Source organism: Canis lupus, chromosome 22 (genome assembly GCF_011100685.1).
Source record: "Canis lupus familiaris isolate Mischka breed German Shepherd chromosome 22, alternate assembly UU_Cfam_GSD_1.0, whole genome shotgun sequence".
In the NCBI taxonomy this organism is placed as follows: domain Eukaryota; kingdom Metazoa; phylum Chordata; class Mammalia; order Carnivora; family Canidae; genus Canis; species Canis lupus.
The window spans coordinates 32,587,552-32,659,640 of NC_049243.1; the positions used below are offsets into that span (position 1 = coordinate 32,587,552).

The 72,089-nt window shown below is 37.4% G+C and overlaps 2 long non-coding RNA genes across 2 annotated transcripts in view; one reads left to right on the plus strand and one right to left on the minus strand.

Annotated features, from left to right (window-relative positions):
* The first annotated feature begins 18,713 nt into the window (after positions 1-18,713).
* On the plus strand, positions 18,714-41,877 carry LOC119865209. Its single transcript, XR_005376429.1, has 3 exons — positions 18,714-18,839; positions 21,614-21,803; positions 41,731-41,877. It is a non-coding gene; the product is annotated as an uncharacterized LOC119865209 (long non-coding RNA).
* Positions 41,878-67,194: 25,317 nt separating this feature from the next.
* The window catches only part of LOC111091665, a 15,927-nt gene continuing 11,032 nt past the window's right edge, over positions 67,195-72,089 (minus strand). The window contains exon 3 of the long non-coding RNA XR_005376428.1: positions 67,195-68,380. This is a non-coding gene — a long non-coding RNA (uncharacterized LOC111091665). The remainder of the gene's footprint in view (positions 68,381-72,089) is intronic.

The window sequence follows — 72,089 nt, forward strand, 5'->3', positions numbered from 1 at the left end:
AAACCAGAGCAAGGCACTCCTCTTGAGCTGCTGTGAGTGTTGGTTGCCAAGCAGTTCATAGCTATGCAAAAAGTACCTTCTGCTAAAAGGAACCGCTTCATCAGGGAAGGTGTGCACTCTACATATCTTCCACCCATATACGGCCAACAACCTATGACTGGCTGAAGGCAGGGTACTAAATACTGCCACCCTTGCTTCAGAGGGAAACAGCTCACTAGCCCACCCTATGTGGATCAAACTAAGGCTGGACTTTGACTTGAGACCACACCATTGCTCAGGTCATTATTCCCTTATCTCACTTTACTCTTCACTGCATGGATTTTTTTTTTTTTGAAAAACACTTCCTCAATAAATCATGTGCCATGATTATAAAAAGCTTTGCTCCTAAGGAACCAGACCTAAAAAAAATCTCAAACTTTATCATTTATAAGAATCAATAAGAGAGAGGCACCTGGGTGTTTCAGTCAGTTAAGTGTCTGCCTTTGGCTCAGTTCATGATCCTGGGGTCCTGGGATCAAGCCCTGCATCAGGCTCCCCACTTAAAGGGAAGTCTGCTTCTCCCTCTCTCCTTCTGCCTTTCCCTGTCCCACTCATGCTCATTCTTTCTCTCTTTCTCAAATAAATAAATAAAATCTTAAAAAAAAAAAAGAAGCCATGGGAGAGTTTGTTTTGAATGCATGTTCTTTGGTACTATCTCTGAAAAATAAATTTAATAGGTGTATGGTGAGCCTACCGACCACTCTGAGATGCACTAGACTAGTCCATTAGCATGTACTATCCACAAAGGAGGCCAGAACCACCAATGGCACAGCAATATTCTCAATCAATGCACCTGAGAACAAGTTTCTTTATAGTTACTCTTAAGGCTTTGATATTTCAATATAACAAACCTTTAACCTCAACTTTGTGATATGGTTTTTCACTCCACTCATGTTTACAACTTCAAAATGTTAATAAAACATGATAAGTGCAAAAGTCAAAATAAAGTAGAAGAGGTGGCATGTAAGTAATGGACTGCATATTCTTAATTTAAATCATATATATTTATTCCCTCACTCAGTAACTGAATACTAACCAAATGAATTTGTAATATATTCCAGTCTAGTTTTATTAGGATTTGTGCTGTATGTGTAATGTAAAAACAAAGAAAATATATTGCTACATCAACTTATATTATTCATGCATATAAAGTTCTGTGTATCTGCCCATGCCATGAGGTTGAGAAGATGCATTAGGAAGTCGATTACAATAACAAGAAAAGGTTATTTGAGTCAAATCAAAACGATAAATGGGGTAGAGAAAAATTATATATTTGTTTTACTCTTTCCTCCAGTGACACATAAAACATTATCTCCTTCACTAAGCGATTATGAACATTTCTATTCTGTCATATGGCATAAAGTGGAGATTTGTTTAAAATCATTTATGTCATGTAAGTTACACACGCCTCCTTGTACTTCAGAGAAAGTATATTTTTGATCACCTCAATTGTTAAAAACTCATAGTTATTTGTAAGAATACTCAGACAGATGGAAATAATAACTGCTTTAACCAACCTCTAATTAACTAATCTGTCACATTTCCACAATTTCAATTTTCTCTGTAAAATATACCGGCAGTTGCCAACAGAATGCAGAATAGTCTCAAATGTTAGGCTACTCTCCACTGTACCCACCCATTTCCTCTACTCCAGGTGGACAGTACAGTCCAAGAGTCAGTTGTGCTTATCCACAAACTTGTCCTTGATTCCTCTTATTATATTATTTAATTGTGCTAAAGATTTCATATATCTATGAAATACAAGTTCTAAAACAACTAAACATTTCTTCAAAAAATAAGATGAACACTTTGCAGATATTTGATAATATAAACTTGTTTTAAAAATTGCTCTCAAATTACAGAAAACTATAAAACAAATAGAAAAGTAGTAAAATTAAGAGATTTTGTATTCTCTCTAATTATTTACAGGAATCTTGATCTTTTTTTGCTCCACTTTAAAGAATCCTGAACCGGAAATCATCAAGGATCCAAAATGAAGATGGTATACACAAAAAATTCCAGGACTTCCCATCAGATCCATACACCAAACACAGACCCTGGTCTTTGTTGCAATGGCCAATAAATTCACATGTATACAGATACATGTATGGAGATTTAGTCAATTTTTAATAATTTTTTTACTTTAAGTGATTTTAATTAACTGACAGATGATCAGTCCCAATCACATCCCCATCAAAAATTTCTACCATATCAAGTGCTCCTGCTGATAGGAACAGACAAAATGGGAAGTCACAGGACTTTTTAAATACTTGTATAAAAAAAAGAAAACAAGTCAAAATAAAGAAGTGTATTCATAGCATTTTTTTAAGATTTTATTTATTTATTTGAGAGAGAGAGAGAGAAAGTGCATACATGCACAAGTGGGAGGCAGGAGGAACAGAGGGAACAGAAGTAGACTCTCAGCTAAGCAGGGAGCCTGCTGAGGGCTGAATCTCAGAACCCTGAGATCATGACCTGAGCTAAAGGCAGACACTTAACTGACTGAGCCACCTGAGGACCCCATGGAATTTATTTTAAGGTAAGGCTATTGAACTACATAGAGGATAAAGGAAAAACTGAACCTTGGTAGAAAATAATCCAGTCAAAAAGTTAACCTTCCTTGTAAGATGCATTAAGGCACATGACTGAAAGATCGCTTCCTTTAAAATGCAAAAATTTGTTTAGGAACCAAAGTTTATGAGGAAAAACACACCTCATTACTACAGAGACAAGTATATCTTTTAGACCTGTAGTCTAGGTCTATAGGTCCAAACCAGGTCTACAATTTTCTTGTATTTACCTCAGATCTTTTTAATTCAGTAAATAAACATTACAGAGTTGAAGAAGTCCTCATCTCTCTCTAAAGGTAACCACTTTCTTGAAGTTGAAATGTACCACCTCCATTATTTTATATTTTATATATAATGTTATTTTATATAATCTAACAGCACTATAGATAGTACTATTTTGTGTTTTAAACTTTGCATACATGATATCGTGATGTTTTTATCACTTTGTGATGTTCTTATTCAATATGATTTTTTTAAAGATTTTATTTATTTATTCATGAAAGAGAGAGAGAGAGGCAGAGACACAGGCAGAGGGAGAATTAGGCTCCATGCTGGAAGCCCAATGCGGGACTCAATCCCAGAATTCTGGGATCACGCACTAAGCCAAAGGCAGACGCTCAACCACTGAGCCACCCAGTCCCTTATATAAGCCATCCCTTAAATATGATATTTTCAAGATTTATTCATGTTAATATATACTATATATTAATGTATATCACTTATTTCAAGAACACTCTATTGCATCACAGTTTGTCCATACATCTGTTAACAGATATTCAAGTAATTTTCAAATTTTAGCTATTAAAAACAATGCTGAAATGAACAGCCTTGCACATACATTCAAATATTTGTTTAATACAGAATCCCAAGCTTCATCTTAGTCTTTCTCAATCACAATCTCTAGGGAGAAGACTGGGAAGATGTATGTTTAATAAATTCCCTCACTCACCCACTCTGATTCTTATCCTTTAGGGAAGTTTGGAAGAAAACACTCTAGACATGTTGAAGTAAAAATACTGAGTCATAGTAATGCTCATTTTCCACTTTACAAGATATTGTAAAATTACACTCGAAAGTAGAAGTTGTAATTTACATGCCCACAAACTGGATATGATTCTAATTTCCCCACAGCCTTGTCAATATTTGGCATTGTTGCAGTTTAGGTCTTTGCCACTCTGGTGGATGTAAAATAGTATTATACTGTTGTTTTAATTTGCAGTTTACTTTCTGGTTACCTTGTAAATGGAGAAGCCTTATACCCAGAAATAACTGGGCTTTTGAATTTCCTTCTTGTGAATTGTTTGTTTTAGTGAGTTGTTTTTATTTTATTGATTTGTAAGAATGCATACATTCTGGATACAAAGTTGATTACAAAGCTTAATGAAATAAAATTTAAAATCTTTGCCCACTCAACCAACGGATGAATTTTTCTCCTGAGAATAAATCATTTTATATGCTTTTAGTAGTTTTTCCAAATATATCCATTTTTCTGAATAACATTATATATTTTTGATGTATTAGTTATAGATACTATTTTTATTGACTTCCTATATGGAAGGTAAAGGTTAAGCATTCTTTCTACATCATCCTCCCAATAAATCATAACTCAGTTTTTTGTTAAAATACTATAACTTAGAATGTAATGACTATATAAATATTGGTTATTGTTGAGATCATTACTACTATTATTATATTTCCTTTCTTTGTATTACTATTGTTTTTTCTGGAGTAATTAATTGCCTTACTTCTTCATATGCTTTTCCTTTCATTAATTCTCTTCATATGCTTTCCTTTCATTAATTCTCCAACCTCTCTCAGTACTATTTTCTAAATAAATATGTCAAATTCTCTTCCTTTTTCTTCTAAAGTCCTCTGTCTACCTGCTCCAATTTGGACTGGTTATTCCCTGAACTGGATGCTTAACTTTTAGTCTGACACATTTTACCTTTACCTTTACCTCTTGCCTTCACCTCTCCCCTGTGTGAGATCCCATTTCTAGATTTCATCTTCTTTTTTGGTTTATTCCATTATTTCAGATTTATTCATAACTCCCATAACTTCCTGAGACAGTTTTTTACACCTTACAAGTCTTAAAATATGTTTGTTCCGTTACTAAAATTAGTATATACTATATACCAAACCATAAGCTAGTATACAATTCCAAAGTAAAAATTATTTTCCTTCATAATTTTGAGAGTTTGTCTTGTCACCTAGCTTCCAATGTTGTCAGAGTGTAATATAATTCTCATTCACAGGCCTCCATATTTGACCAATTTTATTCTCCTCTATGAGCTTAGAGATTATTTTCTTTACCCCAGTGTTCTGAAATTTCATAGTAATATTTGTGCTCTTGTTTGATCTTTTGTTTGTTCATGATGCTGATCACTAAGCCTGGAAATTCAAATTTTTTTAATTTTGGAAAATAATTTTGCATTGTTCAATAATTTCCTTCTCCATTTTTTCAGTGTTGCTCACTCTGTGAAATTTCAGTGCATTTTATATTGGAACTTTTGTAATTACCTCCTAATTTTTTAATTCTTTTTATTTCTATTTTTATTTCTATGTTTTAGTTTTACTTCCTGGGATATTTTTTAAATAATATTTTATAAACATTTAAATATTTATCTATAGCTACATCTTTATTCATTTATTATTTCCTGGGAAGATGGCAAAGTAGGAGGATCCTAAATTTAACTTGCCCCATGGATATACCTGGATAATACCTTCATCAATGTAAATAACACAGAAAATGACCCAACGACTGGCATAACAGACTCTCCATAGCTAAATGTAGAGAAGAGGCCACATTGAAGAGGGGAGTAAAGGCAGAGACATGGTTAGCAGTGAGAGGGACCTGTGGACTGTTCATTGAAAGGAAGGATGGACACCATGGGTATAGATAGGGGAGAGAATCAGATCCCTACACATGGCAACCCAGGCATGGGGAAGACAAATCCCCATAACATGTGGCTTTGAAAATTAGAGAGGCCTAACAATCAGTGGGGCTTAACACACTGGGAACTTTAAAAAGCAGTGGGCTGGCTCTGGGAGAGCCAGAAGAGCCCTTAAAAAGACAGCACAACAAAGAGACCCCCTGAGATACAGCATAGAAGCAGCAGTTTGAAAAATTTCTGGGGTATACGGGAAGGAGATTTATTTGCTAATCTCAGAGCAAGTGCTGGAGGGGCAAGGATCATTGAGAGACTTCTCTAAAAACAAAGAACTGGTAGGTACTATTTCCCTTTCCTGCCCTCTATCCTGGATACATGGACACCTGGGGAGTGAGTGTAGTGCAAACATTCTCCATCTAGCTTGCTAGGAGATGCATTCCACATTCTCCTGTGGATACACTCCCTCCACCTAGCTGGCCTGGCAGAAATTTGCCTGGGCAGCTATAGGTCCCTTCCCACAGGGGACCAGTGCAAACTTTGCAGGCATCTTGCAGTCTGCCCTTGCATTCTCCTGTGGATCTGCCCCCTCAAATACAGCTTGGCTGGAGCCCATCCAAAACTATACCATAAACCTCACATGGGGCAAATAGCCCTGATAGGGGTCAGCACCACTCCAAAGTGACTCCTGCCCCAGAGACAGGGAAAGATAACCACATACACCTATCCAATTGTGGCCCCAGCAATGGATGGGGGTGAACATCTGGTCTGACCATAGGCCCCACTCACCAAAAAAAGCTTCTCAGGGGACAACACAGGGAAAGCACCCTACAGTTCAGTGCTATTGCAGCTATGGTAAACACTTGGTTTGACTCAACCATAGGTAGCCTCAGACTAGCCCACTCACATCACAGGGACCAAACCCTACCCAAAACAGGAAAACCCAAAAAAGTGACAGCCATCACTGACAGGACTGAAGGCAAATGTGGCTCAGCCATGAGAGTGGAAAGCACACAACACACATAGGAAACATCCCTAAATAGTCAGGTTCTGGTAAATAAAGGACATTGCACTTCAGGGTCCTACAGGACCCTTTTTCATGAGTCCACTAATTTCAAAAACAGAATATGTTGCTAACTTTCCAAATTCATGGGAAAGACACAAAGAGTTAAATAAAATGAGGAGACAAATGAAAGAACAGGACAAAATCACAGCAACAGAACTAAAAGAAACAGAGATAAATAATATACCTGATAGAGAATTTAAAATAATGGTCAGAAACATGAGCACTAGATTTGAGAAAAGAATGAAACCCTCAACAAAGAGATAGAAAACATAAAAAAAGAACCAATCAGAGATAAAGAACTCAATAACTGAAATTAAAAACACACTAGATGGAATAAATAATAGACTAGAGGAAGCAGAAGAACAGATCAGGGACCTGGAGGACAGAGTAACAGAAATCTGAGCAGGAGTGAGAATAACTAAGAAAAGATGAAAAAAGAATGAGGCAACACAACACCAACACTACGCACAATAACATTTACATTATAGGGATCCCAGAAGAAGAAAAAGAGAAAAGGGGCAGAAAATTTATTTGAAGAAATAATAGCTGAAAACTTCCTAAATCTGGGATAAAAACAGAAATCCAGATCAAGGAGACATAGAGAACTCTCAACAAAACCAACTCAAGGAAGTCCCCACCAAGATACGATAATTAAAATGGCAAAAAAGTAGTGATAAAGAGAGATCTGAAAAGCGCAAGAGAAAAAGATTGCAAATAAAGGAAACTCCATAAGACTATCAACTGATTTTTGATGGCAAAGCAGCAAAACTATGTATATCTACAAAAATCAGCCAAGGAATTCATAAAATAAAAGGATGCAAAATATGATACCATATACATAAACTATGCAGGTGAGAGGAATGAAGAATGAGTACAAACTTAAGCAACCATCAACTTACTATAAATTGCTATATGCAGAAAATGTTATATACAAACCTAATGGTAACCACAAATCAAAAACCAGCAATAGATACACAAAAAATAAAGAGAAAGGAACTCAAGTATATGATTAAAGAAAGGCAGCAAACCATGACAGAAGAGAGCAAGAGAAGAAGGGAACAGAGAAGGATATAAAAAGCATAAAACAAGTAACAATGTCAGGAAGTACATACCTATTAGTAATTTATTTGGGGGATGCCTGGGTGGCTCAGTTGGTTAAGCATCCAACTCTTGATCTCAGCTCAGTCCTTAATCTCAGGGTTGTGAATTTGGGCTCTGCATTGGCACCACATCAACCTACATTAAAAATAATATCATCATCATCATCATCATCGTCATCATCATCATCACCTTGAATGTAAATGGACTAAATGCTCCAATCAAAAGACATAGGGTGATGGAATGGATATAAGAGCAAGACCTATCTATACACTGCCTACAAGAGATATATTTCAGATCTAAAGACATATGCAGATCGAAAGTGAAGGGATGGAAAAGTATGTTTATCATGTAAATAGAAATGAAAGGAAAGCTCAGGTAGCAATACTTATATCAGAAAAATAGATTTGATTTTATTTTTTAAAGATTTTATTTTCTTATTTATTTGAGAGAGGGGAGCGAGAGAAAGAGAGAGAGAGAAAGCATAAGCAGTGGTAGTGGCAGAGAGAAAGAAAGAGCCAGGGAGCCTGATGCAGGGCTCAATCCCAGGACCCTGGGATCATGATCTGAGCCAAAGGCAGACACCTAACTGACTGAGTGACCCATGTGCCCCAGGAAAAAAAAAAAAATTTTTTTAAATAAAGACTGTGGCAAGAGACAAAGAAAACATTATCATAAGGAGAACAATCCAACAAGAAGATACAATATCTGTAAGTATATCCAATATGGGAGCACCCAAATACACAAGGGAGCTAATAAGAACAAACATAAGGGAAGTAACTACTAGTGATATAATAATAGTAGGAGACCTTAACACTCCACTTACATCAATAGATAGATAAGAAAGAGGGACTTTTGATAATACATTGGACCAAATAGATCTAATAGAAATATCCAGAACATTTGATCTTACAACTACAAAATTCAAATTCTTTTCAAGTGCACATGGAACATTTTCCAGAAGAGATCACATATTAGGCCACAAAACAAGTCTCAACAAATTCAAAAAATTGAAATCATACCATGCATCTCTATGATAACAACATTATAAAACTAGAAATCAGTGACAAAAAAAAACTGGAAAGAACACAAATACATGGAGGTCAAATAACATGCTACTAAATAATGAATGGGTCAAACAAGAAATCAAAGAGGTAATTTAAAAATACATGAGACAAATGAAAATGAAAACACAACAAAATCAGGATGCAGCAAAAGCTATTCTAAGAAGGAAGTTTGTAGCAATACAGGCCTACCTCAAGCAGCAAGAAAAATTTCAAATAAACAACCTAACCTACACTTAAAAGAGCTAGAAAAAGAGCAAAAGACTCCAAAACTGTCAGAAGGAAGGAAATAATAAAGATTAGAGCAGAAATAAATGAAACAGAAACTTTAAAAAACCAAACAAACAATGGAACAAAACAATGAAACCAGGAGCTGATTTTTTTTTTGAAAATACTAACACATTGAGAAACCTTTAGCCAGAATCATATTTTTTAAAAAAAGAACTCAAATAAACAAAATCAGAAGTGAATGAGGAGAAATAACAACCAATTCCAGAGACATATAGAAGATTATAAGAGAATATTATGAAAAATTAAATGCCAAAAAACTGGACAACCTAGAAGAAATGAATGAATTCCTAGAGAGATATAACCTCCCAAAACTAAACCAGGAATTAGAAAATTTTAATAAATTGATTACCAGTAATGAAATTGAATCAGCAATAAACAAAACTCCTTACAAACAAATGTCCAGGACCAGATACCTTCACAGACAAATTCTACCAAATATTTTTTTTTAAGATTTATTTATTTATTTATTCATGATAGTCACACAGAGAGACACAGAGAGGCAGAGACACAGGCAGAGGGAGAAGCAGGCTCCACGCAGGGAGCCCGATGTGGGATTCGATCCCAGGTCTCCAGGATCGCGCCCCGGGCCAAAGGCAGGCGCCAAACCGCTGCGCCACCCAGGGATCCCTCTACCAAATATTTAAAGAAGAATCAATACCTATTCTTCTCAAACAATTTCAAAAAAGGGAATAGGAAGGAAAGCTTCAAAATTAATTTTATGAGGCCAGCATTACTCTGGTGTTTTAACAGCAAAACCAGATAAAGACACTACAAAAAAAGAGAACTACAAGTCAATATCTCTGAAGAACATAGAAACAAAATTCCTCAATGAAATGCTAATAAAACTAATCAAGCAATACATTGAAAAAACCACAATCAAGCGAGATTTATTCCTGGGATGCAAAGGTGGCTCAATATTTTCAAATCAGTCAATTTAATGTAACACATCAACAAGAGAAAGAATAAAAGCCATATGATTATTGTAATAGATGCAGAAAAAGCATTTGACAAAATACAACATCCATTCATGAAAAAAACAACAACAAAGTAGGTTTAGGGGAACATACCTCAACTTAATACAAACCATACATAAAAACCCCACATCTAACATCATATCCAATGGTGAAAGACAGAGCTTTTCTCCTAAGGTCAGGAATAAGACGTGGATGTCCACTCTCACCACTTTTATTAAACATAGTATTAGAAGTCCGAGTCACAGCAATCAGAAAAAAAAAAAAAAGGCATTCAAATTGGTAAGTAAGAAGTAAAATTTTCACTATTTGCAGGTAACAGGATACAATGTTTGAAAACCTTAAAGACCCCACCAAAAAAACTACTGAACTGATAAATTAATTCATTAGGGTTGAAGGATACAAAATCAATATATTAACTCTATTGCATTTCTATACACCAATATGAAGTAGCAGAAAGAGAATTAAGAAAACAATCCCATTTACAATTTCACCAAAAATAATAAAATACATAGGAATAAACTAAACCAAAGAGGTGAAAGACTTGCATCTTGAAAACTGTAATACATTGATTAAAGAAATTGGAGATGACACAAACAAATGGAAAGATATTCCATGGTCATGGATTAGAAAAACAAATATTGCTAAAATGTCCATACTACCCAAATAAATCTATAGATTTAATGCAATCCCTATCAAAATGCCAACAATATTTTTCACAGAACAAAAACAAATCGTCCTCAAATTTGTACGGAACCACAAAAGACCTCAGATAGCAAAAGCAATCTTGAAAACGAAGAACAAAGCTGTTATACCACAAAGCTGCAGTAATCAAAACAGTACAGTACTGGCACAAACATAGACACATATATAAGCAGAACAGAATAGAGAGCTCAGAAATAAAACCATGATTATATGGTCAATTAATCTTTGACAAAGGACACACAAGTATACAATGGGAAAAAAATCTCTTCAACGAATGGTGTTGGAAAACTGGACAGCTACATGCAAAAGAATAAAATGGACCACTTTCTCACACCAAATATAAAATAAATTTAAAATGGATTAAAGACCTAATTGTGGGACCTGAAACCATAAAAATCCTGGAAGAGAGCACAGGCAGTAATTTCTCTGACATTGGCCATAGGAACATTTTTTGAGATATATCTCCTGAGGCAAGGGAAACAAAAGCAAAAGTAAACTACTGAAACTATGCCAAAATAAAAAGCTTCTGCATAGCAAAAGAAACAGTCAACTAAACTAAAAGATAATATAATGGAAGAAGATATTTGCAAATGACATAACCAGAATACATAAAGAACTTATATCATTCAACACCAAAAAAACAAATAATTCATTTTAAAAATGGGTAGAAGATAGACATTTCTCCAAATATATAAATGGCCAACAGATGCATGAAAACATGATCAACATCACTAATAATCAGGGAAATGCAAATCAAAATTATAATTTGGTATCATCCCACACCTGTCAAAATGGCTGAAATAAAAAAAAAAAAAAAAAAAAACAAGAAGTAACAAGTGTTGGCAAGGGTGTGAGAAAAAGAAATCTTTGTGTACTGGTGGGAAGGCAAGCTGGTGCAGCCACTGTGCAAAACAGCATGGAGGTTCATCAATAAATTAAAAACAGTAATTCCACTACTGGATATTTAGGCAAAGAATATGAAAACATTGATCTGAAAAGATATATGCACCTCCATGTTTATTGCAGCATTATTTATAATAGCCAAATTATAGAAGCAACCCAAGTATCCATCAATAGAGAAAGGATAAAGAAGAAGGGTGTATGTGTGTGTGTGTGTTTTTAATACTATGCAGCTATAAAAAAGAATGAAATCTTCCCATTTTCAACAACATGGTTGATGGATCTAGAGGGTATAACGCTAAGTGAAATAATTTAGTTAGAGAAAAACAAATACCACGTGATTTCATCATATGTGGAATTTAAGAAAGAAAACAGAGGAACAAAGAAATAAATGAGTCAAACAAAAACAAACAAAATAAAATAGACTCTTAACTACAGAGAATAAACTAATGTTTACCAGAGGGGAAGTGGAGAGATGAGTGAAATAGGTGAAGGGGATTAAGAGTACACTTATTGCGACGAGCACTGAGTAATGCATAGAGTTGCTGAATCACTATATCGTTCATTTGAAACAAATATAACACTGTACAATACTCGTGGTGGAATTAAAATTAAAAATAAAGTGCAATAAAATTCCTAAGATCTCTTTCTTGTTCCTTATTCCCTTTGTAGCTTTCTGTTCATGCTTCATGAATTCAACATCTTCTCCTCTTTCTGAGGATAGACTGCTTTCTGATGATAGACTTTATTATGCACCCTGCACTATTATATCTGCAAATTATTGTGTTTTCATCGTTTCATTGTTTATGTCTATCTCCTTAATGGTAGAGGTTTTTCTCAATTTTGTGATGAAGGTTGATTGTATAGTCATATTTAAGAGTGAATTACTTTCTAATAATTTAGTCAATTTAGAATTAATTTTTAGCTCATTGTAAGCTTTGTGTAAGAGGACAGGAGTCATTGACTATAAGTTTACAGTGTAGAGTAATTTTATTTAGGAGGACAACACACATTATTGTCTGTAAGTGTTGCCTTCGTTATTGTTTAGTTTGTCAGGAGGTATAGAAGCCTGGCTTCCAATTGGCTAGATACAAACCAGGAAGGTTGGGATGGGATGTCTCTCAATTCAACTAGCAGAATTTAATTTAACTGCCCTGCTTTCAAAAAAAGCCTCAACATGACCCTTTGTTGTGCCAAAGACTGAATCCCGTCTGGAACAATTTCTCTGGAGAATAAATTTCATGTCTCTTCCAGGTATCGGGAATGGACATCAGGCAATGTGGGATGAGACTGGGGACCAGAGGTATACAGATTCCTTGTATAGGCTCTGAACCAAGTTTTGTGTTCTTAGCGCCATTCCCTCACCCCTCCCAGACTCAAGTGCCTCTCCTTCCTGAGCCTTTCTGGGGTTCTATCCTCTTACTTTGTGTCAGCCTCCTCTCCAGGCACTTGGGATTCAGTTTTCTCTACTCTCCTAAATCAACTCCCTCTCATTCACCTGGTTTTCCATTTTCAAAATTGTGAAAATACCTCTTGTCTTCAGCCATTACCTTGCCTTGTCCCTATGAAACTTGTAGGAGGGAGTATAGGTAAACACCTAGGTTATATTTGTCACCTTTAAGTGGAGTTCCATTGCAAATACCTTCTCCCTGTCTGTAATTTGTCTTTGGATCTGATCTTCTCCTACAAAGTGATCATAAAACTAACAATAGCAACAATAACAATAATAATACTCATTCTTCTATAGAGTGTTCTTGTGAGCTTTCAAAAATTGTAATATATGAGAGAGCACTTTATAAATTGTGATGTGCCATATGAATTCTATTTAACTAAAAATGTTAATGTTTTTATTCCTCACAGCAGGAAAGAGACTACATGAACATTTGCAAAAATGTTTTAGGCTTATTTATAACAACTAGAGAACACCCTCTTTTTGGTGAAGATATTCCACAGAACTGTTCCTAAATAAACTTTTATAGTAATCATTGACCTTAATGATCTAAGAGTAATATCAAATACCACATTAGAGGCAGAACATTAGTGATTATATATTCACAAAAATATTCTCAAGATTTTTAGTGCTAGGTGTTATAGTTCTGACTTACAAATAGAGGTGATCTATCTGGTTTTAGGTTACATCAATTCAAATTTATCCTTGAATCTAAATATACTAATTTAATATCACTTCTTATTAAATATAAAGAAATAGACAACGGGAGGGGAACCATCCCGGGAGGGGTGGTTCAAGCAGTTAACCATCTGCCTTCTGCTCAGGTCATGATCCCGGAGTCCTATTATCGAGCCCTGCATCAGGTTCCATGCTCATGCTCAGCAGGAAGCCTGCTTCTCCCTCTCCCTCTGCCCCTACTTCTCCCTCTACCCTTTTCACCCACTCATGCTCTCTCAAATAAATAAATAAATAAATAAATAAATAAATAAATAAGCAAACAAACTAAAAAATAGAAAACAGGAAAATCTTAATAATCTGATAGTGATCTCTGTATTTGAGATCTTTCTCTCTTCCTTATTATACATCAAACATTTATTTACACCTGGCTCATATAGTAGGTACTGTTATGAACATAACAGTAATCCAAAGACTAAAACATTGTAAGCCAAAAAACTAAAACATTCCAAAAATTTCAAGTGAAAAGTGACAAAGAAGATCACTAAGCCATTCCACTCTCTAAATCACCTGTCCACTCAGCCAGGTCACAAAGGTACTTGTCTCAAGGGATTTAGATTGAAGAATGCATTTATGTAACATAAAGAACAAGCTAATTAATAGAAAGAAAAAGATTGGTTGTCCAGATAAACATTAAGTTGATAATATGGGATTCAATCTTCCCTACAAAGAGTTAAGAGAATTGCCTTTCCTTCAGAAACGCTTCTGCTGTTTTCTGGTTATTTTCACATAGAGAATATTACCTAATCCTTACCCTATTTCTTTAAAGTACCTGGATTCAATCCCATTTTGCAAATAAGGAACTGAGAAGTCGAAAAGCTAAGCTTTTTAACAAACTTAGAGTCAGCATTTGAACCCAAGTCTCCAAATTCCGAGGAAAGTACCTGAAGTACCACTTCACTCCAGCAATAAATCACCCATTCTCTCTCATGACCTGCTGCAAATGCATTGAGCCACACACAGGATGAAGGATAAAAGTGGGGACCACTCACAGCCCACAGGATTGTCAGCAGATGTCCCGTGGCATATGCCGGCACATTCTGTCAGCCCCTTCGGGGCACCAGAGCATCAGACGACCAAAATGACAGGTTGTACAAAGATCCAGACTCATTACAAATGGCCCTCCTTTTCCTTTTGTTTCGTTTGTTCTGAGCAGCTGGCATCTTTCAGTGAACTGTCGGTATTATATTTAAGACATAGTACATCATTAAAATAAAGCTCGAGGCTAATAATTATGTCTTGTTCAGGTGTTTTATGACTAAAGATTCTGACTTTCCCCCAAGGTTTCCAACTCACTCTTTTCCAAATTGCTTCTCTAAGGGCATTTGTTACATTGTGGACGTGTCCCCAACAATTAAATAGCAGTTTAATCCTCCCTCTCTAGATCTTTCTTTTTGAGGTAGTGTCCTGGAGCCTAAGCTACTTCCACTTTCAAGGCAGTATTTATGGAGTCCTCAACTGGCTGTGTGAGTGTTACTGCACACAGAGGTTAATCAAAGTGGAAAGCCCGGTTCCCAGCCTTCATGTTGCTCACATGAAACAATACTCCTATCCTTTCCTTGCTCTGCATCCATCCCTATCTTTGTTCAACAGTTATTAAACACTCAAAGCACCAAATATGACTATCAGGTGGGGAAAAGAGCACAGGACCTGGATTAGATAAGTATTTAAACTCTAAGCCTTATTTTATCTATAAAATGGGATTAATGGTGGTTCCCACCATTGAGAACTATTGTGAAGACTAAGGAGGTCAAATATGTGAAATCACTTTAGAATTGGCAGAAACATTCTCATTGAGGTTGCCTCCTCCGGGCCTGGTAAATCCTGGTACTTTGTGGAGGAAGGGAGCAATTCTTTGCTGGTTTACATTTAAAGTGGAGAAGTCTGTTGGACCTTTTCCTGCCTTTGGGTTGGTATCTAATTTGTCTGTGCAAGGTGGCAAAGCAAATAGAACAAGGGGACATCTCCTCTATGCAAGGCAGCAAGAGCAAAAGATTTACTGCCCTTCTCACCTCCTTGAAAAAGAGAAACTTCAAATGGGCCATTCTACACATATTCTTTAAAAGCTGGGTCTATTTAACTATTCCTTCCCAAATGATTAACTTACATATTAAAGCATGTTAAAGCTGAAGCTTCTTAGTTTTCTTACTGTATGGGATTCAAAAAAGGCAAATTGAATAAATATTAATAATTATAATATAAACTATTAAAAAAAACATTTTGACCCAAATATTTAGGTTATACCACTTAAACTAGATTCTCTTAGGTTATTTCTACTTAGCTCAATCCAGTTGGAAATCCAGTAGCAAATAGCTGAACTACAGATTTTACAACTTTTAATAAAAAATATCCTTGATATGGATATCCAAATCTCGGACATTCACATAATTTTTTCTATCTAATGTAAGATATATATTTGATATATTTTAATAAAATTTAGAACTATCAATGAACTTTAACTCTAGGTTATTCATCATTTCTTTTAATAAATATTCTCAGCCTCTTATTAGGGCAGGTACTTTTCTATAGGCTGAGGACTCAGAAACGAATAAAAACTGAGTTAAGCCAGCTTTCGTACGATTTGCAATCTAGTAGAATCACATGTATTTTCTGCCCAAAGACATTCCTCTCCGCTAACCTGACTTGCTTGATCTTCAGGTTATATTGAGGTCTGCCAAACTTAGGATAAGTTCAACTAGCTATAAACTAATTGTTAGAAAATATTTTAATATAAGCAGAATAGATTGAAAAAGCCATTTATTCATGTAAATTCACAGTCTGTTCTGTTCAAACTGACAAAATAAACAAACTCCCAAAGTTTTACAGGCATTTTGACCTCATTCTCAGATTTGCAAAACAGCAATAATTGAATTTGCATAAATCATATTATCTAACATTTATTAATGCACTGACAATGTGGCATATTCTCATGGATTATTTTTCTTAAGCCTCATGATAACTATTAACATGATGAAAGATTATTTCCAATTTACAAGTGGCAAATGTAGTAGGAATTAGAACCAAGAATCTCTAGCCAGGTCTAGCCCTTGACACACTAGTGAAATAAATGAAATATTTCCTCACTTTATATATGTTATATTTATTTTTTTAAAGATTTCATTTATTTATGAGAGAGAGAGAGTGCACAAGCACAGGAGTAGGCACAGGGAGAGGAGCCCAATACAGGGCTTGATCACAGGACCCTGAGACCGTGACCTAAGCTGAAACCAAGAGACGCTCAACTGACTGAGCCACTCAGGTGCCCCTTATATATGTTTTAATGTAACACATTTTGAGTACCTACTATGTGTAAATTACAGTACTAAATTCTGGAGAAGTAAAAATAAGATACAGCTCCTACGCTCAAAAGCAATTTAAAATTTAATAGAGCACACAGACATATACAGAAATACTATAAAGTACTAAATTAAGTTGGTACCTGGCACCTGGTTGGCTCAGTTGGTTAAGCATCTGCCTTCAGCTCAGGTCATGATCCCAGGGTCCTGGGATTTAGCCCCGCATCGGGCTACCTGCTCAGCAGAGAGCCTGCTTCTCCCTCTCCCTCTGCCGCTCCACCTGCTTGTGCTCATGCTCTCTGTTAGGAAAAAAATAAAATCTTTTAAAAAAACCAAAAGAATAAAATAATTAATTAACTTGAAAGAGGTCGTGGTGAAAGGAGTCCTGGATATGTACCAAGAAAGGAGGTAGCACATGAGAACATCACTATTATGATAGATTGAGTGCACCCTTCAGCCTTTCCCAGTAACAGAATTAACAGTGTACACTGCACCATTCAGAGTCTTGGACAAAACAATGGATGGCTAATAGAGGTGTATCCTTCTTCTGAAGATATCCTGGGTCAGCCTTCAATTCACTCCCCTACATCCCTCATCCACCCTCAGGATCCCCCTGTTGCAGCCCCACTTACTCAGACCACCTACACTGAGTTTCTCTCTCTCACTGACCACTCACAGGAACAGGCTCTTTCCTGTGGAAGCTGAGGAATGCCTCCTCTTAACCTCTTTCATCTATTTAGGCTCCTTTAGCAGAATACTGTGGTCTGGGTGGCTTATGAGCAATGGACATTTATTTCTCACAGTCCTGGTCACTGGGAAGTCCAAGATGAAGGTGTAGCACATTTAGTGTCTGGTGAGACCCACTTACTGGCTCATAGACCACCATCTTTTTGCTGTGTCATTACATGGTGGAAGAGATGAAGTAGCTCTCTGATAAAGGGGCTACTTCTATTTGCCAGGGCTCTACCTTCATGACCTAATCACTTCCCAAAGACCTTACCTCCAAATTTCATCATATAAGGGGGTTAGGTTTCAACATATGAATTTGGGAACAATACAAACATTCAGTCTTTTTTTCTAACAGCTCTTTCCCTTATTAATACTAACCCTAACCCTAACCCCTAACCCTACCCCTAGCCCTAACCCTAATCTAACCTAGTAAGATGTGCTTATTTTTAAAATTCAAACCATTCAAAAGGATAGGAAGAAAAATACAGACCACATTGGTTTCCATCATCCATGTGCCTAGGACTAACTAACAGGCCCCTGGGCATCTGTCCCTTGAGCTTGTTCTCTTATACACAAGGACACCCACACACATCCTCACACATACACTTGCACACACCATATACATCTACATACCACGTTCACTTCAGACAACACCTGGGAGACCCAGAATCCTGTACCACCCAGAGATGGAGCAAGGATTGTCATGGAGGCCTCAATAAATGATATCTAAGTCCTAAGCATGGGGACAGTTAGAAAAAGATTAACCCTCTCCTCACTCAGAGCATAGCATTCACAGTATTGGCACCAAAACTTGTGGTAACAAAAGAGTCCTCTGTTGAGAACTTTTCTTGAGTGGACACCAGCATTATGAGGACACAGGTGGCATTATTTGCCCAGGCCTCCTTCAGTGGCACGAGTCTCAGAGATGGCATTGCTGGGAGCAATAGGGGCAGGGTAGCCATGTATAGTTTCCCAGGAAGTAGGCACATTATTGAAGCAAATCAGATCAAGAGAGGAGGAAAATGCTGGACACATTTGTAAGTAAAACTACATGGCACAAAGCACTCCCTAAGGACTCCTAGAATTGCTGGAAAGAAATTTGCCATGAGTGTTAGGTCCTTAGAATGCACAAGACAGATTTTGAAAAAATGACTGCTTTGTAGCTGTTATTCTGACTCTTAGGATTCTGATGTGGGAAATGTGGGAGACATAGCAGGACAAATAAGTACTCCTGACAGGGCAGATAAGACCTGGAATCTGAGCTTGCCAAGACCCTGACATCAGCGAGCTGCAGAGCAGATACCTCTCCGCTGCCCACTGTAGCCGACACCAGATAGCATAAAGAGACAGCCAGCTATAAAGAGTCAAAAACAAGAGCTGCAATCAAACAATCTGGGGGATACAGACATTTTCCTTAAGGCAAGTCACAAGATACTCTGTAATAGAATACAGCCCCTTAAATAAAGCATCCTTACTGCAAAATCTCCACTGGCAGAGTTCTAGTATGTGAACCATGCAAGTTTTAAAATAAATCCATGCAAAAAAAGTTAAAATGAATATTTTTTCTGTCTTGTTTTTTAAAATAACAAAGGATAGGAATTCAAATTGTACTAAATACTGGAGATGACCAAGAGTGATGCAAGCTAGGGAAAATGTGTGCAATTAGGAGACAGGGGAGAGACCAGAACTTCTCAGGATATAGAATCACAAATGAGGCATCATCCCTACTCTACAAAATATGAGTTTGCCAGGAGATAAAACATAATTTGCTGAAACATGTTTGTAAATGTTTACGTTTTTTATAACCCAATTGACATTTGTTTTAAAATTATATCCATTTTCTATTATTGCTTCTGGTAGATTTTTATATTTAGTTCTATAAAACAATGGCATGCTTCCTTTTTTAAATAATTCAGTTCAAGGTTTCTATCTTGATGTTTGCTGAGAGGTTCAAGATACCAATATCATCTAAATAAAAAAAAGAAAACTGACTTTCAGTTTGAAAAAAATCTTAGAATTAACCAGAGGTTCAAAGTAATAAGGGCATATTTGGGCAGGAAAAAAAGAAAAACCCTTTAGCTAGAGAAATTCAGCATGAGTAAAAAATTAACAGGTATCTCCTCTGGGCTTCTGTTCTTTAATGTCCTCTAGAGTGTTAGACTCACCTTGCTATGCCTTGACCTCACACAGCCTCTTCTGACATGGACTGATGCCCTTTGGTTTCAAATAAATGCTGTTTTCTGGAGACTTTTACTCCTTTTCTGGCCATCATCCCAGAAATATTGATCAGCTTATTGCCACTGCCCTGTTTTTCCTCAGAATGGCGCCAGAGTGATCTCTTAAAACACAAATTTCATCAATGCCTCTACTGCTTAAACCTCTGTGGTTATTCCCTATCTTCTCCCCCATAAAAATACTCAATGTCCATAAAAGGACTGAGAGGACCTTCATAATCTAGATGCTGCCCAGCTTCCAGCTTCAATTGAACCCACTGAAAACCAGTCTGGTAAAAGAGCTCACATAAGGTCCCCACTAACTGCTAATGGATCCATTTCCATAAGAACCCCTGTCACATAGAACTGGGCTAGGTTTTGTAATTTGAATTTCTACTTCCAGAACTTCTGCATTACCCCAGTGAAAACTGAAAGTTAGCATTTTCAGTTTCAGTTTTATTTAGAAAAATAGGAATCACACACTATTTCTAGCATATTACAGTAGTCTTTCCTTATCCATGGGGGTATATGATCTAAGACCCCCCAGTCTTACAACATACTATAATAATAGTAACATGAGTGTGGTCTCTCTCTCTCTCTCTCTCTCTCTCTCCTTCATACACACATACCCTCTCTCTCTCTCAAAATATTATTGTACCGTATTCACCCTTCTTCTTATGACAAAATGAGATAATAAAATGCCTACATGGTAAGAGAAAGTGAAGAAAATGATGTACACTCTGTGACAAAGCATTGGTAGAAAACGGTAGAAGGCTACCGTTGACCTTCTGATGATCCATCAGAAGAAGGATCGTCAGCTATCAGACCATGCTTGATGCCACTGGCCACAAAACTGCCAAAAGCAAAACTGCAGATGAGTGGGGACCACTATAATTACTTGAAAACTTTGGTCAGAGTTGAAGCTAGACCTCTAATGACGGTACTCAGAAAGTTATTCCAACTCATTTGAAAAAACTTAAGATTTTTAATTTAGTTATTCATGAGACACACACAGAGAGAGGGGCAGAGATGCAGGCAGAGGGACAAGCAGGCTCCATGCAGGAAGCCTGATGTGGGACTTGATCCTGGGACTCCGGGATCATACCCTGAGCCAAAGGCAGATGCTCAATCACTGAGCCACCTACTTTCTCTGTTTCACTTCTTTAATCTGACATACTTTAATATCATATTGTTTGCTTAATTCCAACATTGCTAGTCTCTTTTCTTTCTTTTTTTTTTTCAGTCTGTTTTCTATGAGGCAGCATTTCCTAGGTCACGATTATCATGCTAACTCTGGTATTTCACTACTTTTAAGGGGGTCCACCCCTTGGAAGAGTCTAGGGTGTGCTTTTCATCATCTGAGGGCATCAGACCTCAGGAGTAAAAGAACTCTGTGAGATCTGTCCTCCTTTCTACCTTGATCTCTATTGTTCTAGGAGTTTCCTCTCTAATGTGTGCCTTCTAGCTCTCTCCGAATGTTCCTACAAAGATGTCAAAAGACCCAAAGCCCAATCATCTCTGGACTGTGCTCAGTGAAACATGCAGTCTAGAGCTGATCATATAATAATACGGGATTAATTGGCTCTTTGCCTTTACAGTGATGTAACCTTGTGTGGCAGGTGGCGATTGGCCCCTGGCAATCAAAGCTGCCAAGTGCGTGACCTGGTGTCTCTTGATGTGATCAAGACCTGGAAACCCACAGCAAATGAGTCAGCCCTGACACGGAGACCCTTTAGCTCTGTAGCCCTCACCTCTGAATGCCTGATCCTGCACTGGAGACTTTCTTAGGTATGTGGATCTAACATTCTTCCAGATTCAGCTCACCAGTAGGGGGACTATTTCTTCCCATTTTCATGGGATATATATGTTATAGATATATATTATTTTAATTTTATGGATATATATTATATTAATATGTAGCCAAAGAATTTTATTTTGAAATAATTTTAATAGAACTATTTGATAATGACATCAAAAATAATAAAACCAATGTGTCATTCAGTAAAGCATATTTCAAAATATTGTATATTTAAGTTATTTTAGCACTCCCTTTCAGTCTCAAAAGTATCCCAGTTTGTGATAGTTACTAGAAAGGAGGTGGATGGGGGGATGGTTTAAAAAGGTGATGAGGATTAAGGAGTACACTTGCTATGATGAGCAACAGGTGATATATGAAAGTGTTGAGTCAGTGTATACACCCCAAACTAATATTATATTGTATGTTAACTACTTCGAACTTAAATGAAACCTTTTTAAAAATTTAATTTTCTAAAAAAAAAAAAAAAAAAAAAAGGTGTCCCAGCTTGGACATGGAATTACATAGTTGCCCTACTAGATAATGTATGATGAGAAGACAGAGGCCCAAATACATATCAAGAGTGGTGTCCATCTTTCTCCCACTGTCACCAGGATATTGCACAGTGAACTGATAGGCCTTAAAGGCAACACATTTGAACAACACTCAGCCACAGCAAACAACCTGCAGGGTGCACAGGCAGAAGGTAGTGCTTTCTTGGCTGATCTTGAGTTCCAGAGGTATGAACAGGGCCCAGGATGCTCCAAATACCTCCAACCAGCTGTGTGTTTGGTTGGGAGCTCCCTGAGATCTACGATGGGGCCAGCCCAGGCATAGAGGGGTTTCAGGTCCCAGCCATGGAAGAGAGATCAGATCATACAGACAGCAGCCTGGATGGCCAGTGGGGCAGCAGCTACCTGCAAAACAGAGGACCCTGCCACAGGACAGAGCAGCAAAGGGACAGGCCAAGCCCTTTGCAGGAAATTTCAAGAACTCCTCACTCTCCTGTCAGAAGACATTCTAATAAGTTCCCAGAACAGAGAGATATCATCTTGGGGTAGAGGAGGAGGGAGCGCAAACACAAAGAAATGAGCTATTTAAATTATATCAAACAGGATGTAAACTAGTTTAGAACTTTAGTTACCTTCTAGATCAGACTGCTTATTTTTCTGGGCATTTCTGGGTGTAATGCATGTAAATTTTCAACACTACTAGGCAAGCAGCCTTTTGCAAATCTATATAACTTCTGAAGTTGCTGCTTCCAAATGAGATTAATCAGCTAGCTCTTCTGGGTGATACTGTCTTTAGATTGGAGAATTTCTTCCAGTTGTTGCTCAGGAAAGTTATATTTCTCAGTCTGTGAGTAGTTAGATAGAGGGTGAAAGAGAGAGAGGAGGGACTCCCACGAGATTAAATATGGGAAAAAGTGTTAAAAGGAGAGGTAAGAGAAACTGCATCTATGTTTCCTAGTGTTAGTCCTGTTGAATATTAACAAAGGCTTTCTTTTCAATTACAACATGTTACAAATGGGAAACTGGGCATTGAGGAAACAATATATGTTTCCAAATGCTGAACAATAAGAGCTTTCAGAGGCAGAGTGTAGGGGCCCAGATACCTTTAGGGATTACTCCATGGGCTGTGTTAGTTTTGTGCTAGAACACAAAAGATACCTTGCACCCAAGAGTCTTGAGGAGTTTAGAAACTTCAGATCCTACATATCACAGTCTCAAGTGTAAAATTATCATGCCCTCTGTTTGATCTCTCCCTGGCGCTCTCACTCTGATGACACTGGGGGAAATATGAGAGACACGTGGTAATCTGTTTGGGGAATAAGGGAAAGGTGTTGGAAAAACAGAGAACGTATTCCCTGGGAAACTATTTGAGTTCCACTAAGCAGAAAAATGTACAAACTCACTCCTAATTCACTCTGAAGTGGTGTGTTTCAATTCCCTTGTAAAATACAGAAACACAAAATTGGAATGTGTGTCCCAGCAAGAGCCCTCTTTGAGAGCTTAGGCCAAAGAGAGCAAAATTTACCCAACCACTGTGCGCCATAAATCATAGTCTACAAAACACATAGTTCCTGCCTACCCATTATTTTTCCCCAAAAGAAACAGTATTATTGTGCTTTCTTCACAAAACTAAAATACTATGAAATTTTTAAAAGAAACCAGAAACATAAAAACATTCTTTTTACCCATATGCTGTTGGTTCCACACTCCCTTAATTCATCTCTATCTTCACCATCCTCACTCTCATCTAAGCTGGAAATCTCAACACCGTCTTTTGCTCCTACCTCTCCCGGACTCTCACCACCTTATTATTCTCCCTGACAGTCTTTCTTTTGTTCCTATTGTCACTTCCTGAGTGGACCTCATTGGCATCTCACCTGGCTGTCTGCCTCTTGTGAGCTACCTTCCTCTTCACAACTTAGCCTACACTCAGGTCAGTCTTCCCATTCTCATCCTTTCTGTAAACCACCCCTGGGACCACCTTCCTCACACACAGCTCTGTTACGTCTCTCTTCAGCCCCAATTCTTGATGTCTTCCTGAGTTTGAACAACAAACACTGCAGAAGCACTTACTGGCCTCCATGACCTGCCCCCAATACCCTGTGCTATTGTTTCTTGCCCTATACCTTTTTCAATCATGTTCTGCCACAGTGACATCAGATTATAAGTATTTATTCAAATATCTTCCTACTTTGTAGTGTTTGCACTGCATTCTTCTTTCTAGAATGTTTTTTGCCCCACCTCTCTCCAGCCCCAAACAAATGAAGACTTCTTGAAATCTTACCCATATGGCTAAACAGCTCTAAGAAACCTTCATGATCTTTTCCTGATTTCTGTGACTAAAATTAATGTATCCCTCTCCCATGCTTTCATATGTCTGGACCTTCCCATCAATACTTACACTTTCTACCCTGTACTGCAGACACTTGGGTTTACTTGTCTTTCCCATTACACTGTAACCTGCTTAAGTTCAGATAAATATCCCAGCAAAGTTTGTGGAGTGGAATCTATTACACCTTGTGCTGGTCATAGCCAAGTTCACCATCACTATCAAGTAAATAAGTCAAATAAACTGTTCTTTATCAACAGGCTAATGTCTACCTCAGAAATGTACAAATTACATTTTTTAAAGGTCATATCCTTAGTAAAGTTATTGGTATCTATAATTATCATGTGCTTAAATGCCCTAACTTTTAAAATTATATCTATCAGCATTGACAATAAAGATTTAAAGTTAAGTCAGAATTACCAGGAATTATCCTTTTTTTAAATTATCCTTTATTATAGGAAATTGCAGGAAGAAGCTAATGCGCCCTAGCAAGACACAATGCTTGAAGTCAAAAGATTTAAGTTCAGATCTTCTCTCCTCCACTTATGAACTGCTTGGGCTTAGACAAAGCCCTATACTTGAACCTCAGTTTTCTAGTCTGTAAAATAGGGAAGAAAATGCCTACCTAACTCTTATAGAAAAGGAGTCAAATAATAGATGCAGCAGTACTTTCAGAACTGCAAGTTTATCTACAAAGAATATATACTAGTATTAATCTGAATAAAAGACTTATCCAAAGAACATACTTCAAATAACAGTCTTCATGCTTTGGATAAAGCTAATGAAGTAGAATATTACTACTGTTTTAAGAAGCTGGTGGGTAACTCAAAGATGGCGGTCTTATCTGGATGACTTTGCATTCTACATTCTTATTCCATGCTGGTTGGTAACTCTTAACGCAGGGATTTATGAAAGTCAAGGGCATTTCCTGTCACAATTTGCAGATACAAATTGATTGATCTGCCTCTCCCAATTTTTCCAAAGTTACCTAGGCTATCCCAAGAATACCCAACACGCGACTTCATTCTGCCTGTACCAATCTAGTTTGCTAACATTTGAAAACACATGGGGATACATAAGCCTCTTGTAAAAATTCTACAAGTGTTATAGTGGTCACAGCACTGTAATGAAGGAAAGAAAGAAATTAGGAATAGACAATGGTAGTAAATAACACTAAGAAACACTTGAGCTTGGGTAGTGTGGGTAGTGTAAGGCGCTGTGATGTGAGCCAACAAGCTTCCAAGATAACTGGAAGTTTAACCCTTTGGGTACCAAAGATTTCAAATACATTTTAATAGTTTAAATGATTTTCCAACTTTCTCACCTTGGTGATCAGACTACATGAGCCTTTTTGTTGGTCTTCCAATCCACATTTCCTTTTTCTTTTAAAATTTTATTTATTTATTTGAGAGATGGAGGGAGCAAAACCAGGGGAAGGGACAGAAGGAGAGGAAGAAGCAGACTTCTCACTAAGCACAGAACTTGACACAGGGCTCAATCCCAGGACCCTGAGATGAAGTCAACACTTCACCGACTGAGCCACCCAGGTGTCCCTCCACCACACTTTCAAAAGCCTCCTTATCTTTGCCACTACCTGGAATGGAATGACCCACCTTCTCCAATTGCCCAACTTCTATTCCTACTGATAACCTCAAGTCCAGTGAAATCATCTCTGATACTCTCAGGAAAAGTTATTCACCCCTCCTCTGTGTTTCAAGTACGTTTCTCCTAACACCATTTTAGTACCTATCTTGGGATGTTACAAGTCTTTCTGTACACATCTGTCACTAAATTTCATGATGGCAGGGTTTGAGGGTCTTTTAAAATTTCCTTGCACAAAATGGTGTCAGAGGTGAGTACATTTTGTGTACACAGTAAATACTTAGAAATGTTTATTAAATGAATGAATGTGTTATCAATAATGAAAACCAATTATTATACTATTATATTTAAGTGGTGTCATGGAGATTTATGTCCTACCTGATTCTCTGTTAGTTTATACAGAATGGTATGTATTCTATAAAGTGTCTTTTTTTTTTAATTCCTCCTCTGTGAATATCTCCCCACCCCCATGTAATTTAGGTTCTTTCTCATTGGGTATGATCATTGTCCCTGTTCTCATTTTTTATTTCTACTGTTTCTATTCTCTGTTACTTCCTTCCTGCTCCCCACTTTGATTAATAGGTCCCATGTTCTGTCTCTCTTGTTCTTATGAATCCTTGAAATGTCTTGGCTTAATATATTTCTTGACATGGCATAATTCTTTATTTTGTTTTCATACCTATCATGTGCCAAGGGAAACACATCTTTATACTAGGCAAGATTCTGACATGTCCAATCATAATCAAAATATCCTAGAAGTTTCCCTTCGCTTTCTATCTGCATTGCATCCACTTTGTTCTGGTTCCACCTCCTCACACCTAAATTATAACTGCAATAGCCTCCTAACATCTCCATCTGCATCTGTACTCCCTTTTCTTTCTTTTTTTTTTAATTTTTATTTATTTATGATAGTCACACAGAGAGAGAGAGAGAGAGAGGCAGAGACACAGGCAGAGGGAGAAGCAGGCTCCATGCACCGGGAGCCCGACGTGGGATTCGATCCCAGGTCTCCAGGATCGCGCCCTGGGCCAAAGGCAGGCGCCAAACTGCTGTGCCACCCAGGGATCCCTGTACTCCCTTTTCTAATCAGAACACATATCACCACCAGGCTATTCTTCCTAAAACACTGGTTTCACTTTATTAATCCTAGGCACAGGGCCTTTAATTTCCCTTTGATGATACCCAGCATTCAAGATTCTCACAATCTGGCCACATTCTTTCTCATTTTATTTTATTTATTTTTAAAGATTTATTTATTTGAGGAAAAGGGGAAAAAGAGAAAGAGAGAGACCAAGTGCACAAGTGGGGTGGAGAGGCAGGGGGAGGGGAAGAAGCAGGCTCCCTGCTCAATATTTATTCAAATATCTTCCTACTTTGTAGTGTTTGCACTGCATTCTTCTTTCTAGAATGTTTTTTGCCCCACCTCTCTCCAGCCCCAAACAAATGAAGACTTCTTGAAATCTTACCCATACGGCTAAACAGCTCTAAGAAACCTTCATGATCTTTTCCTGATTTCTGTGACTAAAATTAATGTATCCCTCTCCCATGCTTTCATATGTCTGGACCTTCCCATCAATACTTACACTTTCTACCCTGTACTGCAGACACTTAGGTTCACTTGTCTTTCCCATTACACTGTAACCTGCTTAAGTTCAGACAAATATCCCAGCAAAGTTTGTGAAGTGGAATCTATTACACCTTGTGCTGGTCATAGCCAAGTTCACCATCACTATCAAGTAAATAAGTCAAATAAACTGTTCTTTATCAACAGGCTAATATCTACCTCAGAGATGTACAAATTACATTTTTTAAAGGTCATATCAGCAATGTGGGGCTTGATCCCAGGACTCTGGGCTGAAGGCAGACACTCAACTGACGGAGCCACTCAGGTGCCCCTGTCCTTCTCATTTTCTTTTTCATTTCTCTACACTGATATTCATTCCTCTGTGTCCCCTCTTTTGGCTCTGGGTTGGCCCTGTGATGCTTTTTACCACTGGACTGTGGTGGAAGTGAGGCTGTGGGACTTTAGAGAGGGAGTCTTAGGAAACCTCAAACTAATTTAGGCCTCCTTTCTCAGAAAGTCTGCTTCTTTGCCTAGAACCACTCTGAGTCTATCCTAGCTGAAACCACAGCCTTCCTCCTAGGTCCTAAGAACACTCAGAGGAGAAAAAAAAGATCCTTTTAATCTTGTCTTTCCAAATGTAATGCCAGAGTTCTGGGAGAATGCAATCCAACCTATCATCTGATTTCCTGGACAGTGATAACTGTTTGGTACACAGATAATGGTGACAAAATCACTTCGCCAGCCCTCCATTTCCTGAGCTACTTGTATGAATTTTTGTGGGCCTCCTTTCAGATTGTTAATCGATAAAATTATCTCTTCCAGACTGATCTGCTCCAGTTTCACATCCTAAGTAGTTCAATTCTCATTCCTCACTTCAGACTTCTGCTTCTGGGCAAGATGGAATAACAGAGACCAGATTTACCCTTCAGTCTGAAACAACCAAAAAAAAAAAGGACAAAATATATGAAACAAAGGTGTTCAGGAGACTGAATATCAGACAACTGAAAACAATAATCTCTGAGAAATGTAAAACAAATGAGGGGAGACCGAAGATTGCCCAGCTTACTGCATTCAGAGCATTTCCAGCACACAGAGAAGGAACTCAGGCATAGCCCAGTGAACAACTTGAGTTAAGGAGATGGAGAGTTGACAATTCAGAGACACCAAGGAGGTTACAGTTAAGTGGGACAAAATAAGAGAGGAGAAAACAGTGCAAAGAAAGAAACTTCAGAGGTTTGCAGAAGGCCCTCTCTTAGGTATTCACATATACTAATCAGCATATGCATGAGAGGGAACTAAAATAAAGAGAGATGTTTATTTTATACCACACACAAAAATCAATTTCAAGTAAATTAAGCAAAATAAATTCAAGAAGCAAAAATTCAAAACTCTGAAAAAAATAAAGAGTGTCTCTATCACATCAAGGTAGGAAGTTTTTCTTACATAAGGCACCAAAAAAGCACTGGCCATAAATAAAGATTAATTAATTAACTAAAATTAAACTTTCTGGAGCACAAAGGCAATATATTAAAGTGATACACAAACCATACACAAAGATATTTATAATCCATAAAACCAGTAGGAAATTTTTGCTCAGAATATACAATAAAATTATATATACCCATGTTTTTAAAGACAACCTAGTAACAACAGCAAAAAGTAAAAAGTAAAAAAAATAAACTATTTATATGATATAAAAGGCAATTTTTTAGAAAAGGAGCAATAAATGAGATATATAAAAAATTTCCTAGGAAAATAAAACTACAAAAAAATATCATTTCACACCCAGCTCATGGGTATGCAGCCATTTATTCATTCATCACAGATTCACTGGAACCCTATGAGGTGCAATGCTCTATTCAGAATATAGAAACATTAAAAGGTGAATAAATTATCATTATTTTGTTTACTTTCTCTACTAAAATGAGACCCCAAAGAGGGCAGGCACTGCTTCTTATTCTTCATTGTATCTTCAGCATATAGTACAGTCCCTGGCATGAGGCAGAAAAGTATTCAATGGCAGTAAGCTGATGCAAATCCTACTCTGAGGATTTCACAGTGTGAGGAGAGGGAGACAAGAAAGCAGCAAATCCTAATATTTCACAGGGATACCTGAGAGTGTCCACAGAGGAGCTACATTTTGGAGGATGTCCAGTTCTCCAGCACTTTGGTCAGACTCTACAGGAAGTCAAGATTTGAAATGAGCCTTGGGAAAAAGTTGTTTTGGTTTTTTTCCCCCAAAAAAAGCCTGGCATAGCTTTCTTTTTAACTCGGCACAGAACATATACCATATTATCACACACACACATACCTCAAATAACTAAATCCCTAATAGTAAATAACTTCATCTTCAAAACTCCAGAATGAGGAGGAAGATGAGGAAGAAGAAGAATCTAAGCAATCTATACCCATACAATTTACCATGATGTTAGCATGCTTTACTAGTGGCCATCTTCACTAACATAACTTTATTATTTCACTGCCTTCCTTGATGTTACTTTACTACTTCAGAAAACTTGCCCAGGAAGAAAAAAGTTGTAGGGTCATGTGGGTAGCTCAGTGGTTGAGCATCTGTCTTCAGCTCAAGTCGTGATTCCAGGGTCCTGGGATCAAGTCCCGCAACAGGCTCCTCAAAAGGAGCCTGCTTCTTCCTCTGCCTGTGCCTCTGCCTCTCTCTGTGTGTCTCTCATGAATAAATAAATAATATCTATATTTTTAAAAGAGAAAAATGTTGCAAATAACTTTATTGTTAGTTTCAGGAACTTCCTGAAAATCCTGCTTAAGTGAACATCAAAATATTCAACTTTTCAATGTTCAATCCAATGACTGTTTACTTTTCAAGACCCTTCAAAACTCTTAACTCCACCCATCCTAAACTATCACATCATGATCTCCTCTTAATCCCAGTGAACATCCTCCTCCCACATCCCCATATTGCTGTCTGCCAGCTACTCCAACCTCCACTACCTTCTAAACTTGAAAGACCTTGCCTTAAATCAGACTTCCATTCATTATTAGAGTTCTTGTGAGGTGGTTCCCTGCCCCCTACCATCACCCCTCCCACCTTATCACAGTATAAGTAAACTCAGCTTTGTCTTACCAACCAGTTGTTTGGTGATACTTTCAAACATCTAGCATTCTATACTCCTTTTCCTCCTCTTCATCCTTATACTTATCATCATCATCATCATCATCACCATCACTAACATGGATTGAGTCCTTAACGACATGCCAGGCACTTGCTGATTAGTTTATATACCTAATAATCTCATCCCTTACACAAAGAGTATTTTTAAGCAAGTAAGTAATTAAATTATAGGAGGTATATTCAAGTGAACTGCCAAAATTCTTCCAAAAGAGAGGTTTATGATTTTTACTGTCCTTCTTCATAAAAATTATGGGGTCCAAGTCTCAAAGATATTCTGAAGCAAGTTTCCTTGTTAAGCACCACTGGAAGCCATTTGTGAGTGTGGCCTTCATGGCTCAGCTAAGTTGAGTTCTATTAAAAGAATTCCAACAAGGGAAATAAATGTGCCTCTCCTCTCAATAGTAAAAGGAGGTGACCTTCTCACTGAAAATATTAGCTGATGAAATGAATAATGAAGTTGCCAGAAAAATGAACAAAATAAAGGTAGGGAGACTTTATGGAGGAGAAATGTCTGTTTTGCCTTTCACCTCCAAATAAAGAATAATAGATGTTCCCTTGGCAAACTGTGAGGCAGAAATGGGGTGACTGAGCTTTGCAACTAAAATAATATCAACTGTATATTGTAATTTCACTTTTGCAACACCACAGTTTTGCCTTTGTGGCACTGCCAGTAAAAATTCATTTTCAAGCAGCACAGCTGAACAGCCTGGGCCTTTGCCTTAATTCACTTTTCCTGCTAAGAGCCAAGAAGAGAGGTAGACTTGTATAAGGAGGATGGACGGCAGAGCACTCCATCGGAAGAGGCCACATGCTAAATTAATCATGTTCCAGCCAGAATTTGCAATTCTTTGAGAGATGCTCGAGACAGTATGAAAAATTTAGAGGTAACAGGGAAAGAGGGAGAGTTTGTGAAGCAGAAAGCTTCAGAGGGCACTTTAAATGTGCAGGATGCATTAGAGTTTCTCACACGTGAACAAGATAGCTCCCTTACCCAGAACACAATAAATAAGGACTGTATTCTCATATGTGTGCCCTGCAAAGAGAGCTGGAATGCAGAAATTTCTGATTTGATGGATATTTTCAGGGATTAGTATAATCATGAAAATCATCCATTTTAAAATTTAGCATCAATTCGTCAAAGCCAGCATGGAAGGATTAAAGTCACTCCAAGATGACAAGTCCTGTTGAAGAAGATCCAAGCATGAGTGCTTAGATAAGTTTGGGGTTTCTTTAATTATCATTATTTTCATGTATATTTTCCCTCTCTTCCTGCTTTTATCTAACTAGTTTTATTTCCAAGTTCCTAGCATCTCCACTTCATGTTAGGGACTTCACCACAGCTTTACTACATGAATGTAGTAAATATGATCTGTTCTGTAGTTTCCTTATCATGAAAATTTTTGAATAATTCTTGATCCATCGTAAGTGAAAACTATGAAAGTTTTTTTTTAAGAACAGTTTGTCTAGAGGGACTCTTGATTTTTAGTGTATTTTTTAAAGGAATTTAAAAAATGCTCTAACTACAATAACTTACCATGAATGCAATGCAGTTTAGTTATATCCTATGACAGTTGCAAGAAAAATGTTGTCCTTCCTGAGGACCCTCAGGTAATACCCTTGCAGAACTACTCCATCACACCTCACTCCTGATCTCGACCACATTTCTTCCTACTAATACTGCAATTTCCTTTCTTGTGGTAGGAAGTGGCTTCTGCATGGGCAGAGGAAACTATGGTAAACTTCGGTCTTAGGAAATTAAGAGGCCTCTGCTCTCAGTTGCAATCAGATATGTAAATTGTTGTGTTAAATGATCTCAGGTAGTCACAAGATGAATGAGTGCTGGAGCTAAAGCCCCCTGTCCTCCAGAGCCTCTGGCGGCCAGGGTCTTCTAACACATTCTCCCTCTCTGACTCAGTAATTTAGTCCACATTCTCTACCCCATTCTCTAAAGAGACTTCCCTGCCCCAAATCCCATGTTCTTAATTCTCAGCCTTCAACCAGCAATAAAAATTCATTCCTAGCTGGCTGTTAATAATGACTGACAAGAAGTCTGAAATACAATCCATGTCCACTCTCAGGAGCTCAATTAGTCCTTGGTTGTGGAGAGACATTTTCCTCTTATCATCAATTAATATTTTATGGGTTGCTGTTTCTTTATATTAACTCCATCCCAAACAATTTAGTTTCTGAATTGTCTTTCCCCTCCTCCATCCTCTGCTTCCAGGAGCCTCCCCTCCTCACAGTGAGATGTGAATTACATGTGGCAAGTTGCCCCTAATGCAGATCACCTCTTCCAGTCACTTAAGGAAGCCACTCATGGCCACTAAAGAGCAGTCCTCAAAACTCACTACTGGAATGAGAAAAAGAAACTGAGTTTTACCTAGTACTGAGCTTTTCTTTAGTTCCTCCAATGCCACCATTCAACTCAGCCTGTGTCCCATCTTCCTAGGACACTATTAAGGGATACCACCCCAAGCTCTAACTTGGTCTCATGCTTCTGAGCTCAAGGTACATTTTATTACTTCAGGTAGACCTTTGCTAGCCCTTGCACACTAAGCTGGTATCCTGAATTGTACACTCCCATAGCACGTGGCACTTCTACTTGTATGGCAGCCAATACAACTTACCCTGCTTCTGAAACATCCATCACTACCTTTTTAGGTTGTCTTCCACACCAGATTGAAAAGATCAGTGGGGCTGGTTCATTGTTGTTTTGCCAATGAATAACCAGTGTTTATCAACTAAATGAATAAAGGCAAAAATCATCTTTGATTTTCTTATATCCCCCATAACATCTATCAGGATAACTGAGACATAATAATTAGCATTCAATAAAATGCTATGGATTAAATGCAGGAATAAGAACCCTGAGGATGTCAGCTGAATTCAGCATCCCCCAAATCAACTGGGAAAATCCTTCCTACAATGGTTGTTCCTGATTTCTCAGTGGGCCTCTTGCCTTGCGACTTGGCTTAGATAAAAGCTAGAAAGAACAGCACTACAGGAAAAAAAAAAGAAGAAGAAGAAGAAGAAGAGGTAATATTCAATGGAAACTAAACTGCCACACTCAGAAGTGATATTCTCTTTTTCTTTCAACTCCTACTGTTGAACATTTTTCCCCAACTCCCCAAGAGGGAAAGATCTCCGGAAGCACACCCATTAAAAAAAAAAAAAAAAGTCGCCCTGGTATTTTTTTTATAAGATGTGTGCTATTTAAATTCTTACCCATGAATATGTAGCTAATATTGACTAATGGGAAATGTTAAAGGAAGAAAGCTAAGTTTTTTCAAAGCACATCCATTGAAATTAGGGTCATATGTAAAAAATTTTGTTTAAAAAATTTTTTTCTGAGCTACATCCAAAACTCCAGAGGGCACATTAAATAATGGAAGTATAAACTACTGGGATTTGGTGCTGGTTAGGATGTTGGCACAATACATGGATTCCTGTGTGGTTTTAAAAATTATGGAATTTTTCCCTCTTCCTTTATCTAGTAGCCTCCAAAATTAAAACAGTTTTCTTTTCTTTGTGGAATAATACAAGCTAACCAAATTATACTCTAATATTTTCATTCAATGACTTGGAAAGTCATGAAAATGTTTGTTTGGGGAGTTGCCTATACAGAAAAAGGAAAAAAGGACCATACCAGAAGTATTTTTTTAAAAGAAGATAAAACAAAGAATTCCAAGGATTGTCACAATCTGATCTGCATAAATAAAAGATAATAGCTTCCGTGAGCTAGCCAACCTTTGTGTGGAGTGATCGGTCTGTGGAGAGTCATGTCTGAGAGGCTGCAGGTCATTATGGCAGGATAAAGCCTATTTCTCATTTATATTAAAGAATCTTGCCTGTTAAGGGCTTGATTTGGATCTCAGACATAAATGTGCCCAGGGCTGCTCACCTAGTTAAGTCAATTGCTACATATGCCTTCTCTCCCTAATACACACAGAGTTTATCATTCACAACTCAACCATTACGCCTAATGCTCTTTTCTTGATTTAGAAAGAATAAGTTACATAGATCAGAAGGACTCAAATTGAGGGGATTGGATCATAAAATTTATACCTAATATAGAACTTTTTTTTTCTAATTTTGTATAGAAGATGTGAATTTTCTCCCCATTATATAGAACCTGCTACATCAAGAGAAGACAATAAAACTGTTTCTGTTTTTGTGTTACATATTTGATTTACATTATTATCTGGTTCCAGGCAAGATGGATTGTTCCAAAACAGTATCGGAAGATCTAGGCAATGGAAACTTTTATATGTTAAAAAAAAAGAAGAAAGAAAAGTCAGACAATGCAGTAAACAAAGCCTAACTACAAGAATGGATAAATATGTATTAAGAAACCAAGGAAGGCCATGGATCATGGTGTCTGAAGAACTATGGGTATATTTGAAAGGCTTCCTTGGGCTGGGCATCATAAGGTGACTGTAACTTAAGTGGGGTCTCCCCTCCTCATAGGTCTGCGAGTTTAGAAATTCAGTATATAACTTCAGCAAGACACAATCACAATCAGGCCCTACTGAATTGATTTGCATCAACACTTAATTTTTTAAAAAGATTATCTGTACACAGACTTCCAGTTAAAAAAACAATGGGGTAATTTATGAGGTAATAATAATATAACATAATAGTAAAGTTCTGGTCAGAAGATTCGGGCTCTGGTCTTAGATCTATCTATGTAGTTCCACCTCTGAGATCCTTCATGAGACATGGCCTCTCTGGTTCTCAATTTTCCTAATCATAACTGAGACGTATTAATAGTTAATTCAAATCCATGAGAAAATAGTTCAATAGACAAATGAACAAAAGACAGGAATAAAAGGGCAGTAGTATAGTATGGTGATGTGGTTATCAAACAAAATGTGGGCTACCTAGGAGTCCCCAGATAAATCAATAATGGAGACACTTGTATCAAGATGTTCCACAGTGTAGACAGGATGATTTGAAAAGTAAATGAACAAAGGGCTCATTGTGCAGAGTATTGCTGAATCTGTGAGTTGCAGACCTAAGAAAGATCATAAACTAATTTTATCGGAAGGTATTGCCTAAAACAATTTCTACCTAAATTTGAAGGTAAAAAGTAGAAGGAAATGTATGACTGGACCCAGAAGACGTAGTGACTATGCAGCCATCCTAGAAAGACAGAAGGTAAGCTAAAGACAGGGCCCTTCTAGGCCTAATTCCCACTTGGAACCCTGAGAAGATGCCACTTTGCACCATACTCCCACCCAGAATATGGTAATTACAGCAGAATAAAAGGGCAGTGGAGCACATATAGCCAGCAGGCCTGAAATGGTGGCCCTGAGATTGCAGTGGCTCCATGTGGAGGATGTGGAAGGAATCCTGTCATTCACAGGTGCTCTCAGTGAGGAAGTCAGATGGCAGTGAGAGTAGCAAGCAAGAAGGTTAGCACAGGTTGCCCTCCTGCGGATAAGATATCCCTGAAGGAGGGTCTGTGCTATGGGGTGGGTGGTCAACAGCATCTGAAGAATTGGAAAAGGAACTCCAACTGTGCACAGGGGCTAGATCAAAGGAGAGTCATCAGGACCAAGCAACCAGATGAACAGGGAACATCCAAAACATCCAAACACAAGACCCTTCCTCTTCCAAAAACTCCTATCCTCACTAGACCTGACACTAACCAGTTAAGTAAAAAATAAGAAGTGGCAATTTTCTGGACACATCTCAGTTTTCCAAGGACTGCATTTTTACCTTTATCTTAAGTGTGTGCCTCTCCTTTCTATGTTCATCATAAGTTGTTCCTCCTGAATTTGGACTGTGGGTACCACAACTAAATTGAAGTCCAGCCCACAGCTTTACATTTATCACAGATGTAAGACGATTAAAAACAAGAATAAGAATGCCATCTACTGGCATGGAAAGCAGCAAGGACTCTGGCAAATCTGCATTTAGTTTAAATGGGAAAAAGTCTTATAAAGAAGGAAAACAGGTTTTTTATTATTTTGTTATGAAATGGCGATCGCCAGAGAATGGACAGTCACATATAAATAGTATTAAGAGGACTGATCACAAATAAATAAATTCTTCCTTAGAATTTAAGAAATTCTTTCTCCTGCCTTCATATCTCAATTTTGTACTTACTACTACAGGCTCCTCTGGACACACAAAAAAAATGGTATATATATATATATATATATATATATATATATATACACACATATATAAATGACATGAAAAAGTTCTGTTTGATTGACTTAGCAAACTGTTTCAAAACAACCTAATATTTTTTCAACCATTTAAAATATGTATTCATAAATTTGTTTGCCTATGTAGACAGAACGACAGAGCATGTGACTCTCTTGGCTGTTTCCATTTTCTGTATATTGGAGTTACATTGGATTTTTTTTTGCACAATTTTACAGAAGGCAAGCCAGAGACTGATGAATTGTATTTGCCAATATAGATTACCAATTATATAATTGTGTTAGCTAGTGATAAGTCAAACTTTTAAACTTTTTTCGTAACAAAACATTCAAATCATTTATTTGTTATTTTAAAACATTCAAGCCGGTGTTTTATTAGGTTCTTGATAATGACTTGGTAAAATGTCTACAAAGTGAAGGTTCATTTCATTGCCTACAAATATACAATTGTTCCAGCACCATTTGTGAAAATTATCCTTTCTTCCATTAAAATGTCTTGGCACACATGTTGAAAATCAACTGACCATACATATGCGGGTTTATTTCTGGATTCTATATGCTGTTTCATTAATCTCTGTTCATTTATACACCAATTCCATATTCCCTTAGTTACCATAGTTTTATAGTATGTCTTAATATCAGGTAATATAAGTCATCCAAATTTGTTCTTTAAAAAAAAAAAAAAAGATTTTATTTATTCAAGAGAGATAGAGAGAGAGAGAGAGAGAGGCAGAGGGAGAAGCAGGCTCCATGCAGGGAACCTGATGTGGGACTCGACCCCAGGTCTCCAGGATCACACCTCGGGCTGAAGGTGGCGCTAAAACACTAAGCCACCAGGGCTGCCCCCAAATTTGTTCTTTTTTAAGGTTATTTTGGCTACTTTAGGTCCTTTCAATATAAACTTTACCACCAGCCTATCAATTTTTACAAAAAAAAAGCTGCTTAGATTCTCATTAGGATTGGGTTGAACTTATAGATCAAATTGAGAACTAACAATATGCTCCATGAATATATCTTTGCATTATTTAGGTCTTTTAAAAATTTTGCTAAGCAATGATTTGTAGTATAAAGTTAATTCAAATTTAATCACATACCTACATTTAATGGTTAAAATTATAGAAATTTTAGAAGAAACCAGAAAATTTCCTAATCACCTTATATTTAGCAAAGATTTAATAGTAAAAATCACAAAATATAAGATAAACGATGCCATCAAAATTAAAATTTTGCTCTTTTAAAGACACCACTACAAAAATGAAGGGTAAACCTCAGACTAGGGGAAGCCATTTGCAAAGCACATGTATGAAAAAAAAACGTGTCTAGAATGTTTGAAGAATTCTTACAGTTCAATTAGAAGACAAATCACTTTTTTAAATGGGTAAAAGATTTGAATAGGTATATGATCAAAGGAGATATATAGATGACAAGCACATCAAAAGATGCCCAATATTAGTCCTTAGGGAAGTGCAAATTAAAACTATGATGAGATCTCAGTACATTGCCAGTACACTGGCTAAAATTAAAAAGACTTCTTATAGCAAATGTTGGTGAGGATGTGGAGCTCCAAGGATTTTCATATACTGATGGAAGGAATAATAAATTGTACAATCACTTTTGAAAACAGCATGACAGTTTTAAGTTAAACATACATCTACCAAAAAAAACTCAGTGATTCCATTCCTAGGCATTTAGCTAAGAGAAATAAAAGCAGGGGGGCCTGGGTGGTGCAGTGGTTGAGCATCTGACCTTTGGTTTTGGCTTCAGTTGTAAACTCAGGGTCACAAGAGACAGCCCTGCATGGGGTTCTGCACTCAGCACAAAGTCTATTTGTGATATTCCCTCTTTCTTCCTCTGGCCCTCCTGCTCATGTTCTCTCTCGCTTTCCCTTTCTTTCTCTCTCAAGTAAATAAATCTTTTCTTTTTTAATAAAGAGAGAAATAAAAGCATATGTCTTTACAAATATTGGTAAAGGAACATTCACAGTAGCTTCATCTGTATTAGCCAAAACTGGAAACAACCCAAATGCCCATCAACCAATGAATGGATAAATGAATAGTTATATCCATACAGTGGATTATTACTCAGCAATAAAAAGAAATTAATTTACTCATAAATAAAAAAGAGCACACTCCTGCTATATACATGCAACAACACAGATTAACTCAAAATAATTAAACTGAAAGAAGCCAAACAAACAAAAGTATGCATCTTATTCCATTTATGTAACATTCTATAAAATGGAAAATAAATTTTAGTGACCCAAAACAGATCAGTAGTTTCCCAGGACTAGAAGGAGGGTGGGATGAAAATAAAGGAGAGATTACAAAGAGGCACAAAGAAACTTTTAGGAATATATATTCATTGATCTTGACTGTGGTGATGGTTTTACTAGTGTATACATATGCCAAAACGTATCAAAGTCTACATTTAAATATATGATGTTTATGTCAAGTATACTTTAATAAAGCTTTAAAAATAACGTAACTCGGGATCCCTGGGTGGCGCAGCGGTTTAGTGCCTGCCTTTGGCCCAGGGCGTGATCCTGGAGACCCGGGATCGAATCCCACGTCAGGCTCCTGGTGCATGGAGCCTGCTTCTCTCTCTGCCTGTGTCTCTGCCTCTCTCTCTCTCTCTCTCTGTGACTATCATAAATAAATAAAAAATTAAAAAAAAAATAATGTAACTCAATTGTGGCAAAAAGCTAATAAATAAAATAATATTTTTTAAATGTTTTATTCTTTACTTTGACAAATATACTTTTGTTTTAGTGTTTCTGGTGTTTTAATTGCCAGTGACGTATTGGCACAATATTAATATAATAGGCCTCTTACTCTGGTACTTGTGCACAGGGCAGAGGTACAGAATAATGCGATTGCATCTACAAGCTGGACTCACCACTCCCCCCCCAAAAAAATTTATCACATGGCTGTACCTATAATTTCTATAAACTAATTAAGAGTTCACAGATTATCTCCACAATTGAGTTTGACCATTCAATTATTAAACCCATCTATGCTGATAGATGTGAAAATGTAACATTCAGCATCTCCCATGCTTCTGAATGATCAAGCTGATTGTGTACATTAAAATACAACCAACCACAAAACTGCAGCTCAACCTCAAATGATTGCCAATTAAGTTAGTGTAAAAATAAAGCCACTTTCCCTTTACCTAGAATTAGCCATGTTAACAGAGTCAAAGAAAAGCTTTCAAATCTTCCTCCAGTTTGCTTCCTTTCTATTAGCATTTCTTGCTTCACTTCATTGACAATGAAGTTAGTGACGGTAAGGCATTTTTCCTTTAGTCATGTAGACATGAGAGGTGAAGAGAGAAGTTTCCTCTCTTGCAGCTAAAGAGTTTAAAAGTGGTCTAGAACAACAGTGCAAATAGCATTATAGCTAGTTAAATGCCTAATAAGACAGAGCTCATTTGGTCCATTTCCCTTTATACCAACAAGAATGCTTTAAACAGTCCCAAAAGATTGTAATCATTTACAAGAGTCTTCAAATCTTCAGAAGAAATATCCTTAAGTTCTTTCATAAACTTCCTTTCAGCTGAGGGTCCCGTGGCTGAAGTTTCAACTAACTCTGAGGGACACTCTTTAAGAGTCAATGAACTCATTTTCCAGAGTTGCTATACCAGTTTTCATTCCCAACAACAGTGCAAGAGGGTTCCCCTTTCTCTACGTCCTTGCTAACATCTGTTGTTTCCTGTGCTGTTAAATTTAGCCATTCTATTTATAGCAGCCTTATCAAAAATACCCAAGTGATGGAAGAGCCTAAATGTCCATCAACTGATGAATGGGTAAAGAAGATGTGGTGTACCTGTATGCATGCAAAATGGAATATATATATGATGGAATATTACTCAGCCATAAAGAAGAATAAAATCTTCCATTTGCAATGACATGGATCGAGCTAGAGAGTATTATGCTAAACAAAGTATGTCAGTCAAAAAAGACAATACAATATTATTTCACTCATATGTACAATTTAAGAAACAAAACAATGAATGTGGCAGAAAAAAGAGAGAGGCAAACCAGAAAACACTCTTTTTTAAAAAAAAATTTTTATTGGAGTTCAATTTGCCAACATATAGCATAACACCCAGTGCTCATCCCACCAAGTGCCCCCCTCATTGCCCCTCACCCAATCACCCCAACCCCCTGCCCATTTCTCCTTCCACTACCCCTGTTCATTTCCCAGAGTTAGGGGCCTCTCATGTTTTGTCACCCTCACTGATATTTTCACTCAGTTTCTCTCCTTTCCCTTTATTCCCTTTCACTAATTTTCATAATCCCCAAATGAATGAGACCATATAATAGAAAACAGACTCTTAACCATAGAGAACAAACTGAGGATTGCTGAAGGGGAGGTGGGGGGGATAGGCCACATGGGTGATGGATATTAAGGAGGGCACTTGTGATGAGCATTGAATATTGTATGTAAGTGATGAATCACTAAATTCTATATCTGAAACTAATATTACATTGTATGTTAACAAGGTGGAATTTAAATAAAAACTTGAAGAAAAAAAAAGAATCAATGAGCTCATTACTTTCAGTCCTTCCTCACAGTTTTCTCTTGTTTCAGAGTCCATTGTCAGGATTTTCCAAGTCCTGCCCGTGAGCACTGTCCCAGTCTTCACAGTCTGGCTGCATGGATGATTCTTCATTGGAAGTCCCAATTGGATGAGTATGATTTTGAGGGCATTCCTAAAGGTCCACGTCACTGCTTACCCCAGAGCCTAAGTGTTCAATAAACTTCTATTAAACCAATGTATAAATAAGTACATCTCAGATGTAAACAAACTATGCTGAAAATCTTATATTTAGAATCCAAAATGGTTTGGACCAAACAGGTGAAAATATTGTCTCCTACATCAGAGCATATCTACTTCACAGGGTCACTGTAAGCATTAAATGAAACTGCTGCAGGTATGCACCTCTAATAGGCAATATCTAGAGGCAAGAACCTTAGAGAATATCAAGACAATAAAATAGAATAGCAAAAAAAAAAACAAAAAACACTGAAGCAGCTTGTGAAAGTCACCTGGCTCACGACGAAAAGCAGCAGGGTTAGAACTCAGGTAGCCTCCTAGGCCAGTGCTCCACACTTGAGAACGTCACCACAGAACTCCAGAAATTCCATGGGACTTTCCAATAAATCAAAGACCTTCAGGGTAGCGAGCAACAACATGGACACATTTCAGTGGGGGATACAATGTGACGAAAATAAAGCAAGAGCGAGCAAACCTGCACTGTATGAGACTTCCATGCTCAATGTTTTCTTACTCATTTTCTTAATTCCCCAACATTCTTGATGTGTGCATTTTTATTCTCATAAGGTAACTGAAGTTCAGAAAAGTTAAGTGATGTGCTAAGGAGAGAATTATGGTCTTCTGACTTCAATCAGTGCTATTTCTTCTGTTCAGTACCAACACTGAACTTGGGAATGGCAGCAGGCAGTGAGCAGCAGGAGTGGGTCAGGCTGGAAGAGGCCATATAGGGTGATTGGGCCTGGGAAGGAAGGTCCTTGGGAAAGGATGACACGAAGATAAGTTCACCTGTGTCACAGTGGGAAAGGCCCTTCTGAAACTAAGGCATTGGAATTTAGCAGCCCAGCAGGTGTTCAGTATAGGTAACCACATCAGTTCAGTTGCTCAGGACAGAGAACTTGGTGTCATCCTTCATTTCTCTCTTTCTCACCCTCTGCAGCCAATCTGTTACTAAATTCTCATGTCTCTCCCACCAAATTATATCCAGACTCAAAACCCTATTCTCAACTCTGGAACTACCCCTCCTCTCCAAGCCACTACCTGTGCCCTACTTTAGGGTCCTGGACTCTACCTGGGCTCCCTGCTCTGTCTTTGACTCCTTCAACAACTTCTCAGACCATCACTCAGAATGAATCTTTTCCCCCCAACATTTCATTATGAACATTTTCAAACAGCAAAGAGAAATTTTTTTACAGTGAACCCATATATCCACAGCTTTGGTTCTACCATGATTATACTTGCTTTACTGTGTTGTCTATCCCTCTTGAAAGGTTCTTTTAAAATGTAACTCAGATTATATTGTTTTTCCCCCATAAAAACCTCCAATAGCTTCCTGTCTCCTTCAAAGGAAAAGCCAAACCCTTGTCATAACCAATAAGGGCCCAAATGATATATACCATCTCACCTTCTCTGCCTTCATATCCTACTGCTTCTTGCTTGCTTCCCCTCTGAGTCACACCCCCAGGTCATTCCTCTCCAGCAGAGCTGATGTCTTTGTTTATTGTAAGACACACCAATCTTGGAACTGGCTGTTCCCTTTCCCTGGATTTCCCTTCCTACAGATTTGTTTTTTAATATTTTACTTATGTTTTTGAGAGAGAGAGACAGAACAAGCAGGGGGAGTGGCAGAGAGACATGGAGATGGAGAAGCAGGCTTCTCCGCTGAGCTGAGAGCCTGACAAGGGGCTCAGTCCCAGACGCTTAAGCAGCTGAGCCACCCAGGTACCCTCCTCCTACAGATTTCTGGGTGATTCATTCCTTCACTGCTTTCATGGCTTTCTACACACATCATATTCTGGTAAAGAATTCCCTGCCTGCTCTATCTAAAATTGCGGAGCAGCCCTTCCTTTACCTTCCTTCTTTCCATGTTTTTATTTCCTCAGTAGCCTTTACTTCCACTCTGTAGTTAGTCTTGTCTGTCTCTCCCCATTATAATTTATTGTATGCGACATAAGAACATCACATTACACATTTTGCATATGTTGACCTCATTTGATTTGCACAGTGTCTCTCTGAAATAGAGTTGGTTTTTTTTTTAAGATTTCATTTATTTATTCACGAGAGACAGACAGAGAGAGAAGCAGGGAGCCTGACGTGGGATTTGATCCTGGATCTCCAGGATCACACCCCCGGCTGAAGGCAGAGCTAAACCATTAAGCCACCAGGGCTGCCCATGAAATAGAGATCCTTAACCTCTTCTAAATAATAAGGAAACACACTCAAGGAGCCTGAATAACTTGCCCAAGAGCGCTCAGATATGCTGGAGCAAGAATTACAACCCACGTCTGTCATATCTGAGATCCACTCTTTTTCGCCATACGACACAGACCCTTTTGGTGAGACACCTGGGAACCCCAGGCAGGCACCGTAGCCAGAGGCCACTGTCACATTCATTCCTTATTTTGTATTTAAATGATTGTTTCTCCAAGATGTACCTATTGAAATTCTAACCCTGCAAGAGGAAAATCTCACATCAGGAGTAATTAATACTTCTTTGGGGGTAGATTACATGACAAATAAAAGGAGAACCTGTACCATGGACGTGGTACTTAAGGCAGAAGCCTGGTGTGTATACAATAGAAAAATCAAGGGTTTCAGAAATGCCCAGGACATTAAGGGGCACAAATACATGTATTACAAACTTTTTTTTTTCTCCAGAGACAAACTAGAACTAAGTCAAGGAAAACTATGCATACCCCCTTGCTTCATTCCTCAGATATAGAATTTATCACATGAAGGGTACCTAAGTGGCTCAGTGGTTGAGCATCTGCTTTTGGCTCAGGTCGTGATCCCAGGGGTCCTGGGATCGAGTCTCACAGCAGGTTCCCCAAGGGGAGCCTGCCTCTCTCCTTCTGCCTATGTCTCTGCCTCTCTGTGTCTCTCCTGAATAAATAAAACCTTAAAAAAAAGAATTTATCACATGATATAGTAATATATCTGTTGATACATTGTTTCTTTCCCTAGATTGTGAGCCTCTTAAGTCCCAGGAATGAAGTTTATTCATCTTTGAACCCCCAGTGCCTAGCACAGTTTTGGCACATGAATGAATGAATGATGATAAAAGACCTAAGAGCAAATGAAAAAGAAAACTCTACTATGTAGCAATGCAAACTTTTTTTTTAAGTTTTTTTATTTATTTATGATAGTCACACAGAGAGAGAGAGAAAGGGAGGCAGAGACATAGGCAGAGGGAGAAGCAGGCTCCATGCACCAGGAGCCCGATGTGGGATTCGATCCCGGGTCTCCAGGATCGTGCTCTGGGCCAAAGGCAGGCGCTAAACCGCTGCGCCACCCAGGGATCCCGCAATGCAAACTTTTTAAAGAAACTTTTATCTTTTCACTTGGCTTCAAACACAAAAAGCACAACCTTAAGTAATGCTATTGCAATTATAATAGGATTTGAAATAGATTATTACACATCACAATAACTAATGTTCTAATTTAGAGCCATGGGTGATCAGTTCAATACTGAAACAAGTGTGTGAAATCCAGTAGCTTATTGGTTAAATATTGGTTTAATCTAAATCTGAACCTTGTCCATGCACAACAGTTCCCCTCCCCTATGCAACCTTTTTCTAGCTCTGTTGTCTGATAGAATTTGTATCTGTGTCTGGGTACTATGTTATAGCATAAATTCTTCAAATCAGGCATCATAGCTTATTCTTTTTTTTTTTAAAGATTTATTTATGATAGACGTAGAGAGAGAGAGAGAGAGAGAGAGAGAGAGAGAGAGAGAGAGGCAGAGACACAGGGAGAGGGAGAAGCAGGATCCATGCTGGGAGCCTGACGTGGGACTCTATCCCGGGACTCCAGGATCGCGCCCTGGGCCAGAGGCAGGCACTAAACCACTGAGCCACCCAGGGATCCCCCCATCATAGCTTATTCTTACAACTAAAAGAGCAATGCTCTGAAGACAGTGGGCATTCACACAATATTATTAAAAACTAATAGTTAGATTTACTGTCTTTCCACCCTCTCCTAACTAAAGTGAGTGAGAGTAGGCTTTTACTACAAGTCAATTGTAATTACTAGGTCAAGCACATATCAGGGTAGGGAGAAAACAGACAAGCTACCAGTCATACAGCTTCATAAAGATCACATCAAACATGCCACAGGACAGTCTAATTGGTCATGGATAAGAAAACATAATAATGTATAATAATGATATTAATTAGTATTGGCATTTGCTATATGTCAGAACTGGCACTAATGTTTTTATGTACTTCACACCTCAGTCTCCACAAGTCATTATGTAGAACTATTATCCTTCATTTACTGAATGAGCAAATTAAGCTATGGAGACATTGAGCAAATTTCCTAGGGTCATCCTAAGAGTTAAAGAAGGGAATGAGCAGATTTGTATGGGCTCAAGGGTTCTACAGATCTATGATTTTAGCATCATTTTGATTGCTTTACTTTATTTGGAGTTTAGCCTTTCTTTGGTCTCCTTTCATGATTTGTTTATTTTTTATTTCATTGGGGTGTTCTTTAGACTTATATAGATTGTCTTCAAATATAGGATCTGTATCATTTTAAGGGAGCCTGTGAAATTTTGTAGGAGTGGAGAGGGTTGATTTCTTGATTACCCTGCACTGTTCTATCACAGTAATAATTACAGAAGTAAAAGTGTAATAAAATGGGAGGTTTTAACCCATATTTTATGAGTCACAAATGAGCTCTTAAAAGCTGCCATTTTATTATTTCCTTTAGAGATACTTAATAGGTAATGTCAGTAGTAAAGTTTAGTGCCCAACCAGCCCTTAACATTCCATGCCTCCAGAATTATCAACCCTCCTTAAAGGAAGAATAATCAAGAGGTTTGCTCTGTGTGTGTGTGTGTGTGTGTACACACATGTGTAGGTAGTTTCATATCATCTAGGTTAATAACTAAAATGTAAAGGAGCAGGAATCAAAGGGCTACCACCAACTATATAGATTAGGCAATGAAAAAAAAAAGCAGGAAAAGAACCAAAATTAGAATATTATCCAGAAAATTAAAATTGTATGTGGCTATACATATAGCATATACCACCTGGAAGAAATAGCCTTAAATTGTAGACACAGCATGAAATAGCCATTGCAGAGTAGGTTAGTTTCACATTAACTCATATAATCTGACCTCCTCTGACATAGTTCAACACCTAAGAATTTTTCATTCCTCTCTAATAAACTAAACATCTCTTCATCTTGGTTCAGCTAGATTTTCAATAACTGCCCTTGCTAGAAGCTGCTGATTAACTGACTTTTTCAGGTCTTGCCTAACTGCTGGCTTCTTCGCATTTTCTGGAAAACCAAGTGCATATCTTTGTATCTAGACATCACTGGAAGTAGTTTGTCACCTCATAATTCAACTTGCAACAAAGCCTATTGAGCCCCTTTCTCAACACCAGCAAACCAAAGTAGTAGATATATCTGGCCACTATCAGTCTCTCCACGTAGACCTAACCCATGCAGTTATTGCTCACAAGTTTACCAGAAGGCTCCAGCATTTCTGAAGATGTGGGAGATGTAGGTTATATGTCAGTGTTTATAATACTGATTCTTTGAGGGCATCTGGGTGGCTCAGTGGTTGAGCATCTGCCTTTGGCTCAGGTTGTGATCCCAGGGTCCTGGAATCAAGTTCCACATCAGGCTCCCTGTAGGGAGCCTGCCTCTCTCTGTGTGTCTCTCATGAATAAATACAATCTTTATTAATAATACAATACAATCTTTAAAAAATAATAATAATACTGATCCTTTGAAATTTTTTGGAGACTTGCTTTTTAATCCATTTCATGATCATTTCCTGTTAAGTGTTCCATGTGTACTTAAAAAATATTTTTAAGTACTTGGTACAGATTTCTATTATATCAAACTGTTTACTGTGTTGTTCAAATTTCTGTATCTTTATTAAATATTTTTTGTTGAATATGACAATTATGACAGTATAATAAATTTTTTACTATTAGAACTCTGGTTCTATCAATTTTTGCTTTATAGGTTTAAGATATTTTGTTAGAAGCATATGAGTTTAGAGTTGCTAATATTCCTGGTAATTTCACTATTTTATCATTATTATCATTCCTGACCTAGAGCCTATTCTGATAACATATCTGTGTCACTTTTGTTTAGGTTAACATTCACTTGGTATATCTTTTTCCATACATTAAGCCATTCTATCCTTTTATACTTTAGTTGTAAGTTAGAATATTTTTAATTTAATCTGATCTTCCTGGCCTTTAATGAGTATGCTTAATCTATTTTTCTTTATTATATTATTGATATACTTGAACTTTGTCTTTTAAATTTCTATCTGTCCCATTTTTAATGTTTCTTGACTTTGGGGTAGATTTAATTTGTTCATTTTTGTTTGTTACTTTGTACTGGAACCTATCTTCTGTATTGCTTCTGAGGCTCTTTACCCACCTCTTATTTCAGCTCCTACTGCAGTGACCATTTCTATGTGCTATCCAAGAGCTTCACATAGGTGCAACCCATGTGGCCTTGATGGCATATCTTTCACATTTCCTGCCCTTTAGCTTCTGGGGGTGCCACATATGCAGGCATAATCTAGATATTTTAGGGAGAACAGGGTAGAAGCACCAATAGATAAATGCTTTCCTGTTTGTTTTGAAGGACACCAATAGATAAATGCTTTTTTGTTTGTTTTGAAGGACAGCCATAAAATGCACTTCTTCTAACCTCCCAGTTGTATACCTAATGTGAAATTAAGCAACCAGTTGACTGTACCAGTGGGAAAAAAGAGGAGAGGAGAAAGAAATTTAATTAGAAGATCCTGACTTCTTAAAATTTAAAAACTACTGATAGTGGACAGATGTTGGCAAGTTATGAGCCTCCATAGCTTTATAAAATAGGGACAATAATGTTTATCTCTCAAGATTCTTGTAAGAATTCAATGTGTAATATAAAAAACCCTCTATTTTTTAAGTGTTTACCCCTAATTTTAAAGTGCTATTTTATTATGAAAGAGTATTATTTAGCATCGGCAAAATGCTTGGGGGTGATAATCTTTCTGATTTCTGAGATGATTCTAATGCTGGGCAAAAGCAAACTATTTTTTATGTGCTAACAACAGTGGACTTGCCATTGGAATTATTCCATGTACTTATCAATTTATTTCTACCTGTACTATGCATCATGGACAGACTATTCAACATCTCTCAGCCTCAGTTTTCTTTTCTCTTCTCTCAAATGGTAACGACAACCCCTACCTTATATAATTATTGGAGAGATGATGATTAGTTGTTTTTACTACTACTACTACTACTACATACAATGTGCTATATGAACATAAAGACTCTTATTGAATCGAGGCATGTTCAGATCAGCCTTGAGTGCTTCCTTAAAGGTTTTAGAAAACACTTAAATAATAGCTAGGAAGGGTTTGGGGTTTGGATTGGCCTGTACTCCTTTCTACTTCTTTTACCCCATTTTGGCAAAAAGGCTGTAAACAAGAGTAAGGGCCGCCGGAAGAAATTCACTATTGGATTCCTCCTGAATGATCTCCCAGCAATAAGAGACTCTGAAATCCCCATAGTTGGGCTACAAGGGACAACACACATGTGAGTAATTGCCAAACTTAAGTACTGAACCACTCTGGGAGAGTATTATTTATAATTAGTGTCAGTAGGACTAGACACCTGTCTGCTCCAAAGGTATGAAATACACACGGTTTGCCTCCCATCCCAGCATTTCATTGAGAAAGAGCAGCAGACACCTCTGTGCTTGAAAAGCAACGCAGAACAACTCCCTGTTGACCCCTGTCCAAGTTTTGAGTTGATGTGAAATTTCCATTTCTCTAGTTTTATCTGTTTTTTTTTTATAGCTGGGATATGTTATCTAGATCTTTGTACTGCTCATATTAATGTAGTCTCTAAACACAAGTCAAAATTCATTCTCTGATCCCAAAAGAGTCTATAACTACTTTAAAGAATTTCTCTCCACCAATTCTTTTTTCAAGGGAATCAAGCTGACAGGCCTGAGTTATTTCAGACAGTTTAGATACAAAATTTTATGCACACATTTGTTTTTATATATACTCACAGGTGTTCACACATATCTTTCATTTCCTTCAAAATTTAGAAGGAATAAAAACACGAGCCTTGAGTAAATCATACAAGTTCTACTGTCTGTCTGGCACATCCTTTGTTTAGACATGTCTCCTTCCCATGTTTCCTTCCTTGCCTAGTCTATTTTATTCCATTTGAAGAGGCCAGTGTAGTCTCTTTAGGGTCTGCTCACTAAGGATCTTGTACTTTGTATAACCTGGGAAAATGATCTGAAAACCAGCATTTTTTCAGGACCTCAGAAGCCCCGAACCATAATAAACTCCACAGAGGTAAGCAACTCGAATGAGGAAACAGACCAATATTTTACTCCCATTTCTATGAGGAAGACTGCCAAGGAAACTTGTTTACACATAAGTCAGTATATCCAGATATTCTTTATGCTTTCTAGGTAGGCTTAATATGGGACTACAAAATGAAAGAATGCACTGCAGCAAATTATTTACCAATAAAACAGCACTCAACCTAAAAGTGAATGTACAATTCCAATGGTGCTGTATAGTCTCTTTGGCAACTACATTACACAGTATCAATCACATTCCTTTATAAATTTAATTTTTAAATGGGGCAATAAATTTACATGGTATAAAAATATCACCATGTTTAACGTTTCCTATTTGTCCTGACACTTTTATTATTCCAAACGTAAAGCAGTTTATATGTAAATTGCCATATGCTCTTAAGTTAAACTGATAGAATCTTGTCTGTGGAGGACTCGTCATTTTGTTGTAAATATGTCCAAAACCCATTGCACAAACAGTTCCAAGAAAAAGAAAAAAAGTGTCACATAAAAGTAGCAAACGAACTTTGGGCCCAGCTCAACTGGGTCATGAGTAATATTTTGTCTTGGTCTTTGATTATGTTCTTCCTTTTTTTTTTTTTTTAAAGTATTTTTTTTTAATTTTTTTATTTATTTATGATAGGCACACAGTGAGAGAGACAGGCAGAGCACAGGCAGAGGAAGAAGCAGGCTCCATGCACCAGGAGCCTGACGTGGGATTCGATCCCGGGTCTCCAGGATCACGCCCTGGGCCAAAGGCAGGCGCTAAACCGCTGCGCCACCCAGGGATCCCTGATTATGTTCTTCCAATGACCATGTCCTCTGTTTTAAAAGAAAGCCATAAGTTAAATAATGTTATAATTCATTCTTTATCATAATATTTAGAGATTAAACATGCTCAATGGATTGGGCAGAGACTTTATCTTCCACTGTGCAACTGGCCCAATTTCTAAAACATACACTCACATACACACTCACATACACATATACTCACAGTTAAGGCACAAAACAGACAGCTGAGATTTAAAGAAAATTTTCTGTATGATGACATAATAAACTCAAATGATTCCCCCCAAAGCCATCATAATAGTTTTTTTTCATAAAGACTGTTTTATAGGAAAATCCATGACAGCCATATTTTAAGTCATTTAATCATCTATTTATCATATACTTTATTCCCTTACCCAACACTCTAAACTAATATTTAAATAAATTGCATAGGGTAATAGAACAAATTACATAACATTAAATTTTTATATATTTAAAGGATCCATGGAAGAGTGGCCATTTAGGATGAGGCAGAAGGATGAAGTATGCAACACTATTTGAAGAAACAATCAAAATATCTCAGGAGTGGCTGCTTCCAAGATTATTCATTCATTCATTCATTGAATGGTTTACTAGCACCTCCTAACTACCTAGCACTCTTCTAAACCTATGGAGGTTGCTACAGATTGAGTGTTTGTGTACCCTCAAAATTCATATAATAAAACCTTATCACCCGTATGATGGCATTAGGAGGTGGAGCCTTTGAGGAGTGATTAGATTATTGGGGCAGAAGCCTCATGAGTGGGATTAGTGCCCTTATAAAAAAGACCTCAGAACTCTCCCTCACCGTTCCCCCCATGTGAGGACATAGCAAGAAAATGGCCATCTGTGAACCAGGAAACAAAACCTCACCGGATATTCAATCTGCTAGCAGTTTGGTCTTGGACTTCCCAGCCTCCATAACTGTGAGAAGTAAATTTTTCTTGTTTAAGGCCACCCAGTCTATGGTATTTTTGTTTTAGCAGCTCAAATGGACAAAGACAGAGGTGAACAAGGCCAACAATCCTTACATTCTAGCATTAAAGTTTCCTTTTGACAGTAAAGAAAGCAAATAATCAAATCACCAAATAGTTATATAATGTGCTGTAGTGCCGAGTGCTGTGAAGAAAACAGAAGGACAGGATACTTTTAAGCAGAGTACATCATTATCTCATTTATACTCCTTAAGTATCATCACAGCCACCACATAAAGAACTAGCTGCACTAAGACAACTATGGAAGCAGGGTGACTAGTTAGGATGCTATCATATTAGACAAGGCAAGAAATAAGGACAACCTGTACTAGAGTCTAGTGATAAACACAGTAAGGGGTCATATGTGGAATCTATTTTGAAGGTAGAGGCAACAGGATTTACTAATGGATTGGATGTGGAATGTGAGAAAAAAAGATACATCAAGGATGATTTCAAAATTTAAGAAAGAAAAAGAAGATCATTAGTTGAGCACATGCAAGGAAAAGAGAGTCAAAGCTGGAGGAGAGCAGAGTGAGTAAAACATCATCATCTGGGAAAGTAAGAGCCAGGAACCAGAGTAACACCTAGTACAGAGTTGATTGAGATTGAGAGTGACACAAAGACTGTGATTCACAAAAGGGAGAGCCCCACAGAAGAGATGGGCGGGGCACAGAAAAGCTACCTGAACACCAGAAAAGAGACTGAGAAATACTGGGTGCAAGAGGAATCATTTATAGTAATGAGGAACACAAAATTAAAAAATTAAATTTTAAGAAAAATTTTAAAATGATGGACACTGATGGAAGAATGGGTGTGAAGGGAAAAAATCAAGAGTTTTACTGGCCATGTTAAATTTCACAATTCTGTTAAACAACAGTCAAGCTGTTGAGCATGTAGTTGAAAATGCAAGTCTGAAGTTGAAAGTTCAAGATGGAGAAACAAATGTTAGCATCATCGGTATATAGATGATATTAAAGCCTCAGAAATGGATGTATCATCTAGGAAATAAAAATTAAAAGGAGGAAAAGAAGGCCAGGGTCTAAGCTCTGGAGCAGTCCAGTTTGTGGAGGTCAGGAAGAAGAAAAATGAAAAAAAATCTACGAGGGTGCAACCAAATGCAAACAGTATTTTCAGGAGAAGGCAGAAACCAATAGAGTGAAATTCTGATGAGCTAGTAAACAAGCACTGCGAATCATCCCGAGGACTTGGCAGAGGGCCAGTCCTTGGTGTTCTTGATGAAAGCAGTTTCAATGGAGTGCTAAGTGCAAAAGCCTCATTTGAAAAGATCCAGGAAATAATGTAAAACAACAAGTGAAGAAAGCAAATACAGGCACCTCAAGGAACTTCCTGTAAGAGGCAAGAGAGAGATGGAAGGGTAGCTAAATGAGGGATCAGAAGTCAAGACAGAATTTTTTTTTTTAATGAAGAATATTATACTATGATGTAGGTTTATGGAAGTGATCCAATGAAAAAAATTATGATGCAAGAGTCCTCAGGTAGGCTAAAAGGGCAGGGATCCAGTGCCTCAAGGCAGAGTTGGCCTAAATCAGGAGAAAGGACAGTTCAGTCAGTGCAAAAAAGAGGATGCAAAAAAATATAGGATGTTTGATTTGGATACAGATTAGTAGATTTGATAGAAGGAAGGATGAAAGTTCTTTTCTAATAGCTTCCATTTTCTCAGTGATAAGAAAGAAAAAGAAGGTCATTAGTTGAGCATATGCAAGGAAAAGAGAGTCAAAGCTGGAGGAGAGCAGAGGAAAAAATCATCTGGGAAAGTAAGAGCCAGGAACCAGAGTAACACCTAGTACAGAGTTGATTGAAATTGAGAGTGACACAAAGACTGTGATTCACAAAAGAGAGAGCCCCACAGAAGAGATGGGTGAGGCACAGAAAAGCTACATGAACACCAGAAAAAGAAGAGGGGATGTCCTCTGACTTATGCTATTCCTAACCCCCTCCCAACTGGAAAGTATACAATGTGCACTCCTCATAACCCTGGTGCAGCTTTCTCTGCCCATGTTCCCTGTCCCCATGCTTTAGTAAGACCACCTTTTGCACCAAAGACATTTCAAGAATTCTTTCTTGGCAATCAGCTTCGAACACTAACATCTTTCATATATCACATATGATCACTTTAAAGGGTGAACTAGGAAGAATTCATGAAAATAACAAAAATTAGCATGAGAAAAATTGACAATTATTAATACCAGGAAAACAACTTTAATTAGAAATTTAACCATAGTACACTATTTTGCCCAGCAGTGAAAAAAATATTTACATGGTCAGAACAATGTAACACTAAAGTTTTTAAATGAAAATTTATGACTTAACTATACTGAAGGAGGGTAATATAACTATATTGGTACGGAGAGAGAGGGCAGTAGAAATATATCTTCATCTACCACAAGAGAAAGTCAATAGATGTTTCCAAAATTGATAAATCAATTCAAAGTTGATTAAACCAATTTGAATAAATAGCAATATAAGCATATTATCTAGAAATAAAGAGATAAAAACAATAAAAAACAATTAAAAGACTTCAAAAGCAAGCTGTCTCTGGGGAGCAGGACTTAGGGTTAGGAAAGAACACAGTAGAAGGAAAGAATACAGTAAAGGACTGTCATATTTGTTGTGAGCCTTCATTAAAAGCCTTGACATTTTAAATTCTGTGTGTTATTTTGATAAAAACAGAAAATAATTTTTTGAGATTAATTTTCCTTTCTAACCATTCCATTCCTTTCTCTTTTTTTCTTGAGTTCTAAATGCCCATAATCACCTACCTTTATAATGAACAACACAGGATAGGGGACCAGTCATCATATTGGTTATCTCAGTAGGCATACTCCAAAATTTTTGTTGAGCTAGAATGGGAGTTATCTGCTCTTTTTAGATATGTCATATGTGAGATTCTTAAATTCATATCTGTATTTTCAAAAGGTAAGAATTAGGTAGACATGAAAGTTTCTACATTGCAAGTTAGTTTTTCACATAATCAGGATCTGAAATATAATTACAACCTTAATTCTAAAACTGATCTGTATGATTTTTAATCACTTAGTTAAAAAACAAACAAAAACTAAAAGACAAAAAATGCTGAACATTTTCACAAAAACAATAGTGTCATAAGCACAAAACTCACCAACTCTTATTTGCAGAATAACACAGAAGGTTATTCTTATGAATCAATACAATAAATAAAAGAGGCCTTTGTTTTCTTCAAAGGGGACAGAGCCAGGAGAGTTTACTAACATCATGAAATAAAGAATAAAGCAATAGGTCTACTGTCTGGAATTTCAGTTCCTTAAATTTGAAATTATAAAATGCCTTTTGTATCTTAATCAAAATAACCTATATTCAGATGCTAGAAAATACCTGCCCATCCTTCCCACAAAGAAAAAAAAAATCCATCTTTACACTTCATCCCCCCACCCCTAGATCTTTTGGGATTTTAATTTAGTTTAGTGTTTTGTTGGGGGTTTTTTTTGTTGTTGTTGTTTGGGATGCTAAATAGCATTGAAAATTGATAATAAATCAAGTCAGTCTAATATACAGTCTCAAAGTTAACTGACATTACATTAAACAGATGATCAACCATCAAAATTACTACAGCAGTGTTTATTTTCTAGATCATATTTTGTAGTCTTTGTAATGTCAAATATGCATTCCTACTGAGAGGCAAATGTGGATATACATATGTAAGGATGTCATCAATGCGGAGAAGATGGAAAGCAAATTTACAAGGATTCATTACAGAACTAATCCTTCCTAAAATTCTGATTAAACAAGGGACTGGCAGGTTGCTTGATTCTGGAGGATTCAAATTATTGATTACTGACACAAGAACTAGAGCTCCTTATTGTCTGACTGAATGGAATTTCAGTTGTGAAAGTCTGTGGCCTCCAAATAAAGAACATTAATTTACTTTGTTCTTTATGGAAATTATATAACCTCTTATGACATATTAACAGATTGAGAGCTGTCACTTGAAGAGCTATATTCCTTTTTATCACATTAAAGAGCAAAAGGCCACAAACATGCTCATTAAGGAGTCTAAAAGTTTCTTGAAAATATAGAAGCCTTTCAGAGTAATGATGGGAAATGTCATACCGGACTTCCGTGTCAATCGCTCATCTGAAGCATTTAAATTTGCCTTTGCTTTCTGGCTTAGCCAACCTCCCACCCAACCTACCCCAAACACACATACTTTAAAAAGTATCTGTACATGTGTTTAGCCATGAGGCTCAAATGACTGATGACTTCTGGGAGTGGCCATTTTGTCTTGATCCTAGTCCCAAACCACCAAGGCACTAATTGGGAACAATGTCTCTCCTTTAGACTCCCTGTGTCTGGGGGCAACAGTACAGGTCACAGTTTATGCACAGAAACAATAGCCAAAGGGACAATTGAGATAATGGTTGAGTGATAAAAGAGAAGAAAGCATGGGGGAGGAGCACCGAGGGAAGGAAGGTGCTCACTGGCTCCATTTAAGGCAATATTTAAGCTTGGCCTTGAAGGTTAGGGGAGGGACAACAGCAGCAGAAGCTAAGACCTACGTCCCCAGTCCAAGGCATAGCATCTGAATACAAAGGCATTGCCTGCAAGTACAGTGTTTTCAGGAACTATAAATGGGTTCGCTGCAATTGAGACCAGAATGCACTGGTAGCAAATATAAGAGATGAGGCTGAAAAGACAAGTTTTAGGAGTAAATTACAGAGGGTCTATTATGCTGATCTAAGAGGCTTGGATTTTTGTAGGCAATAATGAACCATTCAGAATTTTTAAGTAAGAGATTATAGTCCTATAAGTTTCAAAATTAATCTGCTTCATGCTTCATTTGAATTTTACAAATTCACCTAAGAAGACCCTGAAACAGCTCTTCTCTCCATTTTAGAGTTGAAAGGAGGATTCACTCACTAGCACAGATTCTCATAGTACCTTAGATCAAGTGCCTGTAAAAGGAGAGAATACATCTACTCTGTATTTTACACCCCTAATTCTGCCCTAAGCAATGGTCCTTAAGTGCATGCTAAATTTATTCCTAGAATTTCCTAAAGTAATCTGCAGCTTCAAGTCTTCTACAAATAATATTCACCAAGGAAAACTTTCAGAAGCCCTTCATCTTCATTCTATATATTGCTTCATTTTTTAGGACTGATGTCTCCCCTTTAAAAATTTCAGCATACATGGGTTTTTTGCCCTTTCACTAAATCTAGTGTGTGGTTATATGTCCTGATAATGCCTCCGTTCCTTTATACTCCACCTCAGAAGCCAAACACCTGACTCTGGGTCACCTCTTCAACTTAACTGAAGACCATTTTCTTGCACTTCTGTGAAAAGAGATCCTTTTCAAAAGCATAGTAAGTACTCAATAAACCCTGACTTCTGGACTTGTAAACACTGCCTGCTAATTTCTAAGCAGATTAGAAAAGCAGGAGATCTCCAAACAAGGCCACATTCCCAGGGCTGATCTAACCGGAGAACACAAAACCAATCAGCACTAGAATTAGCCTTAGCTGAACTGCCAGTTAGAGATGGTTCTTTGAAGAATCAAGCTGCACAGTGCCAGATGGACAGATATAGTTTATTCAGAAATTTCTCCTGAGAGCTGCAGGCTTAAAAGTGCTACTGGGGCTCAGGAGAAGCCAGTCCTGGCCTGGAGACCACTGGCCTGAGGCCAGTGCACACCACAGCTATAGCCTGGGCTTCTTCCATTGCAGAGAAGCAGTGGGAACAGAGGCCTACTTACTGCTCCACACTGGAATCCCCCATGCAGCCCTTCTGAGTCAGAAACACCTGTTAACAATAACCCCAGCTTGGGGATCCCTGGGTGGCTCAGTGGTTTAGCGCCTGCCTTCGGCTCAGGGCATGATCCTGGAGTCCCGGGATTGAGTCCTGCATCAGGCTCCCTGCAAGCAGCCTGCTGCTCCCTCTGCCTGTGTCTCTGCCTCTCTCTATCTTTAATGAATAAATAAAATCTTTATAAAAACAAAACAAAACCAATATCCCCAGCATCATGTCAATGGAGGGGCTGGCTCTATGGGTACCTTCAATACATACAGAAATGGCCACATACTCAATCAAAACATTGTTTTTAAATTTTTTTCCTTTATAATTTTTAAGATTTTTCTAATTATTATAAAGAATTAAACTATTTTTAAAAGCACTATATTATATGCTTATCCCATACACACAATGTACATGGTTCTTAGAATGAATATTGTCCCCATTCTAGAGATGAAGAAAATGTGTAAAATGTGTAAAATGTGAAAAGCTAAGTGACTAGCCCATTAAATAGTTTTTAAGCAGTGCAGCCAGAGCCACCTACCAGATTTTTCTGTTCCCTTGGCCAAAGCTCTTTCATCTGTGCCACACTTAACTCTTAGGGCTTCCTGAGATAAGTAGAATCAGTGAGAAATTCAGGGAATATTGGAGATTCTCTTCTGGAGATTCAAGTGTGTAATAAAGTCCTGGTAGAGAGGAGTGGTAGAGAGGGCAAGAGACAGAGAAAAAAAGGAGGGAGGGAAAGAGAAGAGAAATGGAGAGAAGGGGCACAGATTTGCTGATTTCCACCCTTTCAAGTAAAGCTTTTGATAGACTGGCACAAAATTTAGAACATGTTGCACCAATAGAAATATGTCCAGCTTTAGTCCAAGGAGCTGAATTTACAAATGTGTTGTGCATTTATCTTTTGATTTTATTTTTTTAAAGATTTTATTTATTCATGAGAGAGACAGAGAGAGAGAGAGACAGAGAGGCAGAGACACAGTTGAGGGAGAAGCAGGCTCCATGCAGGGAGCCCGACATGGGACCAGATCCCGGGACTCCAGGATCACACCCTGTGTCAAAAGGAGGCGCTAAACCGCTGAGCCACCCAGGGATCCCCTATCTTTTGATTTTAGAGAGATTTTTGTCAAATCAAATGTCCTGGGAATAGAATTCCTCTCTCTGCCACTGAGCATTGCTGTCCTATGTGCACCAATGGTCATCACTGACTCAGAAGTAGGAAATTCCTGAGACATTAGGACACTCTATGCCAGGAAGCAGCTGAAAGCCTTGAGGTTGTGCCCTGGTGGGAGGGCTTAAGATGGCAAAGAGAGACATGAAATTTTTGCTTTCTTAAATCCTTGACTATGAAAAAGCGACTATTTTCCTGCTTTTCCTCAGAACCTATGTCTTCTGATGTTGTACCCAGACTTTTTTTTTTTTAGGGACAGTCTGAGGAAATATTTTATTGAAATATAATAAGAAAGATAATCTCTAACTGCCCCTTACATAACAGAGCTTCTGGGACCTAATCTTAAAAGCATTAAATTATAAATTGCAGACCTTTTGATTACTAAATTATAATAATTAAATTATAGAAATTTCCTTAACTGGAGGGTTGAAAGAAACAAAAAAACTGGCAACTGGTTTCACCAGAGTAAATAATGTCCTTCTTTTTATTTACATTTGGCTTTCCTATAAACTGCCTACTGGGTTGTGTGGAACCAAGAGGCCAGCAAAAAACTGAATCCCCATCCATCAGTATTAATCTCACACTTTACTGTGACTCCATCCATTTATCTTTCCGACACAAATTAGAAATTCAAGAGTTTTAACAAATGAGCCTGCAAATGTAAACTTATTAGGCCATATATTTTTACTACACACTGTGCAGTGCCCTCCACAAAGCTGTCCCTTCAGAGAGCATTTTCCTATTTTGTGTTATTGATGGCAGCTAACTAATCACATTTTTAATGTTGTCTTTGGGGAGGGCTGTTTGAGTGAATGTGCAAGCTAAACTACCCAGAATAAATCTACCTTATTAAATGCTTGAAATTATGTGTCTTTTACGATAAAGAAACTCCCGAGCATTGTTACATTTGCTAACCTTCTTTCTGCAGGAATCAAAAGACTGGGATTAATTAAAATAATACATCAAAACTGGGGTGTTGTACAGAATGTGTCTATGTGTGAGGAAAGGCCAAGAAAAATTGGTTAATTGGTCTCTTCATCCCTATTCACTCCCCTCCATCTAAATAGCTTTAAGTGTTGCTTTCTGAACTGGAACTACAATCACATGAGCTGAGAGGCTCAGACAATGGCTGGTCCCCATCCCTATCTCCATCCTAGGAAATTCCTTCTGTTTTACATAGCCCCTTTCTGATTAACAAAGAACTCCAAAAAATTGGTCCCTAGACCTAAATGCTCTAAAACAGAGAGAAAGTATACAAAGTATAAATTTTGGCCCCAATGTTGCAGTTCACCTAAACAAAGATATGCTGACTTAAATGCCTCTGAACAATATCATTTATCAGAAGTATTAAAAGAAAACATCTGCTGGTCAATGCTTTTCTCAAAGCTCAGGTCCTCCTTTCCTTTGGCTATGGTGGGCAATCTAATGATGGGGCTCCCATCATTATGCTGTGTATAATCATTTCATTATTCTGAGGTTTAATTACTGGCAGGTCTCTTATTACTGAGCTCAAGTGCTAATCTGAGCCCTGAGTGCATCTGCTTTCCACCTCTCTGATTTGAAAGTTTCATACACTCAGAAACAAATGCATACATAGCCACAAATCTGGCTTGTCACATAAATTTCAGGGATAACAAATGATGCTTAAGCTTGAATAGAGGGAATGAGGATCATCTGGGAACCAGAGCTCTCAAAGGCATGAGTTGTAGAGACTTTGGAAGCTGCATCAATGCATGCACTTCAGAACATAAAGAGATGGAATAGAAATTTACCTACAAGGGAAAAAAAGGCATGTAAAGTGGGAGGTGATCAAGCAAGCACTGAATTTTTTGCAAATTATTTTCCAATTACTTGATTGTCCCACTTGAGATGTATGGCTTTTGTGAAACTGACATTTAAACACAATAAGCATATGTTCTTTGTAGAAATTAAAGTCAGAAGCATTTCAAAGCTGTGTAATAGATGGCTTTAGTGTTCCCCTGCAATCAGAGTTCTTCTCTATTACTTAGCTTGGAGGGGAAACATAAACTTGATTAGTACTTAACTAGAGTGTAATGGCTGATAAATTGGCCTTAATGTTTCAAAACTAGACAACTATGCTAAGGCTGCCTAGAATTTATTTCTTGACTACACAGATAGCCTCATTTTTCTCACTCAGTCACAGGAATCAACAATTTAAGGATGCACTAACTCTCTTGAAGTGTATTTCTTATTTATCTTGGATTACTTAAAGAGTTAGCTGTTCTCTCTAGCAAAGGTGCAATCTCAAGAGAGGTAAGAACTGATTTTAAAAGTCATGGTTGGTAAAGGTTAAATGTACTGGGAAAGCGTTTCACACTGGAACTTGGCTTGAAAAATGCAAGGTGTTTATTTAGTTACTCAGAAATCTTATTGAGCACCTACTAAGAGCTAGGATCTGTGTCAGGTACTGGAAAAACAAAGTTAATGACTCCTGTCATCAAGGACCTTATGAAGCAGACAACCATGTGAGCAGGTAATAAAACATGGTAAGGGCTATTATAGAAGTATAAACCAAGAGTTTGGCAGTTCAAATAATCACCAAAGAAATGTCCCTACCTACCAAATTTGTATTTGTTACAATGTTTAGAATATAAATTATACTTGCTTTTATTGCATTCATGTGGGGAAAAGAAAATCCATTTTGCTGTTAATGTTAATGGGAACAACATTCACATTTTAAAGCTACACTGTTACTTCATTGTGAAACAAGTGAAACTTCCCAAGACAGAAGAGCTTCTAAAAAGTTGACTTTACACAGAAGTAAATATTCATTTCAATATTTCAAACAGTACATACTAAGGGATAGTTACACTTAAAGAACACCCTGCAATTAATCCTTTATTTGCAATGTGAACCCTTTTGCAATTTGAACAATCCCCATGTTTATTTGCAATATAAGCCTGGATTTTCATATATTAGGTTTGAATTACAAAAGTCTTAGTGATGGGTCCCCAGGCAACATATTGTACTACCTTCTTAGGCCATGACACTGTCTTGCTTGCAATGAACAGAACAAAAGGCATTAAAAGCACTAATCCCTCTTGCCCTCAGGATAATGTCCAAACTCTTTAACCTTTCATGGATCTGGTTCCCCTTAATCCTCCAGCCTCCAGTTGAGTGACATAAAAAGGTAGGACCTCCGTCAGTCTAGTTTCCTGAGTGACTGCATGGAACAGAAACACCTCCAGCCCCACCACTGTCGCTTCCAGTCATGTAAGGTACATAATGTGAGCCATGAATAAATGAACTATTTCTCTTAAACTGTTGGATTTAGGAGTTGTTTGTTACAACGGCATGGCCTAGTTCTCAGCCTTTTGGCAGCCATGGTACCGTGTGGGCTAGAGCACTGCTTTCCACCAGTAAGCACTTGACTGCCATGTTCACAATTTTTACATACATGAATACTATTTTTATTTAAATCAACTTAATTTTTCTACCTAAACAGTATGTATTTTAAAAATAAAACTACATATTACTACTCTAAGTGGAAAATCAGCATCACTTTCAGTAAGTAGAAACTATACAAATCATAACTCTTAAAATAAGACACTTATGTACTATGTTAAAATTGGTAATGTACCCACACAATAGATCTGACAATACAATAGATTAGACAATAGTCTAATAGATCTGACACACTTTTAGAAATACTAGTAAAGGGATCCCTGGGTGGCGCAGCGGTTTAGCGCCTGCCTTTGGCCCAGGGCGCAATCCTGGAGACCCGGGATCAAATCCCACGTCGGGCTCCTGGTGCATGGAGCCTGCATCTCCCTCTGCCTATGTCTCTTGCCTCTCTCTCTCTCTCACTGTGTGCCTATCATAAATAAAAAAAAAAAAAAAAGAAATACTAGTAAAGAAAGGCATAGGCCTCGATGTCTATAAAATTGGGCATTGTCTCTATTATCTTCAGTGTGATCTCAGATAATTTAACTGACCTCTATGAAGCTCAGATATTTTACCTATTTTATAATGTGGAAAACAATTACATAAAATTAGTTTGAACATTAAGTGGTAAATATATGTGAAATTCCAAGTACATATTTTAAGTACACAATTTGATGGTTTTTAATACACTGACTCATTTTTAATTGTCAAAAATATTAGATGTTATTGCTATTATTATTGATGTCACATAATCATTAGATCGTGAGTTCCTTAAGGTATTATGCTTATTCATCTCTGAATCCTCAGACCTAGCATTGTTCGTTTTGGAGGGACAATATACCTAGTATCTGTCTTCTGTTTTCCATCCCTGTATGTGTAGCATCAATTAATCAGTTAAATGACTTCTTATGGTTCAAACCTGAGTGACTTCATGGAACAGAAACACTTCCAGCCCCACCACTGTCACTTCTAGTCATGTTAGGTATATAATGTGAGCCATGAATAAATGAACCATTTCTCTTAAGCTGCTGGATTTAGGAGCTTTGGCTGATTCCCATCTACAGGCTAATCAAGTGTTCTCATCTTCACAAACTGCTGTTATTCTTCAAAATAATCTGGGCCTTGTCTTTCAGTTCAATGCTTTCTTAATTAGTATAATTAGTAGCAGAAAGGACCTCAGGTTTGAAAGTTTGATGCATATAATTTTAATAGAAGAAAAAGCCAGGTTTTACTGAGGAATGACAAGATTCACAACATTTAGAAATTCAGTGTAAATTACATACAGCTCACCTTTCCTGGAGATGGCCAGAGGCTGTTTGCAGCAGCTAAGCACAGATAATCTAAAATCAGACAGACTTAGATTTGAACCTTTAACCCACCTTGATCAAGTTAAGAATCCTATATTTAGTTTCCTCATCTATAAATGGCCTTATGAATAGGAGTCTCTTCTTGGAATTGTCAAATGGGCTAAACAGAGATACACAGAGCTTATATGGGTTTAGAATAGGCAGTGGCACACAGTAAAGGCTTATTATTATTATTAAAGATTTTACTTATTTGAGAGAAAAAGCAAGAGACAGAGCGTAAGTGGTGGGAAGAGGCAGAGGGAAAGGGAGAAGCAGACTCCCTGCTGAGCAGGAAGCCCAACAGACAAGACTCAATCCCACCAGGACCCTGGGATCATGACCAAAGGAAGACACTTAACTGACTGAACCACCTTGGCACCCCAGCAAAAGCTTATTAAATGTCAGCTGCTATTACTATCCTTTGTACACATAACTATTGTGATTATAAAACTATACATCTGATAAAGTATAAGGATTCATACTTTGAATCATTATAAAAAATTCAGGGAACTGGAGAGAGATCTTTTAGGCATCCTACAACTTTTTTGTTAATATTTTTTTCAACTCAGTCATTTTATTAACAATGATAAACTACGGGTACCTGGGTGGCTCAAGTTATTATCCCAGGGTCCTGGGATTGAGTCCCATGTCAGGTTCCCTGCTCAGCTAAGGATTGAGTCTCATGCTCAGCTCCCTGCTCCCCTTCCCCCTGCTCATGTGTGCTCTCTCTCATAAATAAAATCTTTTTAAAAAACATGATAAAACTAGATTATGCTATGGTTTTAAAAAGAAAAGTCCAACAAAATTTTTTTTCTCTCTCTCCCAGACAACAGATGATAGAAAACACTCCAAGACAGCTCATCTTCATGTGCTGCCTTTGTTCTCAACCACTTTAGCCATAAGGCGTCTTCACACCAACATGCATGTCCTGGTTGATGGCAATGGGAGGGATGAGCAGGCTGAATAGCCAAGCCACAACTGACACAGTACTTCCATTTATAGGCCCTGGTCAAAGCAAACTGCATAGCTACCTAGCCTCAGGGCACCAGGTGGAGAAAAGCCACCCATCCGTCTGCTAGAAGGTAAAGGAGAACCAGACAATGAAGAGGATTGCTAATGCACACCACAGCTGTGAATGAGTGTAATAATCACGTGTGCAGTGACTGGGTCTTGACAGTTATAATTCTCAAAACTCTTAATGAAAAGCTATCATTACATTTAAAAATCTAATGAAACACTTAACACAACTCCAAAGCAGAGGTCACAAAAAGGAATCCTGCTAAAACATTTTTAATTCACAATTTCATGATTTATGGTAGCTTCTTTTCCCACTCTAATCTTTGAACTTTCCTCGTGCAAGAAAAAAGGGGGTTCTCTCCCTCTTTAGTGTCCACAAAGCAGCACAAATGGAATCTAATTCTCAGATCCAAGGAAATGTGGGATTTATAGTCTAGTCAATATGGGCATGTAATCTGCTCTGGGCAAGGGAGAAACCAACAATAATGACCTTCCCATAGGAAAGAGATGCCCCTATTTTACTGGCTAATTCCAGTTTCCCTTCCTTTTCTTGAAAAATAATAACTTTCTTCTAATTCTCTTGCTTGCTCAAGCTAGCTCCCTATTCTTTCACTGTCAAACTACTAAAATGAGTTATATATCCTCATTATTTTCTATTTCCTCCTTCCATGTAACTTCTGAATTTGATCTCCAAACCTGCACGTCCAATCTCAATCATCCAGCTACATGGATGTCACATCACTTGAATATCTTACTTCACAAATCTAGAATCGCACTCAGCATTTCTGCCAAAGCCAGCTGTTTTATTATTTAATATTCTGCCCAAGTTTGAATTGTCAATGAACTTCAATTTCTTTGTCTTTCCAGGCTCTAAATTTATCTGGTCCCAAGGCCTATTTTTTTTTAATGAAATGTTTGATTTGCATGCTCCTCCCTTTCCATTCTTGACCACCATTATACTTAGTACTTCACACCCAGACCACTGAAACCATCTTCTAACTGGTCTTCTTTTCTTTTCTTTCTTTTTTTTTTTTAATTTTTTTTAAATTTATTTATGATAGTCACACAGAGAGAGAGAGAGAGAGAGAGGCAGAGACACAGGCAGAGGGAGAAGCAGGCTCCATGCACCGGGAGCTCGATGTGGGATTCGATCCCGGGTCTCCAGGATCGCGCCCTGGGCCAAAGACAGGCGCTAAACCGCTGCGCCACCCAGGGATCCCCTGGTCTTCTTTTCTCTAGGCATTTCTCTCTTTCTGGATTTCAGTATGCCACCTACACAACCATCCCAAAACATTTCTTTTGTTAGGTTAATCTCCAGGAGAGGGAAAGAAGACCCTTCTATAAGCTACCTCTGCACACAGTATAAACACTACCTCCTTTTCATCAGTGGAGCCTTAGTCATGGGCATGATGATTCCCTTCCAAATAAGATCAAAGCACTCACCAATTTTAAGAAAAATCATGCAATTTCTCTTTCTCTGCCATTTCCCATCCATTGCCCCTACCTAGCTCGATATAACTACCCATTTTTCAAATCCCACTTGTTATTTAAAACCTAGAACCAACGCCTCCATAAGCTCTTCTTGAACCATGGTTGGCTCTGTAAATATAATTTGTGTACAAGGAGTCACAAAGCAGCATTCCACAGAATGACACTCAGATGTATTTTGTTCAGTTGACATGGTGTCGGTGTTATCATTTAAGTTAAATTTTAATTCTCTTAGGGACTACATATACTCTTCAGTTTCCTTACCACTTGAGTTTGAGAACCTTGGTCTATGCCGTGTCATGCCGGTAGCATTATTTCATAATCTTTGGTGATTTGTTAAAATGTTTTATTTTTCCAACTTATAATTTCCTAAGGGCAGAGAGGTGTCTTTATACATTTAAATTCTTAAATAGGGCAAGATGGGAGAGCACTTTGTAAACATGATTAGCCACAGAGTTACTGGTTGCTATGTCTCTTTTACACCAACTTCTACCAGCATCAACACCAGGAGGACATCTTTGAGCCATTTAGGAACCATTACTGGGGAAGAAAAATGGTTTATTACCAGGGAAGAAAAATCGTTCCATAAACATCTTTCCTCTCTCCTCTTTCCCCCTCCCCCCACCCAACTGATAAATTTTATTTTCATATCAATTCACAGATTTCCTCAGCATTTCATCCCAATTCAAGTTTAATATTCAAACAAAAACTTCTATATGCAAAAGCATTCATCCAGGAGCTCTTCAAATCCCAAATAAGGGTAGTTGTTGGAGCAAATAGATCCAATATAGAGAAATGAGCGAAAATGATTTCAAAAGAAAAAAATACGGAAATTTGGCAGAGAGAGAAAAAGAATCTCAGTGTTTACAATGGCTTGGAAATAAAAGAGGAAAAATGTTTACAGAAAATATTTTGAAAAAAAGAGCAAAAGTAGGCATAGAGTAGTGATCGAAAGAGCAAATTAATATTTATTCAGTATCTAATGCCAGCCAAGATTTTACACTCCTTATGTCACAGTGACCACCGGAGGTTGGTGTAGTTGTTCTTATCCTCAATGAGGACTTGAAGTTCAGAGAATTTACCTGAGGATATACAACTCCGGTAAATAATAGCAACATGATTCAAACTGGATCTGACTCGGATGCCTGCATTCTTGGAACTAGGCTGAACAGCCTCCTAATAAAATAAGACAGAAATCATAGGCTTAGTAGATGACAATTGGTCGAACAGTTTATTTTAATTAATAAAAACTTTTAACTGTATTCAAAAAGTAGAAGCCACAGAGGAAAAATTCTAACAGTGTTGTAAGAAAAACAATGATTAAGAATAATTATTCTAATGTGAAATGAATAAGAACTGGGTGTCAGGCATCGAACTGCAAGAGAAGACCACAGCAGCAGATTGGGAAGTCTTCTACCTCAGACAGGACTTGGAGATGATAAGCACACAAAGGCAGGAAATACTAGCAAGACCAATACAAGTGAGGGCCGACTTAAGTTAACACTGTAAAATGGTTTAGACTTTTTGGATGAGGATTTTGCAATATAATTCATATCCATTAAAATTTTCATGCCTTATGAAACAGAAATCTCAACTTCTGGAAACGTAACTCAGAGGAATAATACGAAATGTGGGGTGCTGGGAGGAGAGGAGCCTGAATGAAAGTGATACACTTTAAAAATTCATATATTTTTTAAAAACTAGTAATAATATGAATATCCAATAGTTGAGGAAATACTGAGCAAACCATGGTATAGTATATAAGCCATTAAAATGTTAAATGTGTTTGCTTGGAAACCTTAGAAAAAGTATTTAAAATAGGTCAAAGGCAAAAAGCATTAATCTTGTATGCACTAAAATAATAGTTACTATTTTTGAGCACTATGTGCCAAATTCTGATCTAAAAGCAATACATATATTACCTCATTTAAACCTAATAACTTCTCTATGAGGAAGGTGTTATCATCTCCATCACGCAGAAGAGAAATCTGGAGGTAACCAGGGCAGTTACGCCCCAGGTCACACAGCTATTGAGAGAATGAGACAGGTTTCCAACCCACATAGTCTGGCTCTAAGACCCAAACAATTAACAACCACAGTGTTGATGCTGCCTCCATAATTATAAGACCTGTAATTAAACAAATGAAAGAATGAAATATATGTGGATAAAGATTAAGAAATATTATCAAAGAGGAATTAGTACAACTTGGAAGTAGAATGAAAGTAAGCAATGGAGTAGATTTATTAATTTATTTTGTTCCTAATCCACATAAGGGCCTATACTAACTAAGAGATCTCCCTGGTAATGGTTTCATTCAATCCTTTCTAGAGGGTTAAATGAACTCTGTGGTCCTTTTCAGATTTTCGGTTAACATTAAAATCTCATAATTAATATTGTTCATATGTAACTAGTCACATCTAGTTGAAATTTATACCTACAGTTTCAGAGAAACTTTTACCAACAAGAAATTAAAATGACATAAAAATAGGGAAGTACAAAATGGAGGAATAAAATTATTCTTCCAGCTCTGTCAAAAAAAAAAAAAAGCTAAACTCTTAAATTTATCATGTATGTTTTAAAGTAGTGAGCATACCATACCACAATCAAATTTCTTTGAACTAAAATGTGATTAAACATTGTAAAGAGATTAGTGTACATGCAAATTAGTGTACATTCAAAATTTCAAGTTAGATTTAATCCCTTAGCATCTTAAGGGGGTTATGGCAGAGAATGATACCGTTTTCTTTAGGATAAGACTGTGTAAAAATTATATATATTCAAATATTTCTTCAATTAATCCTTGCCTTATGACCTACTAAAAAGAAATCTCAAAGGAATACTGCAATACATGATGTTACATCCAACTTCTGCAAACCACAACTGTCACTGTAATGTCACATTTCATTTCAACCCAATTTCAAGACTATAACCCTCCAATTCTCAAAGGTAATTTAAGCTGTATTCAACTTTAAAAGGATTCAACTTTAGTTAATGCCATCTTCATTGTCGCTTGAAGATTATATACCTAAAATATTAGGGACAAGTTAACACAATAAAGCAATCAGAGGTATTGTTCTAAACAAGAGACATTTTCTTGTGTGACTCCTGGAAAACAAGTTTTTTCACTTTGTAGACACACCATATGTATTGGTTTCATGGGCACCAGGAAATCATCAACTTAACTCCTATAAAAAGAGAATAGTTAACGCCTCTGCATAATGAACACTGAGCCAGACTATACATAATACACATATATATTTTCAAAACACCGTATCACATACCATTTAAACAGAGCTCCTGTGATTGAGTGTTGTAAGCAAAGAAATTTTATCCATTGTTTCTAATACTATTTCAAATGGAATCATTTGAAACCTTGATTAAAAATGTATACTGGGATGTCAGGTAAAGTATTAGGTAATAGAAATGTGCTTTTTAAGACCCATTATACAATTTCTATTATTTGAGAAACAAAATAACACATAGATTTCAAAATAACAAAGCTTGCTACAGCACCCATCCTCAATTTTCTCCTACCAGAGGTTATATAAAGAAATAAAATTATCAAATGGAAGAGCATAGAGAGGCATACACCAGCATTGTAAAAATCAATTTAAGAAATGCAACTGCAGTTGTCTTTCCTGGGTTTTTAATTATGTGTTTGTTTGCCATGGTGGCCTAATTTAGTCAAGAAGATGAGCCAACATTAAAAGCTGGTAGGAGAGGTAAGTAATCCCCAGGGTGGGCTGCTTGTGCTCAAGAGTTTAAAAGCTACATATACAGAGGCAGAAGCCAAGGCACATTTGAGAAGGGGGTCCACATGACAAACAGTGAAAGGCGAGCAAATCAAATTTTTCACAATTAGTTGAACAACAACTGTGACAGGTTTAGCGCTTAGCATTTTCATTTGTGTGCTCAAATTTGGTTATCTGTCCTCTTTTATGCAAATGCGATGTGACAGGAGAAGCTGGGAGCACTGGAGCAGGCCAATCACTCACAACAGGGGCTAGGGCTGCTCAGCTGAGAGGCCGGGATTAAGTGGACTGAATGCTGATGGATAAATGACAGGAGCAGAGCTGAAAGCCTCATGAACTGATTTAAAACTTCTAAGGGAGGATGCCAAGAATATAATTATGCTTTATGCCCCAGCCTAAACTGTCAAAAATAAAAAGATAAAAGAAGAATATAAATTATACCAAATGAATATTATCAGCATTCATAATTTAACTAAACCCAACATGTTTATCCTACACTGGAAAATAGATAAGATTGGAAAGCTGTGTTCTTATACCACAGCCCTTAGGACTCAAGCAAAGTTTAAAAATTTAAAAGTGGAGAAGAGAAGAAAACCCAAGACACTGCAGCTCTCTCCAGCAAGGCAAGGGCCCTCTCAGCAAAGGTGGCACAGGCAGTTCACCTTCTACTGTCTCTCTGCCAGAGAGGTGCAGGTTCAGGGTGGCATTTCCATCACCAGCACCTAGGAGAATGAGTGACATTTCCATGAAGCTGTAGGCTGTCTGCATTCTGCACAACCAAATACTAACAGTCAATGATTCTATCAAGCCAAAGGGTTGAGAAACATCAGAGCTTGTTACCTCATTTGTTCCACATAGGTCTTGTAATTGTATCGTCTCTGTAAATTCTTAATAGAATGTTTTACAACACTAAATTTCTCAGAAAGTAGAGTCTACTATCTGAAAACTGAAAATTGTCCTCGGTTCCTTTCAACCTCTGATTATAATTTCTCTATTATCACTACATACACACCCAGCTTTCTGGAAAGATATCAATGATATAAGACAAAAAGACAGGAAAAGCCTATATATATGTACTTTATGGATAAATACATACATAAAGGGAAGATATAATCTGAAATTCTCTTCATAAAAAAGGAGGATACCAAGCAATGCCATACAATAGGAAGAAACACAGAAAGTAAAGACGGTAACAAAGGCAAACCATGTATAAATGGCTACATGATACTCATACTCAAGAAAATACGTAAATTGAAAACATAATTTGTCCCAATCAACGGCATTAGCTAAGAGAAATTTCTCCACTCTGTAAGAAACTTTGACCTAATTTGTTAACTTAGTCCACCTCTTAAAATTCATCATTTGCCACAAGGTTAACAACTGTAGAGAATGTCATAAAATTCAGAAAATATTAATTGCTACACATATTTAGCAAAAACAACAGAATAAAAATACCAATTTTTGTGCAAAAGACTTGACATTAATATGCTAATTAAGAAAATTAAACCTATCTTTATAAGACTAAAATAATATAAATAAAATATTATTAAACAAACCTCTTAAATTTTTTTATGGATATAAAAATGTGGGCAGCCCAAGTGGCTCAGAGGTTTAGCGCCACCTTTGGCCCAGGGCGTGATCCTGGAGACCTGGGATCAAGTCCCACATCGAGCTCCCTGCATGGAGCCCGCTTTTCCCTCTGCCTGTGTCTCTGCCTCTCTCTCTCTCTGTGTCTCTCATGAAAAAATAAATAAAATTTTTAAAAAAAATGTAAATGTTCTAAAAAATAAAAATGTATATGCAGAAAAGTGCACACATCCTAAGTGTATATATCGACATTTCTCAAAGTGAACACACCTGTGTAACCACCATCAAGATCAAGAAATGGAGTAGTTACCAGAACTGCAGAAGCCCTTGATATGCCCTTCTCAGTCATTAACCCTTCAAATGCAAACACTCTTTTGAATTCTGTCAGGACAAATTTCTTTTGCCTGTTTTTGAAATTCATACAGATTAAATCATACAAAATCTACTCTTCTTGTCTGACTTTCTGGAGAAGATTGGAAGGTCTGATTTCTTTATAC